This window comes from Anopheles ziemanni, chromosome 3 (assembly GCF_943734765.1).
Source record: "Anopheles ziemanni chromosome 3, idAnoZiCoDA_A2_x.2, whole genome shotgun sequence".
Taxonomy (NCBI): domain Eukaryota; kingdom Metazoa; phylum Arthropoda; class Insecta; order Diptera; family Culicidae; genus Anopheles; species Anopheles ziemanni.
The window spans coordinates 17,612,837-17,667,064 of NC_080706.1; the positions used below are offsets into that span (position 1 = coordinate 17,612,837).

The 54,228-nt window shown below is 47.0% G+C and overlaps 2 protein-coding genes across 2 annotated transcripts; one reads left to right on the forward strand and one right to left on the reverse strand.

Moving 5' to 3' along the window:
* Positions 1-2,655: 2,655 nt before the first annotated feature.
* Positions 2,656-31,150, forward strand: LOC131284256 (mucin-2). Its single transcript, XM_058313110.1, has 6 exons — positions 2,656-2,731; positions 2,808-2,898; positions 3,076-3,091; positions 26,064-29,040; positions 29,115-29,219; positions 29,292-31,150. Exons 1-6 carry the CDS (start codon positions 2,656-2,658, stop codon positions 31,148-31,150), a joined length of 5,124 nt encoding a protein of 1,707 aa, XP_058169093.1.
* Positions 31,151-31,541: 391 nt separating this feature from the next.
* Positions 31,542-33,693, reverse strand: LOC131287340 (integrator complex subunit 10). Its single transcript, XM_058316380.1, has 4 exons — positions 33,557-33,693; positions 33,390-33,457; positions 33,054-33,315; positions 31,542-32,987 (listed from the first exon to the last, which is right to left on the reverse strand). The coding sequence occupies exons 1-4, from the start codon at positions 33,677-33,679 to the stop codon at positions 31,554-31,556; spliced, it is 1,887 nt and encodes a 628-aa protein (XP_058172363.1). The 5' UTR covers positions 33,680-33,693; the 3' UTR covers positions 31,542-31,553.
* Positions 33,694-54,228: the final 20,535 nt, after the last annotated feature.

Below are 54,228 nucleotides of genomic sequence, written 5' to 3' on the forward strand. Positions count from 1 at the left end.
CCTGTGCGTTTAGGGGCGAGCATGGGGGATGAGGTCCCCGACTGAGAGGATTGAGATGGAAAAATCAGGAGAAGAACGGCTTACTGGTTTGAATTTTCCCACAAGTACTATCAAATTATTTTATTCTGTTCGGTTTTTTTGAAAATATTTATGGTTTTTATTTTATTGTGTACAGGTTAGTTTGACCTGGCATTATAATTTTGATTTCGATACTGGTTCTCTTCTTCACTTAAGGTTTTTTGGGAACTATTTCGAGTTAATTTTCTAAATGAAATTAAATAGATTTCACTGTCTTTATCGGTTTTTTGGGAACTGTTTTAAGTTAATTTTCTAAACGAAATTAAATGGATTTCACTGTCTTCATCAAAAATATTCGGCGAATGTTTTATGAAACTAAAACAAACAACATGATATATACTTTTCTATTTCAATTTTGAAAAATCAAGAGCATCAACGAGAAAAAATAAAGAAAATTACTGACGATAATTTCAACTATAATGAACTGTATAAAATGCGAAAATGAAGTGAACTATAGAAAAAAATTTCACTAAATCACACAAGCTTTTAGGGCCACTGTCGTAAGGGAGTCAACAACCGCAAACGAAATTCCTCTCTTTTCTTAGCTTTGTAAAAAAAAACCCTTGAACGAAAACCTTACCCTTAAAAACCCTACCGTGACTCGTTCGAAACGAACTACCGCAAGGGTGGAATTGTTGGTTTATTTAATATCCTAACAGTTCTGTCTTCGCCGTTTGTTTGACAAGACAGCGACACTTGTCTTCCCCCATCCGTCGGCTTCTGTTGCCGCTACCGACGGTGTCGTAAACCTCCGGAGGCAAGAATCGATCTGTTTACTTTCGCTCTCGTTTGGCCCGTTAACGTAAACAACATCCCCGTCAGGCTTTACAAGCCTCCGCAGTAAGCCAACCCGTAAGCTTCCGATGAAAATCCGATGATCTCTCACTCCACGTCCGTAACCCGTTACCGCGCGATAGTGAGTGCCCGATGGTCCGATTACATCGTTGAGCCACATCGTCGTTGTTGCCTTGGCCATTTTGGAGCCACGGGGAACTCTTTTCGTACGGGCTTTTCACACCGGAATGTTAAACGAATGCTGTACAAGTGGATGCGCACTGAATTACCTTAGATTTGACCGTCAAATCCATCGTGTGGCGTAATTTTCGTGGGGAGTGACGTAAACCGAATGACCCCGTTTTAAGACGGTTGTATTCTCTCCTTAAAATTCTGCTTTTATTTCAGTTCGAAGGAAAGGGAATCCCCATAAAGTGTGCCCAATATAAGATAGCGTCAAAGTTTGTGGACTTTATTCATCTCATGCAGTTTAAATTGTCCCACCTGCGTGCGTTGCACGAGATAACATATTCATTAGACGACTTAAAAAGGCGAAACATCATCAAACAAAAGCTAATTTAAGAACCATTTTACGGAAAGTGCTGATTCATACCATCATTTGAATATTTTAATTATGTTCGTTAATGATTAACTATTCACGTGTCACATTCGGCGGGCGGTTCACAAATTCAAACTCACCCCCGCTCGCCAAGCTCAAGAATTTCCACTAGCTTGTGCTATATCTCGCTGAAAGGCACCCCAACGATCTTCGCTTCTAGCAGCCACGCTAGAGTTAATGATAGGTAAGAAGATTAAATTCACACCACACACGACACATCGCATCGGTTTCCCGCACGTACCCTGCGAGGAAAGGAAACCACCCTCGGGGGGGGGATTGGAGACAGAACGGTACCCAAGTGGAAAACGATTACCCACCGGCGACGATAGGTATATTTTCGGGCTCCACCTTTTCCGACTTTTACCCGGTGTGCACTTTGGGCTGGGGAGCCATTTTAACATAATTTCGGGCACACCGAGCCCGTTGCTACCGGTTAAGCATAAACAACATGCCGTAGGTCGGCGGAAATGCAAACTTTCCACCGGCGGGAAGGCTCTTTCTTGTGTATTTTTTGTTTTTGTTTTTACTATTCTACTTTTCGTGGCTGCTCCTTTCGTGGCTTTATCCGGCCAAAGACCGACGCCAGAAGTGGCAAATCCCCCGTCGGTTGCGAGACATAATTAATTGAACGTCTTACGCACGAGCGAGTGGAGAGGGGAGGGTCGTTTGGTTTCTAAGGGATTTTAGGGTGTAAATTTGGAGTTTCCTTTCCACCTGTTCCACCACCCTCGGGAGGAAAATTCTGATTTCGGGCACGAAAAGGGAACCCCAACCTGGCTGCGGGGAACGTTTCCACATTTTTCCTCACCACCGTGCTCGACGTAAAACCGTGCTGACAGGTTTCCACTCACTTTAATGCGTACCATAAACTCCAACCGAATCTTCCTTTCTCTACGCTGAAGTGGAAATGACTGCTGTCGAAAGGGAAAAGTGTTCTTTGGTTTTATTTATTTTTTATTTGAAAAAATTCACTCAAGCGAAGAATGATGTGGGTTGCGTGAAAATACCTACAATGCCACCAACGGGGGTGGTGGAAAATGCGCCCAGCGAACGAGGCGGGTATAAACATTCCTCCGGTGGCGTAAGAAGTTTATTACAGGGCGTTCCCGTAAACCCCTTTGCGAGTCAGTGTCCTTGCGAATCTCGGGCACCTCGATTCAGTTCCACGAGCGAGAGCTTCCGGGATGAGGGAGCGCATGGAGTGGAGTGATTCCTCCCGAAAATCGTTCAACGAGCAGCTGAGCCGTCGCAGGGATATAGGTGAGGCGCAAAAGGGAATGATGTAATTGCGGGAAGCCATGATTAATGTGCCATTTAACTCCCTCACGGGCGACAGACGGCGACATCAACCGAGAACCGGAGAAGATGCGCGTCATGGAGACGCCTGCTCGGGACGAGCGGTTCGAGATTTTAAGATACGGACCGAAGTAAGTAAAATCGACCCGCCCGCTCACTTGTACCTTCACCCGGGTGGTTGGCGTGTACGTGAGATTAAAATTTTTCGCGGCTAACCTCGAACCCAACGAACCGGTGAAAGAGAAATACAAGTGCCCGCCACCGTTCGTTCTCGAGTTTCACGCATTTTCTTCACCCTCATGTCGTAGAGGAACTGGTGGTGATGTATGTGCTCGTACATCCATACATTGCTCTTGTTTTCTAAAGGAAGGAAAAAACAAACTCCTTGGCTAAGCTGGAACCAAACTGGAGAATTGCGAAACCAGCAATCAAAAAATCCGTATCGCCAAAACGATGTACTGACAAATGTGTTCATTCGTACCGCAGTATATGGACGGAAAGGAAACATGTTTGTCATGGAAAGGAAACCACAAATTGTGTGCCTTAAAATATTCGTCAAAGCGTAGAAAAAATCCTTCAAGCTATTGGTTTTCATGGTCAATTCTAGATATGAGGAGCTTTTGATGAAGCAACAATAAAAAACGTTTGATGTTAAAAGGGCGACGAGTTAAAATTTTACAATTCACATCCTCGTCACTGGAAGTTTCTAGTGCACGTTTAACATTCTTGAACGAAAAAAAAACCTAACTCCTGAAGCTAACTTAACAAAAACCCTTTTCCCACTCAAGAAACGCATACCAACATCTCCTCCGTTGACACATGTTTGCTGATACTGGAAAGTCACAATCCATAACCACCAACCCTTCTTCGCCCACGAATGCCCGAACCGAGATCTAAGACCGTTATCATCTGCCCGCCTGCGGAAATAGGCAAAAATAAGCGAGCATAAATAATGCACATACATAAACGGCAATGGGCGGGCAAGGCCTAACAGGCATGCCAGTAGAAATTCTTCGCGCACATGGTAATGCCCGGTGAATCACAATAAAATATTTAACGTTGGAATGATGCTCCCTATCCTACCCACCCACTCGGTAAAAGTCTATTTGGGAAAGGCCCGGCCCGGAACGATTGGAAAACATGATTTCTCATCCTACGGGAAGCAAGCTTTGAAAATAAAAATAAAACAGATCCACGGAACGGACGCATTTATGCTCGGAATTCTGAACGAAAATCTCGTGCCCGGGGATTGATTCGCCCTGGGAATCCCTCCAGGATTCGCGTCGACAAAGACTTGCCCAATAAATCCCAGCAGCGACTAGTCACGGTTGACAGCACCGAGTGACTTATTTACGTTTATAGGTCAATCGGCAGATAATGGACATCGTTTCAGAAGGTCGGCGATGTGGACGTTCTCTTTGGCGGATGTGGTGCTACCTACAATCAACTAGTAGATAAATAAAACTAAATGAATGATAAAGCCTAGGTAAGCAGACTGCTCAGTAGTAACTCGAAACTGATGACTCCCCTTAATTACACGTCACACAACTTGTACCATTAGGCTACCCCGTTGGGAAGATCTAAGGTTCCTCGGGTGACTTATGTCCCACAGCGTACACCCTGTACTCACTCGGCAGCATCTTTAACGAGTAGCACCTGCAGATGCTTGCAACGGAGGCGTCCGTTCCACCTGTTTGGAACGCGCCCGCATCCGTCACCCGGGGTTGGTCGGTGTCAAGATGAACCACTTCAGGTGGCGGAATACCATCGTTGTTCCCTGCGTGGCGGTAAACGTCTACAGGGGGGACACATCACATAAACCGAAGCCCCGCGCCAATGAAGACGCAAAGAACCATCAGGCAACTCCTCCGCCTTTAGCTGGGGGACAGGTCGCGGAGGTCGTACCGGTAGGCACCCTTAACTTACACAGCCATACGTATCCTGGGCACCGGCCCGGTCGGAGTCGGTTTTGGTCGTCAAGTGGCCGTTAAAGCAAACGTTCCCCGCGAGCGACGGTGAGGTTCACGAGCATTGCGCCTCCAACTGTGCAAGGGAGATAAAAAGGCAAAGTTCAACGCAATTAAAACGTGCGTTACGAACGCATCGACGGGCAGACATCTTAGTATATACATGATGACGGTATGGCGTGCCGGAGAGAACCACGGAGATGGTGATGGGCGGTTTGATTAGTCACCTGAGATCGAGAGGCGCACGATTGCTCAAGGTCGTGTGCGCTACAATGTAAGAGATTGTGCTTGTCCCTTTCGTTTTCTAATGAAAACAACCGTTTTTCAGCCTAAGGGACATTCCTTAGCAAATCCTTCTTCGTAGCGCCATTGTATCAGTGCACAGTTTGTAGCAGCAATCTTTTTTATTGCGCTAAAAAAGATATAGTAAGAAGTGATTATGGGATGCTGTGTGATTAATAAATATGCAGGAATAAAAACACCCCCGATACTAACCCCCTCCCGGGAGGGAAATCATCTTTTTATGCGTCCACAATTATTGGGTGGCTGTAAGTTGATCCAACTGCCGTAAACTTTTAATTGACCACATCAAACTCGAAGAGCTCCCTTGGTAAGCAAAAGTCAAGTTCTCGCTACAGCCAAAGACAGCCAATAACTGGTACGCATCGGCGTTTGCGATATATGTTTTACGGGCACCCGCATTTACTGCCGTTTTATGCGCTCGTACGGGGTTCACCGACAAAAAAAGGGATTCACATTCCTGTGAGACCCTTCCTTTGCTCAGCGATTTTGATTGTGGTCATGTATATGATTTTTTGCTACATTATTGGGGGATCCCATAACGAACGCGTGGAAATGATCCTGCCTGAGCCCAGGACAACCATTCCGATGGTTGGTGTGGTCCAAAATCAATGATGCGCGAAAAATGCTCCCCACACCGCAGAATCAAACGCTTCTCTCGATGAACTTTGCAATAAATATCCTTCAACTTTGCCAGCGAGGGCCGTGCATGGGTCAGCATCCAGTTCGCGATCGATGATTAGCTGTTCACGGACGGAGTGAATGACGAGAAACGAGGGATGAAGAGCATGTAAAAGATGGATATAAAAATAAAAACTCCCCACTCAGCACATGTTGCTCGAAGGGTCGATCGGGAGCCTCTTCAGAAGATTAGTTCTCCCCCCCCCCCCTCCCCTCCCATTTTCGCGAAAATTTGAGTTATGATGAACATTTTCGAGAAAATCGGGACATTTGCGAGAAAATTTGAGTTATGATGAACATCACCATGTGGTCAAGTGCACGACGTAAAATCTATACATTCTCAAATACTTATTTTTTATCTTTCAAAGTACTTTTAAGTTTACGTTTTAAGAGAAACTATTTAATTAATATGAACTATTAATTCAAACAGATTTGTAAAATAATGTGTTCAATAAACCTTAACACATATTTTCAACAGAAAAACCTTTGGCTCGTTTTAGAGAGCAACTGTTTCCTTGAAGGCTATCCTCATGCACGTTTGATGCAACTATATATCAATTAAATTCGTCAAGAATAAAAAATCTTTAACCTTTATCTTGGCCTAAACAACCGTCCAAGTCCTCGACCAACAAACAAGACTGAAAAAATAAGTTCCAATTAAATTGTCTTCATTCTGATAAAAAAAAGATGAAATAACATCTGTTCCTTAGCGCTCTGAAAAAAACATACCAATACGAATCCAATCTCCCGCTCGTATCTGACTCGGTTGGCGATTAACAGACGCCAGATTTAATGTGGTCAGAATGCATAACTCACGACTCCTTGGCACCTGGCCTAAAGTGTTTAAGCTTCGCGATCGAACGGAACACACAACCTTTGCCTTGGCTCGTCTTCAACGGGCGAATGAGATAAATCCAACGGCGTCTCGTTTCGCTTCGTCAAACCTCGTCAGAACCGCCGCTCGTAACTACCGCACTTGCGCGATCCCAAATGTCAAACAAATAACGGCCGCACAACGAATAGGCCAAGCTTGATCGCCCGCGGTACAATCACGCTCGGACGCTCGGTGCGCCCGTTTCCTTTCGCTCCGCCAAAACCCGCGGCGGTTCCGGAGATCGGTCAGCTCGAAGACGTTAATGAACATTAGATGCAACCATCGCCGGTCCGGAGACCGGTTCTTGGGCGTCCAATAAAGGGAGCGGAGCACGTGGATGGCGGGAAATTCATCATTGAAATCAAGTTAGCATAAAAGTAATTTAATTACCCTGCATCGCGTCGCTCCGTTCCCGGACATGACATTTCGCGCGTGGATCTTCGCTCGCTGCGCCGTGCTGGATGTGACAATCTCTCTCTGGCTTCGTAATGTAATAATGTGCCCCAAAGTTATAGCCACAATTTATTTTCAATATTCGTTACACAATCCCCAATGCCAGCCGAACGTAATGCCAGTCGTAATCCAGTGTCCCTTTTGAATTATCAGCCACCAAGGGAATGCTGGAGTTGTTGCTGAATCGATTCCGAGCCACCGATATTGATTTACGATAAAACTTTTCTCCTTTGTTTCTTTCACACAGAATCCCTCGTCGCAGAAGGCGTCTTGTGTGGGCCACCGAACTGAAGGGTGCTCCAGGATGTTGGGCTTCCGAGCGGTCGGAATCCTGCTGCTTGTTCAGGTGAGTTATAAAAATCGGGCCAAACCCAAAGGGTCGGGCGGAGGGTTTGCTCTCGGCGGGATTAAAAATGTTCAATAGCCGAAAGCTCCAACGAAAGGGAAGCATCGGAAAAGTCGGGGATTGACCAGGTTCGAGCAAATTGTTTCCCAAATTCGGGATCCTCACGCCGAAGGGACACTCGCCCTGGACATCATTAGCATAGACATTAACACCGGGTGAAAATTGGGAACCCTTACCTTTTCCATCGGGAACATCCCACCACCACCGGATCGATGTGGTGTCGTTTCCCCCAATACATTCATCTCCGAAAAGATGGACCCAAAATATCGCGCGGACGCGCCTCTTCAGCTTGAAGGAAATATTTCGTTCTTCCCTCTAGTCCCGCTAGCTGCCGTTTATGTAAATCTATTCCGATATGCAAATTTTCCCGCTATAAAACCCCACCCAGATAGGTTCGATTCGGTTTGATTAAAAATGGACTCGGCTCGGTTGCTTTGGCCAACGCTGCTGTCCTTGCCGTAGCGGACGTTAATTTTCCCATCCCATGACGGGGGAGCGGGGTGAAGATGCTGCAAGGACGAGCAAAATAATTTGACAATTACGACGATATTAAGCCCCGACGCTCCAGATGGCGAGAAAGAAGATTAAAACAAAATTAACGAAGATTTGTTATTTCCTATTTTCACCGACGTTTCACCCTGATCGATTCGATAGAAGATTAATTCAATACCAATTTATCTTTTCAACTTTGGAAATAATGTGACAAAATCATAAACGCCTTTTTTTTCCATCTCCTGGGCAGCTTTTCACGATTGGCCGGTGAAATTATATTCCTACATCCGGGTTCTACCCCGAGTTGGCGTCTCATAGTTCGAACATGAAGGGATCAAATTATTTGACTTTCGATGATCTCACGTGTGCGAACCAGTTGGGCAAATTATTCTGTCGCCCTTTTTCGTTGGATGAATAAATTTTGACGAAAACCCGCAAATAGCTCCAAAACCGGTCTTAAGGGCGTCCATATCGAATGGTTAGAACGTGTTTAACATGTTTGATAAAAAATAAAAACCACACACATCCATGCCTATCTGCCTGCCATTTCGGAAAGCTAACTTTTAGGAAATTTAAAATATCTTTAAATGACAAATACACAAAGACACTTTGATTAATGTAAAAATTACGAGAACAGTGTTTAAAAATTAAATTTTGTTTATAAGGTTAAACAATTTATAATTGTTTATCAACTGAGCAAATATTTTTAATCGTGATTTTCTTTGATCAATACTGAAGCTAATCTTTTGATATAGAAATTTAACATCTATGGGCGACATTCTTCATTACCAAATCAGCAATCAGTCAGCAACAGCGTGTAGGAAAGTTCGATGCTCGCAGACGCTTGCTTCTTTATCACGGACTACTTCGTTCTGTTCTATTATTTAGCAACTGATTAACACCTTTATTGACTCTGCTGTATAATTATCAGCATGCGACAAAACGCTTCAGTCTTGCTACGTTCAAGTTAGTTTGGGTTGAAAGATTAAATTAAATTATTGTTATATTTCAGACACAGCAGAGGATTTCGATTTCTTTAAAGATCCGTTAAGCTTACATCAATTTCTTATTCGTGTCCTATTGGCAGCTGTCAACCAGTTCCGTCGGAATGGTTTGATATTTTAAGAAGAAAACCAAACACATGAAATTACCCGCCAACGGCACCCAGGCGCCGACTGGGCCGAGGATCAACAACGGTTTATTGTCGTTGCCATTATTGTTATTTCACTTCTTCAGTTGAAGATGGCCTCCACCAGGCAACCTGTTTGTCACCTTCACCATAATTGGTGAATTACCGAATCAGCGACCCGACAAAGGGGGTCTCCTCTGGTGTTCAAGTGTTGAACCGGAGGGAGCGGGGGGGAGGGGAAGAGCGAGTTGTAGTTGGCATCTTCTCATCTGCTGCGCAAAGCACGCGGACGCACGTCTTCACGGCGTCGCCACCCGAAGCGCAAACGACACAGGTTTCTCGGACGCGTACTCGTCGTACTCGTTCGATTGCATGTAAATATAAACGCCCCGAAAGGCCGCCCGAAGCCGAAAGTAATATGGAAGATTCAACCGTGTATTTTTTTTATGAGTTTCTCCCATTTATCGCCCCTCGCCGGTGTTCGATTCTTCAGTGCGTGTGTGTGCGCGCCCCGCGGATCGTCTTCAAGATCGTTGCATCACGTCTTACTTTTTTGTGCACATGCAACACCAGCAATGAGTGAATGTAATTGATTGTTATTTCTCGATCGAAACGGCAAGGATGTCTTCCCGAGGCGGGCCGGGAGGTGTTCCCACTTTGGGTCGGAGGGCACAAAAAGGGTACGTTGGTGGTTGGTTGATTGGGTTTTGGATCTGCCCACACCAACACACGATTGTGGTTTCGCGTGGATACCGCCGGGCCAAAGGGTGGCTAAAGGCCGGATGAAATTTATTTTCTTTCCAATTACTTCCAATGTGGCGGTTGTCTAGGAATCAATCGATTCTGGAAAGTTTTAAAGCATCATCCAACCGCGAGAGTGCAGCGGAAAATCAATCTTATTATTACCACCTCGAAGGAGAACATCAAAAGATTTCAAGCAACAAGTGGTTTGAAAAATTAAATGGTATACTCAGCGAATATTCGATAAGTTATTTTTCCGTTTTTCGAACATAAAAACACACCCATTCACTGCAGCAAGATCGCTTTGATCCGTTGCAATGAAAAACCCAACCGAAACCTGTCATTACCAACGTCGGTTGGAACATCTTCAAACTGCGGACGGAAAAACACGAAACGTGTGGCCAGACCGGATAAGAAACAAGCGGTGGTAGAAAAGACGAACCGAGTCGGCGCGAGTTGCATAACTCCACGCAGCGGCTTCGCAGCTTCCAAAATTAGTCGAACCATTCAAAAAACCGACCCCGGGGGCAAGTTTCGACCGGTACTCCGTTTCGGTCGCATCATCTTTTCCCCGTGCAGACATTGGGTCACCGGGCCAGCGACGTACGCTGTTACCTTCTGCTGTCGTTGCTGTTGTTGTTGTTTCTTTGCTTTCTTGATTGAACTAAACATTATTATGTTTATTTTTAAATCCCTTTCCTTGCAAGCTCCCTCAACCGTTTGTGCTTGGAGTAACCGCTTGAATAAGAGTGTAATTTCTTCAGTGTACTTGAGGATTTAACCGTGTTCTGGCATCGTTAAACAACCGCATTACAGCGAAGTGTCTATGGATGTGTTAAACGAACGTTTATTTGAACTAACGATCGGCAAATTGAAGGTGTGTGTATGTAATGATCACTTTAAATCACGTCTTTGAGCAAATGATGGCTTAACGCCGTTAAACTAGCAGTCTTTATTCACCTTCCCGCAGTTATATGTTTTGGTGAAGTAATAAAAATAAAAATAGACAATTTCTCACTGAGCGTTGGATGGAAGATGAACGCCATTAAATGCTGCTTATTCTCACGCAAACCACGCTTTGTACGGGATATATGAATCGGGATTAAAAAACATCTTCAAGCAACCCCAGAATTTAACACTCACCTCGTGGGGCTATTAAATGACTACTATCAACTATCACTTACTCATTGAAAGGCTTTTAAGATGGTCTTCTGTTTAATCCATCTTAAAAATAAATTAAACCCCATCGTCAGGTGATGAAATATCGCAAGGAGTGGCTAATGGTGTTTTTTGCATAATAACCACATTGTCCGTTAGTGTCGGTAAACCAAATGTCTACACAATCGACAACCGTTCATTCCTTCTTTTCCCGGGTAAATGTTTGCGCTTAACCCTTCGCGATTACGCAACCCCATGCAAACCGAGGTCCGACAGCGGAGAGAGTCCTGGGGTGAAAAATGTGCGAAAAAACCAAACCGCCGGAAAAACGCTAATCGATGAGGGTATCCACCCAAGCAAGGTGCACGATTTCGCGGGATCAAATATTCTTCCGCCATGGGTCTTCCATTAGCAGCACACGGAGATGGATCATAGACGGAGGCTATCAGAATCGTTGCGAAGATGTCCTCAGATGCCGGATGCTGAAGCCCGAACCGAGGTGACATTTATCATCTGAAGAGTATGTTTTATTTAGTTAATGCTCAAATAAAAGAAAACGTGCTTTCTAGCACCACGGCGGTGGAGAGGTGGGGATCACAAAGGAAAGATTTTGGGAGGGATGAATAGGCACGCACGCTTAAATTTGCACCACCACACGGACCACCGGACGAACCATGAATCTTCGATCGTCACGAAACGGAAAGGTCAACCGGTCCGGGTCCCTTCCTTAAGAATGGGCGTTGATAAATTCGGCAAGTTATAGAAGAACTAAAAATACTCTCATCAAGTCTATCTACGGTCCGCAGAAGTCATTTCGAAGGCAAGCATGCGTATGGGAGAAATAAAAATAAAACAGAAAAAACAACAACGCAACCAAAAAAAAAGCAACACGCTCTACCGCGAAAACAGTAATAAAATCCACAGGCCACCGAACCGGTAGACGAATTAGAGACCCCTCCCCGTGCAGGGTGGCCGGTAACCTTCGTCGCGGCCCGCGAAGACGTCGATCGATGGATCCGTCCGATGGGTCGGAAGACCTTGAAACTCTTTACGAGCGGCACATTTTTATGCTAATAAACGCGCACGCATCTTCCAGAGACCCCACCCAGGGGAAGGGAAAGGGAACGGTGAGGTGGAAGCGATGGTGTGGGTCCTACCATCTAAGCGGGTTACATGCCGGTGTAAGATGTTCCGTGCGTGCATGCATGGACCCGTCCTACACACAGCAGGTTGACTCACGCACGGCTCTTTGGCAAGTTTTGCATATTTTATTCATCCCTGAGATTATTAAAAAAGAAACGAAAAGAAAAAACCCGAAAAAACCGAAGACGAACACGAGAAAACAAACTCAACCCCATTCGCTTATTACTATCTCACGAACGTTTCCAAGGTTGACGTGAGCCGTCTTCCGTCCATTTGGCTTTCGGGCTGGGCGGCGGTTACAGGATTGCGAAGCCCGGCAGGTTTCGTCGGTTGGATGATGATGTTGGCGGGTCTGATCGAAGAACACGCATACCGGGTCAACCTCGGTTATCTAACGCCACCGCCAACCGAACCTACTTGGAGCCCTTGATGCCCTTGAGACCAATAAACTGCTATCGGTGTTATCTAACGCTACGGGATGAGTCGGTCACAGCCGCTTGCAACAGGTTGATGGGGTGCTTTGGGGTTGTGTTGTGAAAGATAGTTTGGCTTCCAATTCGGGCCTGACCCAAAAACAAAACCCTACGCCCTTTGGGGAACACGGACGAAGCCTTTAATTTATAGTTTAAAATGGATTTCCGTGCCTCTCATTTCAAATGGCATTTTTGATCGACGAATATTATATCACTACCGGCACGTCGTTGCGTTGGAATATTTCGAATATAAAGTTAATTCTTTTATGAATTTTAATCAATTTCCTATCATGACTCATTTCCATTGTAAAGAATAAAGAAAACTTTGCACTACACCAACTACTTTGAACCGTTCTCTGAGGGACAATTTAATCGAGAGGTTTATGATAGAAACGTAGCTAGTCAACAATTACCAATATGCAAATACTTACATCCTAACGCTACTTTACCGTGCGCGCCCGCGAAACCTTTTCCACCGTTGGTACAAAAGGTACCGATGGTTTATAAAATACACTGAAAAATGGCCTGAGTAAGATTTAATTTTTATCCCCATGTCCCTTCTGCCACCCATCTGGCTACCAATCTGCCGCTCGAGATGACACATCCCGAAGAAAAACGAAAGCTTTTGCGTTTATATTAACAAAAACAGGCTGTATATAAATTAATCCTTCTCCATTTGACCTTCGCACGCGTCACCGTTAGGCGCGACTTTATGCAAATCGTAACGCAAGCTGCACCGGTGAGGTAATTACAATCAATCAGTTACCGATGGTAGCTCATCAGGCCGGCCAGCTCAGCCGTTTTGGGCCATTTCGCACATCGATCGAACATTTGTCAGTCTTCGTAATGCTGCCATCGGTGCAACATTGATGATGCACAAGGGGCTACGGGTAACGATGAGAGTAACCAAATATACCAGCCAGCTTAGCGTTTCTTAAGGTCGCTGATAATATGGCCATATTTTGTTTTTTCCTCTCACCCCATCGAGCTCCATACGATTTATCTATTAATACACACAAAAAAGCCATCGATGGTTTGCTAACCCAATCAACCGGTCGAATGATAGCCGGTTCATCAATCAATTTCACGCTTACTCCAACGTCGCTGCAATGCCGTTGCAGAGGAAAAGGTCAAAGTCGAAGGGAGCATTTTGTGTGTCCCTCGGTCTCCAAAACAAAAAATGGCCACCACCTGGCACGCCGTGATGAGTTGCGATTTGATTTATGGTGCCTTCTGATAATGCTGGTGTATGTTGGGGACAAAAAAAGAACCCCCGGACCATTGGATGAAGGATCATCACGTTTCGAATGTTCCTTCCATGATCACTAATGGTGGATAAGTGGATCCCAAGGAAAGAAAATGGGAAAAAGGTCCCAAAGAAACACATAACGGACGGTAAAGTGGAATGTAAATATGGTTAAAGAACCGGAATGAATCAATCCGGAAATTAACACTGTTGTTCTTGGCGTCCTAAAACATTCTCGTTTTGATGATTAATGTATCATCACCATTTCTCTTGCTTTGAGACAGGCATTGCGGAAATGTATAATACAATTTCACAACCAGCGGGAAAGCGAAACGAATCTCCTGGTTTGGATGAGGAAAAAAATGTCCTTTTTATTGCGAACCCGTGAGTGAGTTTTATAATTTAATCGCCCGTGTCAGTGCGTCACCATTCACCACCGTTGGGTTTGAGGTTGTGTAGGAACATGACGCACCTGCCCGGGACATTGAGGCTCAACAAATCCACCCGGTAATCCTTTTCCTCCCCCGAAGGTGACAGTTGTCGTACCGGTGCGATGGCAGGTCTAATTAAATAGAGACAGTTTCTTTTTCTTTTTTGGTTTTAGTGACTCCATTACAACTCCCAGGGACTCTCGAAGACGTAACCGTGTACCGCTCCTAGTGCGCCTTTGTATTTCAATGTTGTCTCTTCGTTGTTTTTGCTGTCCGCACGTATGAGTTGCGTTTTGACACTTTGTGCGGCTTGTTTGACGCTGCTCAACCGGAGAGCAAATCTGTGTCCCAAATTATGTAAATCCTGCGGCATGAAAGTGGCATCTTTTTTTTGTGGAACGAGGATTTTACATTGCAAAAAGAGGACTGTGATTGCATATAAAACCCACTCCCCGTGTATGAACATATGGAAATGGTATCATTAAAGCAGATGTGAATTTTATTCATAAGAGCAGCTTGCTTTGATAATGCTGCAATTTGTTTCATCATAACATTTGATTTGCATTCGAATAAAATGAATTCCGTTGGAGAAATTCAATTATCTGAAGACGCTTTATCGCCCCTTTAATTTAAAATCTTCGTATAAAGGTTTTCCTTTCGTTCTCTTTATAATTGAAGCGTTCACAACATTTACCCCGCTGTTCATTGACCTCAGAGTGCTACCCCATACACACAAACACGTTTAGCCGAATTGAGAACGGTAATTTTCCCCGCGTGTTGTACATACATACTCATCAGCTTGCAAACGGCCGGAGAAAAATCCACAGAAGACGACGCAACCACCCGCTGCCCTTTTCGGCAGAACGTTGCCAAAACGGAACGGATCCCAAACGCGGATCGATGACATTTCGGTGCGATTTGTGTGCGCCCGCTTTTACCTATTGCCAATTCCGTTCCACCCCTTGCCCGGGAAGGTAGAGGTAAGCCCGACCCGGGGCATCCCAGCATCGACATTTGGACGTACGAAACAAATCGAAGCCATTACCGAAGGCAGTAATTATGATGCGTACTGTTAAACCCTGCCACGTTCGAACGGCACGTATGGAGTCGCAAGTCCTCCACAGTAACCTTTCGGCTTTGGCATTAGGGGGTTCGGGTAGCTCGGGTGTACGCATCATCTCGTCAGCTCAATAAGTCAATCAATAAGCCGCCATCATTTAGCCAGTGTCAATCAGTCGTAGCCGCAAACGCAGGCTTACGGTTGGTCAACATGTTGCTCATGTCGGTGGGGCGTTACAATGGGGCGATAAATTTATCCCAGTGATCCATCGATGGTCATAAGCAGTTGGGATGGGTTTCAGAACTGCACGAGACGTGTGTATGTGTGTGTCCAATTCGTCAGCTTCGATCGTTTCTACCTGTGCAAGCATCTTCAAAAACTTAAAGGGAAAGATCTCCGGCCCTGATTGATTGATCCCAGATCGTTCACTACATCGTCCGCTGTCCCAACACTGCCTTTGGTTACAAGTGAACCGATTTACGCAAGCTACCTCAAAGCTTTCTTGTTACTAAAACGCTCACGGGACCATACGGAAAGCATGTCCAGCGAAAGAGCTTACCGAGGGTAAGCTTCGTCGGTGCGAAGATGATTTATCGGTAGAGAAAAAGGAGTCCTGCCTGAGGACTTTGTGATTTGAGCGGATTTGGGGAGGAGCTGTCTGGTTCACACATCCTACGTGGTGTCTTTCGACATCTTCCTTGACAGATGTAGGATGAAAAATCATACCACGAGATTATCCGTACGCACCCCGAGGGCGAGGGCCCATCGCAGTCAAGGTTGGTGACTCGCACTCCAGCTGGTTGTAAGCTCACACGAGTCACCCCAAACACTTATGGCATCGACTTCTCTCCCTCCAGCATCAACATTATCCAATGCAGAATCGATTGGATTGAAAAGTTAATCGACGATTTGGTTCGGCTGACGATGCTGGATTTGGCCAGCGGAGATCCATACATTTGTATTGTGCAATCAAACCTGGGACAAGTTTCAATTTAATTACAGTTTTGGGCTCTTTTTCCATGTAATTATTAGCATGAAAATGTGGCAAAAATTTGAGGCATTATTTTAAACTAGTGTAGAAATATTTTGGAGTAACTTTTACCTTCGAATATCCTTAAAGTCATTACAAGATAGGTAGTAACCTTTCTAAAAACATTCAGACATCAAATTGTATCTTTAAATATATTCAGATTTCTCCTACACGACTTAAAAATAGCTTAATAGACAAACAACCATCTGTTAAAAATAGAAAAATTGTCCTTTTCCAAACCATTTCTTGCAAAGCCTCGAACACAAAAACCGGACGACCTTCTCATCTACCGGACGGTCGCACGGACAGTTGATTCCTTCTGTTCGTGTCTTAAGTTAAACCCTAAACTGGCCATCCATTCGATGGTCTTCCAACCTAATCCGGTGACGATTCCAAAGCAATAAAGCTTCAAGCTCGCGCCTTAACGACGACGAATTTCATTCACGAGGATTTGCTGACGTTAGCGAGCGTTGTATAGCGTGCCCTTTACCGTGGATTAAGCGAAATGGAGGGTAAGATTTTAAACGAAATTAACTCCAATGCCGACTGCTGCGGTGTGGTTCCGTTGTCTGCACTCCGAATAACATTCCATATTCACGTAATATTCATGTGAACACTGTCTATCAAACACAATCCGTGGGCGAAGGTGATAAACGAGTCATCGAGCGAGAAATTTCACCAAGTCTGGAAATACCGTACCACCGGGCAAAGGGAAATAACAACAACAAAAAAAAAAACAAGCAAAAGCCCCTTCGACCTGCCTGCAAATTGCATAATCTGACATCCAGATGGAGGTCAGCTTTCCTGAGTATTTCTCCGCTTTGAAGATCCGCAACAAGCTGAAGGCTTCGCGTGCAGCAACCCATTCATCATCGGCTTGGGAGAGGAAAGAACGCAACACGAGCAAAAAACCTACGACGGTATGAGCCACTCAGGCATAACAACCTGGAATGAAAAGTGTTTGTGTGCCTTAAACTTACAGAAAAAAAAACCAAACCGTCCACCCCTAAGACCTCGTGTGTGAGTAAGAAATCTGTTTAGGGGTTCATGTTTTGACGCTGCGTTAGACTTCAGGATGGGTTCAAAACCTGTTGGAACAGTGCCTCCGGGGCAGAAGACAGCAACACCATCGATTGGATAAACCCTGCGAGCATTGCGAAGTGTCGGAATCGAATTGAAACTGAAACCCAGCCCCCGGGGCAAGTGCAAACAAGATTCACCGGCCGATGGTCTTTTTTTTTTAATCTGATTCTGTTAACTCTGTTGAACGATATGAGTTTTCTGTGTTCGTTAAATCATCTTCCAAATCCGGAAAACACTACGCAGCATGGATGAGAAGGACACGAGGCCCTCGATCGATCGTGATTATCGATTTTATGTCACCTGTTGTCCGAAGGCAAACAGGTATCCGTTAACCTTCGCAAGCTATAACCTTTCAATTGCTTTATTGTAGGGAAAAAGATATTGGATCCAAATATCTATACTAATAATGAATCTAGATAAATTTACATCATTTACTCGTAGATATATATTGGTTTAAGAATATTATTATTATTTTACTAAATTTATTACAAATTTGAATGTGTTTTTCTGTTCCCATCGAATGAAAAACGACGTTGTAAATTACTTTAAATGTCGTGTAAACTCAAGATGTATGAAACCATAACTTATACCTGGAATATGATACTTCTTCGTCATCTGCAACACCATCTGGAGATAATAAAATGACGAACGTCTCTGTGGCCAACTAGAAAGCCCAGCCCCTGGCTGGCCCGCTAGATCCATTATCGATCGAGCCCAGGCGCGAAGCAGAAGTGCCACTTGAAGTCACCGTCAAGCCCGGAGCTGACCTTTTCGCTCGAGCGATTTCCACCGCGCCCCGGAATATCCACTCGAAATATCCCAGAAGATGGGTACACTCATATCGGCAACGTGAGGATTTCTGTTGAGGTGACGGCCCAACCGGGCACGACACACCAGCGTTGACACCCGACCGTCCGCTTGCGCGCGGATACGGCTTGTACGATTTGACAGAGGTCGGTCAAGCGCGGCCCTTAATGGAGGCTGATTTTTCCGATTCGATGCGCCTCTTTAGTTGCACCGATGGTGGCGCTAAAGCCGAGCCAGGGCTCCCCATGAGAACCGACCTCGAACCCCGGTCCTATCCCCCGGGCCGTGGGAGTAGGGTAAGGGCACACACCGTAGCCACAAACGACACCCCCTTTAGCTAATGGCGAGACTTTAGCCTGTGCGGTCGGGGAAGCAACATATTACGTCCCCGTGAGCCTTTCAGCACATGGTTAGATGACTTCTGGTCTGTAAAAGACATATTTCTTGGCTATGAACCGTGCCCGAAAATGACGCCCATAATGTCAAGTCGCCGGTAAATCAAAATGCGCTACTTCAGCTATTGAACACCAGACTAAAACAGAGCGGGTCGCAAGTGCCGAGCAGCATTCCTCTGTACGCAATATTGAAATACTTAAGTCTCAAATATGTGTATTTTGGAAGTTTAAACACTCGGAAATTATCCGCGATCCTTCTTTAGCTATTAAACGTCCAATTATTTATCCAGAACGAGATAAATTGATTTGAAATGAGATCAACAAAATAATCGCTAAAGTACATCAACTCTTGTACTTCTTCAAGAGAATGGTTAATATGTGGTGTACGTTCCATGTATTCGCATTTCGTTTACGCTTAAATTGAGGATAGTTTCACAAAACTTTGAATATTTAAGAAAAAACCTACAAATGGAGCATTTAAAAATATTTTATTCAGTTGAAGCCAACACTTGATTATATTATCAAGTCATCTCGAAAGCGTTTGGTTTCAAAGCGATGAAACTGGCCATTACCTACGATTGCTTGGCAGACCTTCCGTTCTCATATATTTTATTATCAAAGACGATAGATGACGTTCCCCGTTACTCAATTCGTTCGACTCACCCATAACCGAAATCAGCCACTGGCAGAAGCCTCTCGAGATGCACTTCCCATCGCACCATCGCGCCCTTCACTTTGGCCCGAATGGCTAGTCCGTGCTTTGCGTACGCAATGACTCTGGCCACCACGCGAAAGCTTCTACCGCCGAGGCGAATCGGTTAGCGTCCAGATGAACTTGCACTCCCCGCCGCCAACATCGGGAAACCCGCGACTTGATCAGCCCGAAAGATAATCTTCATTTACATCTGCTAACCGATCTAGCGAACCCTCCCGGTTCCCACCGAGGGCGCCTGGTTATGCAATGCTGGCAAGTTGACAGACACCGAAACATGTTAAACCTTTCCTGCGCCACTTTCTATCGCCCTTTTGAATAGGTTTTTTTTTTCCTCCATCAACGTGCGGGTCATCTCCGCACGCAGATGCCAGATTACACGGTGCAATTTACGGTTGTGACAAGGTGGTGAGCATTTGACAAATTGGTCTCGGTGGGGGGGAGGGAATGGTAGGCAGCACGAATAAGCATGGAAAGGGAGCATTTTGATTTTCTTCATGATTACATGAGGTCACTAGAGCACTATTTGCAAGACACCAAACGCGACCGAAAAGTATCACGAGTCGTTGGGAGAATCTGTCTTTCGGTAGCGAATTAAGTATCGCTTAAGTCCGAGGGAGATAATGATTAATGTTCAACCTGGATTTTGTAAACTTTAAATTCATTTTTAACTCCCGATTGTTAAGGAACCTCCTTCCGTCCAAGGCCTTGAAAGAAGATCGATTTGTTTGGTCATGTTCTGAACCACCGGCATCATTTAGTCACTGAAATTCCAACGCTTCTTAAGCATGCTTGTTGCACACATATAGTCAAGTATACCAAACAAAAATGTCCCATCGGCGTGTGCTGCATGACATCGCTGTATATAAAACTTTCCGTATCGGCGCTCGCCACTGACATGGTATATTTATAGTCTTTACACAAACAACCGTTTGGCAATCGATTTCCGCAACGGCCTACGATAAAAAACCCCTGGAAGCCGATTGACCCTGAAAAGCTGCCAAAAATATCCTTTCAACAGCCGTCTGCCGGCGGAGTCGTTTACGCCACGCCATGGAACAGGTTTCAGCCAGCCAGGGAGTCGTCCTCCCCGCTGATGTCGTCATCCATGAGCCAGTTGGGCAGTGGTTGACCAAACATTGTGGTGGTGGTGGTGGTGGTGTGAGGAATGCTTAACTGATTTACATTTTCGCGCATCCACTTGCCAAAATGCGAATCTGTTGTGACGGGCATCGGAACGGAGAACATAACGTGTTCATCAGTATAATCCGATGAATGAATGCTTCTCCACCAACCAGTGCCGTGAACTGGTGGTGGTCCTTTCCCCGGACCTAAGGGTACGAGCGGTCGGGTGAGTGAATTTGGTAGCCAGACGACGAGCTGTTCGTTACCATCTGAAATGGGATAGGCCGGGGCTGGTAACAAATATTGTCCGTTCAAATAGGCAAACGTTACCGCAAAAATGATACGAAATCAGGTGGGACGGTGAATGCTTCGCGGACGGAAAGTGAATTTCAAACCACCATGTGGTTCGTTAAATCCATACCAATGCCCGTAGGTCAATACACGCAGTACGTAAAATATGTAATAATTTGTCGGATTCGGTTTGGTCATAAAAACGTTCTACAGTTTCCGGTTATAATTACCATCCCTTTTAACATACAGGTTGACAGGTGCGCGCCTCCACTGAAAAAAGCTTGGTTGATAGACAGTTGAACGTGAATATTCGAAGAACTTTGAAAACATTTTAAAAATGTTATCCCATTACCTAGTATAACTGTAAACAAAACGCTTAATTGACGTTAATGATCCTCTGTCCAACGTTTAAGATTTGATTTCAGTCACAAATCAATCAAGGTTTAACCGGAAGTTGGGAAAATTCTATTTTCAGCCAGTGATATGAAGGTTTTTTTTATCATTCCGAATACTAAACATATTTTTTTAAATATAATCTGACGTTTCCATTCGTACAAATTCCTTCAAAACAAAAATCCCCTAAATATTCACTTCTTGTTTCAGCGTAATGAAAGCGAAAGAGAAGGACAAATTCAGGCGGTTTTCCTCTCCGTGTGTAGAAGCATAAGGACCGTTAGTTCCTTCGACAAGCCACCGACAGTTGTTACACGACAGGCTGAATATGTAAATCATCCTGCCCTCGTAAATCCTCACGCAGGATCGAGCTCGGAATAGAGTTACTTAAAGTCAAATTTGAACACATGACATTGGAAGGTGTGACAAAAATTAAAAAAAAAAACAGGAATCAGCACACTCGTTCTCCACCGGGGAGATGTTAATCAAATTTCATGACCCACGGCTAACTCCCAGAAACGGACCGTGTATCGTTGGCAAAGTGTTGCAAAAACAATCAAAACTGCACCAATTAACACCGAACGCGTGACACATGTCGCGATGGTGGTTGGTTGCAAATTAATTTGTCCGTTCGAGTTCCTCGGCAGCATCGAGCTGCATTAAGCTGTATGCACACCAGGGTCGGTGTTTCGTTTGCTGTTCGTCGGCACGTCAAGCTGATGCAAAACCGAAATTAATTTCCCATCATGCCGGGGAGGCAAAGTCATTCAAAAACCACAAACTCCCGGACCGGTAGAGAACGGTTTGGTAGGGAAATAAACATACTACACAGCACACAGCGACCATCGCATTACGGAAACCTTTTGAGGGAAGAAATTTAATTAAATCACTACCACGTGGGGGACTAGAGTAGTAAACCGCCCGAAACTATGTTGGCGAGCGATGCCAAAGTTTCCCTGCGAGTCAGCGGTTTGCGGAAAATTGACGCTTACCGTATTCGCTGGTGACCACGTTTCGTTGACCGACCCTAACTGTTTCGGTAACTTGCTCATTGTGCTAATTAATGGAATTACAAATCAGTTGCTGACTGATGCGCGTTTCGATGGGAAAATGGGGGAAAAAACGATGCCTTTGCAGCAAACGTGCTGCAGAACGGAAGTTGATGTCCTGTACTACATTGAATCACAAACATATTGGTATCAGCCAGGAAACTTATTGGGGAAGTTTTCTGTCCACAATTCATCAATTATTGCATCATCATCAAAGCATCAAATTAATGTATTTGATCAAGCATATATTTTTTTGAATATGTAATAATCAAATTATTCCTATTCCTTTGATAGATATTTGACAAAATTTGTAGTCTACCTTGCTTGATTGCGTGTTTATGATTTCTCTAGCATCCTTTCGTAAACAGAAAGAAGCGGAATGAACTACGGCCCATTTCTAAGACGAGCACTTGCAAATTTTCACTTCAACCCTTCGCCGAAATCCTTAATTACTACTGCATCATTTACACTTACCTTGATTTTTCTCCCTAGTCGTTATCGATAGCCCACTTCTGTGGGAAAGAGATCAAATATCTGTGCAAACGTAAAAAAAAACAACCCGTTTAAATTTTTTTCGGGCTTCAGTAAATTTGCTTTGCTTTCGTTTTAACTTTCCAGCAACGGAAAACCAGAATAGCGACGTTCAGTCATGCGGGGAAGAGCGGGCAAAAACAGTTTTTCCGCATCCCGTATCCTGGCAAGCGATCGATTCGCAAAAGTAACGTCCTTCGTTCGTCGGAGGAAAAATCAAAATGGAAGGTCCAAATCCCCCTTATGCCCACACGCCCTACCTGCCCCAGTCGTAGGTTCCTGGGTTCAAACCCTTTGTTACAACAATTTGTCTCGAAGCTCGAAACAATGAAACCGCGCCCCACCAGGTAATGGGCTCCGCTCGACCGGGGTTCCTTGTTGGTGCTGCCATAGCTCGGGAAGGAAATCAAGTGAAATTGAATTTACCGTCCTTCATCTCGGGCTGCTCCGGGATGGAGGGTGGCATTATTTATCTATTATTCGCAGGAAACGGGAAATGGTGTTTCACCGCCAACCTGTGCTTGGGCAGCCCGATGCTGCTTCAAAACGGGCAGTAATACTTTTCCCCATTTATTCCTTTTTTGCCTAATTTCCCAGAAAAGCGAAAATCGTACCGCTTCTCTGCACTTACTTTGCGGATTCGCTGAGGTTTGCGTGAATGTTGGAAGAATGTTTCAGCGGAGGTGAAAAAGAATCATTACCTTCTTCCACCGACGCAAGGGTGTAGAAAGTAATTTATTGAACATCGCTCGGCCACCCTCGGTTTCGGGGCAGTACTTGGGAACCCCTTCAGCCGGCGAAAGGGTCCCGAAAAGATGCGTCCGGTCGAGTGCAAAGGTAACCCAAATTAATTAGAACAATCATTCGAACGAAACGCTGGTCAGCTGGCAATTTCTTGGTAGGCAAAAGGGTACAGAGTTTTGTGCAACGGGCAAACAACCAACAACATTGGAAGCGAGCGGCGAGAAGTCTTTTCAAATTAAGGAAACCCTCTTTTCCCGGAAGAACGTGAAATAATACTATTGTGTAGCCGTAGTTTGTATTATTGTCTGAAAGTAAGGAAGGAATACTTGCAAAGCGAAAGGGAAGCTGTATATATCATTTGCAAGTAGAAAATCTGTTTTCTTATATCTTTTGGGTATGCAAATACAAATTCCATCTTGTCGCGAGATTTTTGATAACAATTAATTTTGAACAAAAAGATGAAAAATCGGCAACATCTTTCGTTCGAAAATCCATGTGACATCGTTTTTCGAAACGTTGCATTATCTTTTCAATACTCATAAATCATACCCTTTGGTATTGTGGTGGAAAAACGGCCAGCACCGGCGGTAAGTGATCATAATATCCAACCCAACAATATACACAGCCATCGTAAACAAGGCGAAAGAGCCCTAAGCGCCCGGCTACCGGCTCGTTCGGGTTCTGCATACTGTCAACCATAAAGGCCCAAAATCAAGAACACAATGTAACAATCAGGCGTACATCATAAGCGGGAGGAGGAAAAAAAACATTTCGGTAGGCAAAGGAATTCGGTTTTGTCCAACCGATATCGACCAGGGGCGTAAGAATGCTGGCACATCAACCGATGCCAACGTTGATGACGTCGGGACCGGAGTTTAGTTCGCTTGGTTACCGCGGTACCACCGAAGGCCACCTGTCGGAAGGATGCTCCTAAAGATTATTGTACTTCTCCGTAGGACATACGCACATGGCACATTCCCTTAGCGGATGCCAATGGAGAGCCATTTTCCTTCACGCCCGTAAGACCGGTCTAAGCTGAAAGGGTCGTGATGATAACGTGAACGTGAAAAGTGAAGCCGGTGGAAAGAATGTAATTTGTATCCTTCCGTCATGCTGCCGCAACAATGAAGCGGACGGATTGGTGACAACCGAACCGGCAGTCTGTGCTGCGGCGAGCCTCTGGGAATTGAACGTCCGGCCAGATTTTCCACCCACAACCGTGCCGTAGTGTGTGGTCCCTAACATTCCACCGTCTCCTTTTTTTTCCTTTCCAACCATTTCCATTGTTATGGTGAGGTCTCAGGAACTTCCACTACCGGAAGCGTACGGTGGCCATCGAACGGCGGACGTCAAAGCGGAATAAAAACGTTCGTACGACAGCAGAACTTTCGCCGTGTTCCGCAGGTGTTGATCCGGAGGTAATCTCTAACTTTACGACACGTCCGGGACTCTCCGACGACCGGACAAACAGCGGCCAGACCTAATGAGCTCACTTCGTTCGAGTTATCCTAGGTGCACGTGTGTGGTTTTCCGTGGCAAAATATTGCACTTTCCACTTCCGGTCGTTCCGAGCATTCGAGCCGCGGGAAGTTTGTTCCCGTGAACCAATCACTCCAATTACGCGTTGCTATTCAAGCGCATTTAGCTCGGAAGGGGCTGCGGGAAAAATGGTTGGACATTTTCCCGAAAAATCGGACTCCCTTCTGGAGAAAGCCATCAGAAGAGAAATAATCCCACTGCTCGCTGGACCGAAACGAGCAAGCAATTTTATATTCTCAGAACATCCGGATGGTAATTGTGATTCATTTTAAATTATTTTGAAAATAGGTTGCCCCACAAAATGGGGTATTTTTAACTTTAGCAGCAGATTTATCGTTGGTCGTTGTGATTGTTCTCGGTAAGCTTTTCATGATGCCAAACATTCAAACAATCCGGTTCGCTGGAACAGGACATTATTATCCTGTCCGGTTGAGGCAGCGAATTCATTTCGACATTCCACAACATACCAGTCGGAGGGGGCGGCGCCGCCCTCCACCCACGTCCGCCCCACGTGCTCTGACAATGACAATGCTCTCGGGAATTTAAGGAGCTCGAATTGAATCCACTCAATCGGATCTGAAATTTCCATTCTGGGTTCCTTTCCAGCAGGGACATTCAAATATACTCACGTTTCAAAACCGGAGTCGGCCAGCGGGGCTCAATGGTGTATGTGTGCATGAAGGCTGGGCCGAAGGTTTGGTAGGGGTTGGAATTTAACGGGCAGTATGAGTGACAAGTGTCTTATTCTATTCCACCGTGATCGTATTTCGTCTGGCATTTGAAAGTATGCCTCGTTAGCCGGTACCATTCAGTTAAGTTATGGCATACGTGCGAGCATGTTGAACAGGACAAAGACATTTGTCTACTACGAGAAAGGATAAAAACACGAGGAAAATGTCTTACAATTCCCGAGTGCGTACATCGAAGCGCCGTTTTTGTGAGGGATATTTAAAGGCCAAGAACATTTTTCTTTATCATAGACTAAGTTAACAGAGAGTCCTCGTTAAAACTTATGCATGATTTTTCGTTGTTTTCTTTGACAGGCAAGCCTAGCCACTGCGCAGCTGTTTGGCAATAGTGCGAATGCACTCGTGCCAGCGGGACGGAATGTCCTACGACAGGGTGATCGAGCACCGGCCAATGACCACACCCACATCGAGACGATCGACGTGAAGTGCGACCAGCGCAATGGCATGCTCGTGACGGTGCAGTTTGAGGAGGACTTCCGTGGAGTTATCTACAGCCAGGGTTACCACAACGACCCGAAGTGTCGTTATGTGCAGCCCAACCAGGGAGGACGGCAGTTCACCTTCACCGTGCCATATGCCGGGTGTGGCAGTAAGCCATCCTGCGCGGTCTGTGCCTCGGTGGACAACGTGCTCGTCATTCAGACGGACGAGGACGTGCAGGAGGCATGGGACACGGCACGGCGCATCTCGTGCAGCCAGGGCGAGCAGCGGCAGAATACGATCATCTTCAAGCCGTTCGTCGTCGATCAGCTGGAGGTCATCAACGTGCCAACGTCGACCGGCGGTGTCGAGTGCTGGATGGACATTCAGCGTGGCCTCTACCCGAGCATCACGCCCATCCCGAGCATCATCAAGATCGGCGAAGCGCTGAGCGTGCTGGTGTACCTGCGTGATCCGAAGGGCGAGTATGACGTGTCGGTGCGGGACTGCTACGCCTTCGACAGCCCGGACTATGACGCTCCGACCACGGCGCGCCTGCAGCTGTCGGACAAAAATGGTTGCTCGCGCAAGAAGAAGCTGTTCGGGCTGTGGCAAAAGACCACGCAGACCGGCAGCTCGGGCGCCACGCTCGTCGTGCACAACAGCATCAAGGCGTTCAAGTTCCCCGACCGTATGCAGGTGTTCCTGAAGTGTGACATCGAGATATGTCGTGGTGGATGCGGACCGCAAGTGTGTGCGGAGGAAAATTCGATCAGCACGGTTGAGACGTCAACCCGTCGCCCTACGGCACCGACGCGAGGAAGACCAGAAAGACCGACGACTTCGCTGGCACCGACTCGCGGACGTCCAACACGCCCGCCACCAACAGCACAGCCGACGCAACCGCAGTACACGGCGCCGCCCAGCACGCAGCCTCCTCGTCGAGGAACGCGTCCTCCACGTCCGGTAGAGACGACCCCGTTCCCAACGGCTCCGCCACGTCGTACACGTCCGCCGAATACGAGAGCTCCGGTCACTACCGTAGCACCGTTTGTTTGCTCACCTGGCTCGACTGACGATCGTTGCAATGATGTGATCGTCACCCAGCGCCCGGACTGTTCCCGTGGATCTCGTGATCCTCGCTGCCGTTCGCGTGGAACTCGCCCAACAGTTCCACCGGTCACAACTCCGAGCACTCCGGCACCACTGCGATGTTTCCCGGGATCGACGGATCCACGCTGTCCGACGACCTTCCGACCGAACGTACGCCCAACGCGTCCACCGCCATCGCCGACGACGCCACGCCTCTCAACGACTCCGGAAGACGACGAAGACGACAGTGTGCCCAACTGCCTGCTTCGTGGAAGCGATCCACGTTGCGATGAAATTTCAATCTTCCTACCCGAGATTCCACAAAATCAGGTCACGACGCGGCCGGTAGTGGTTCCGACATTGCCACCAGTGCCATCGACTACGACATCAAGTTGTTTCCCGGGATCGAACGATCCACGCTGTCGAAAGCCAGTGCTTCGCTGTCCACCGGGAACAACGGATCCACGCTGTCCCGGATTCGTCCAGCCTACGGTTGCACCAAAAGAAGCTCCCACTTACTTACCACCGGTACAGTGCTACCCAGGCTCAACCGATCCGCAATGCCCACGACCGGTTCCAACGACGACTCCCGCACCGCGGTGCTATCCAGGTTCAACGGATCCTCGGTGTCCGCAGACTCCTCGTCCTACGCCAACAACGCAACCACCACTTCGTTGCTACCCGGGATCGACAGATCCTCGTTGTCCGCAGACCACTCCTCGTCCGGTACCTACAACTACTCCTGGGCCTCGTTGCTTCCCTGGATCTACTGATCCTCGGTGCCCACAGACGACGCCTCGTCCAGTACCGACACCACCACCAGCGCCACGTTGTTATCCAGGCTCAACCGATCCTCGATGCCCACAAACAACACCGCGCCCGGTGCCAACTACTACTCCTGCTCTTCGCTGTTATCCAGGCTCCACGGATCCTCGCTGTCCGCAAACGACTCCTCGTCCGGTGCCAACAACTACTCCAGCACCGGTCTGCTACCCAGGATCTACTGATCCGCGATGCCCACAGACGACTCCCCGCCCAGTTCCGACACCACCTCCAGCACCGCGTTGCTATCCAGGCTCAACTGATCCACGGTGTCCACAAACCACACCGCGCCCGGTACCAACAACTACTCCAGCACCGGTCTGCTACCCAGGATCAACGGATCCACGATGCCCGCAAACGACTCCCCGTCCAGTTCCGACACCACCTCCAGCACCGCGTTGCTATCCAGGCTCAACAGATCCTCGGTGTCCACAAACCACACCGCGCCCAGTGCCAACTACTACTCCTGCTCCTCGCTGCTATCCGGGATCCACTGATCCCCGATGCCCACAGACAACTCCCCGCCCAGTGCCGACACCACCACCAGCACCTCGTTGTTATCCAGGCTCGACGGATCCTCGCTGCCCGCAAACGACGCCCCGTCCAGTACCAACGACGACTCCGGCCCCGGTTTGCTATCCCGGTTCCACCGATCCACGATGCCCAACGACTCCTCGTCCTACACCAACCACGCAACCACCACTTCGATGTTTCCCGGGATCGACAGATCTTCGATGCCCACAGACGACAACACCTCGGCCAGCTCCGACAACGACTCGTGGACCCGTTTGCTACCCGGGATCGACCGATCCTAGGTGTCCGCAAACTACGCCACGCCCTGTACCAACTACGACGCCTGGACCACGTTGTTATCCTGGCTCGACTGATGTTCGCTGTCGGCAGACGACGCCACGACCAGTTCCACAATGCTATCCAGGTAAGAGGTGTTTGGAGATGGAATGATTCTTGTATTTACTTGTATTTGATCGGGGTTTTGTGTTTGTTTAAAAGGTTCCCGTGATCCAACGTGCTCTGATAAGCAGGATGCCGAAACTTACCTCCCTCCGGTGGAACAACCAAGACCAACTACTACCGCTCGTCCAGCGTGTTATCCAGGTAATAATCGGGGCAAAAATTGTGGTTTAAGTTTAGCAAATTTGTTTCTAATAATATTTAATTGTAAAACAGGTTCCACGGATCCTCGATGCCCGCAGACTACTTCACGTCCAGTTCCTACAACTACTCCTGCTCCACGATGCTTCCCGGGATCAACTGATCCTCGCTGTCCTCAGACCACCCCTAGACCAGTTCCCACACCACCACCAGCGCCTCGTTGCTATCCGGGCTCAACCGATCCCCGTTGCCCACAAACTACGCCTCGCCCAGTGCCCACTACCACTCCTGCACCCCGCTGCTACCCAGGTTCCAACGACCCTCGCTGCCCAACTCCACCTCGTCCAACACCGACAACACAACCACCACTCCGTTGCTTCCCGGGTTCAACGGATCTACGTTGCCCGCAAACAACAACCCGTCCAGCTCCTACCACGACCCCAGCCCCACGTTGCTACCCTGGATCGAATGATCCACGCTGTCCCACGACCCCTCGTCCAACGCCAACAACAACAGCAGCACCTCGTTGCTATCCAGGATCAACGGATCTGCGTTGCCCGCAAACAACTTCCCGTCCCGTCCCAACGCCCCCGCCAGCGCCTCGTTGCTATCCAGGTTCGACTGATCCTCGGTGTCCGCAGACAACTCCTCGTCCTGTACCAACGACAACTCCAGCACCTCGCTGTTTCCCGGGCTCGACTGATCTTCGATGCCCACAAACCACACCGCGCCCTGTCCCAACTACTACTCCAGCACCCGTGTGCTACCCAGGATCAACGGATCCTCGGTGTCCAAAAACGACTCCCCGCCCCGTACCAACACCACCACCAGCGCCTCGCTGTTATCCAGGATCGACTGATCCTCGGTGCCCTCAAACCACACCGCGCCCAGTTCCAACAACAACTCCAGCTCCCCGTTGCTATCCAGGCTCCACAGATCTTCGTTGTCCACAGACAACTCCACGCCCAGTGCCTACTACAACTCCAGCACCAGTTTGCTACCCAGGATCTACCGATCCTCGATGCCCCACAACACCCCGTCCTACACCAACAACGCAACCACCACTTCGTTGCTTCCCGGGATCAACTGATCTGCGTTGTCCGCAAACAACACCACGTCCAGCGCCAACGACTACCCCTGCTCCACGGTGCTACCCTGGATCCAATGATCCCCGCTGTCCTCAAACAACACCACGACCGGTTCCAACAACTACCCCTGCTCCCCGATGCTATCCAGGATCCAACGATCCCCGCTGCCCGACAACTCCTCGTCCAACACCCACCACGCAACCACCACTTCGGTGCTTCCCCGGATCAAACGATCTTCGATGCCCGCAAACTACTCCACGCCCGGTGCCAACACCACCGCCAGCACCACGTTGCTACCCGGGATCAACCGATCCACGCTGCCCACAAACAACACCCCGCCCAGTGCCGACCACAACGCCTGCACCGCGTTGTTTCCCCGGATCGCTTGATCCTCGCTGTCCAACCACTCCACGCCCGACAGTGCCGGCACGCCAACCGTGCTATCCCGGCTCTCCGGACCCCAGTTGCCCGCGAGCATTCGATCCACCGACCACGCCATCGGCCTGCTATCCTGGATCACCCGATCCCAACTGCCCGCAGCCTTACCGACCAACTAGCACTAATCCTCCTGCTACTTACCTGCCTCCATTCCCTGCATCCAACGCACGCTCCGTGCGCCATCTCAGCCCGGAAACGCTCAACGATATTAACGCACTGGCAGACCTAACGGACGGTGCCGGTCCCGAGGTGGCTGCCGACGTTTCCGCTAGTGCCGATTCGTCCGCACCTGCTAGCGAATCGAGAACCAAGCGAGAGACCAGCGTGTTCAACGAACTGGATGGCGAACAGACGAAGGAAATTATTTCCATCACGCTCAACATCAAGGGCTACCAGTTTGAGCCGTAGGACCAAGGCAGCCAAAGGCAAGGTGATGCGTGAGTTCACCAACCCAATCGAATAATACTCATCCGTAGTCGCGTAACGTTAGTTTACCAAAACGGAAGCCAGCAGCAGCAACATTCAACGGCGTAGGGAATTGTAGGTTGGCAGAGATCCAATCTTTTAGCCGTTAGGAAAGACGTAAAATTTCGAACCCAATGTACGCTTTGAAGTAGATTGTAAACATGATTGTAAATAAATTAAACAAAAAGTTTGAAGACGTTCTAATTGAGTGCCTTAAACGAAACGTTATAAAATTACCTTGATGGTTCAACTTTCATTCCATCCGAAGTCAAACTACTGCTTAATTTAATTGTTTGGGATGTTTCTATTTATGACAAATTTTCACGGCATTGATTTTCCACTTGCCTCACGTGTCGAATACATTTTGCATCAGTGTTAATTGCTGCTGCTGGAGGAACTGCAGTATCAGCTCGTCCACGTCATCGTTACTGCGCGCTATCTGCTGCCGAATGATCTGCTTAAAGTCCTCCTTCACGCCCTTGTCTGCACCACGGGTTCCAATGCGCCGGGCACCGGTCGCTAGGCTCTGCTGAGGCATGGCCAGTTCGAGCTTTACATCGGTGGCATGTATCCACAGGTGCATAAACTCCTCAATTATCTCCCCGTTGATGATGTAGTTGGTAAAGAGCAGATACGAAAACTGCCGACGGCTTTTGATGATCTCGAAAATAATTTCCACCGTTGATGATTCGTGCGGCCAGTTGAGCTGCGACAGAACCAGCAAGTTACCCAAAACACTATTACCGCACTCTTGCTCGATCAGTTTCGGCTTTAGCACTGCAATCAGCGTCTGCACGAGATAGTGTAGGATGGCCCGTTTCGAAAGTGGTATCAGCATGAGGACGCGGGTGGTTGGCGCTTGGGAGACATTCTCAAGATAGGATCCACCGTTCGGCGCATGCGCCAAGTGCTTAAGGACTGTCCCAATCTGCTCGAACAGCAGGCCTGTGATGGGTCCTTTGGCGAGGGTCAGAGCAAACTGTCGTACGGACTTTTCCAGTGGCGACATCGTGGCCAGGTTGGATGCTTGTAGCAGGGTGGCCGCCTCCTCATGCTTCTCAAGCAACACATACAGATCGTTGAGGAACTTCTGAACCCAGCTTGAAAGCTGCGGTATGCAGAGAAGAAGCTGCGCAAAGTCGGTCTGTATTACGTCATTTGCGTGCAACAGTTGCCAACAGCTATGGCATGCAATCAGACAGTTCGGTGCGTCCGCATTGACCGGTGGGTTAACGAGGATGTGCGGAATCTCGAGCACATTATCACGCGGTCGGTGTGATAAATCCGACACCAGATCCTTTAATGTTTCCACGAGAATCACCTCGGTTTCGTTGGTGCCGTCCTTCGAGCGAAGCTTCGAGTGCGCTATGTACTCCTGCAGCGACAGCACGAACACGATCGTCGAGCAGAACAGTATCTGCTTGCTCTCCGTCGACCGGAACGGGTCGAGATTGTAGATGTGAATGATTTTCTGCCAGTAAACATCCTTGCTCCAGCTTTTTTTGTACAACAGGAACGGCTCCCATTTGAGAATCTTGCCACAAAAGTCCAAGATTTCAAATATCTTCCTCCAGCACTCCGGCACCGTCCGTGCCTTGTCGTCCATTTCGTTCAACATCTGGTTAAGATAGTACTCGAAGCAAACGGCCATCAACCGGTGGACAAGCTTGGGGGCGAGCTCCGGCACTCGATTGTACACCAGCGGTATAGCTTCGTTGAATAGCATCTCCTTGAAGCTTGGAATGCCAACATTTTGAATCAACGTTTCCAATAACCGTGGCTAGAACGAGAAATGAAAAATGACAAACAAGCCAACTGGGGCAACATCCAATTGGGGAATGCTTACCGCATGAGTAGAAATGGCCTGGGGAAAACGCTTCAATAGCAGGAAAATCAACCGGCAATGGTCGAGATTGTTGTTCGAGTGTGCCGCCGTCAACAACAGTATCTGATGCTGCACCTCATAGGATATGTACTGGAACATTTTGACATAAAACTCCTGCTCCGGTGTGGTGGAACCCTCCGGAATACGGAGTGCGTTCGTCATCAGGGATATTTCGTTCAGCAGGCTTGTAGGCGTTTGGTGCGCCCCGTGAAAGGTCATCACGCTGCAGAAAAGATACGTTTGAGCAATCAGCTTTCACGGACGTGTGCCCCACCAAAAGAAAGAAAAACTACTCACATGTAGCTCAAACATTTTGCTGCTTCCTCGAAATTGTTTGCGTTCTTTTCTATCTCGTACGCCTCAAACTGCAATGCACAAGAAAATAAACAAACTTATCTAAACCGTCTTCACTCAACAAAAACGATAAGCTCCGGCTGGTGGATAATCAACCGGTATCGGGTTACCTGCACCCCGAAATCGTTCGGGAAGAGTGTTTTTGCAGCAATTATCCACGCCTTCGCTTTGTACGGATCAGTGGATTCCTTGGCGCGTGCTATGAGATACTTTTCATTCGACAAAACATCCATTTCTTTGATAAAACTGTTGCTGAAACCAAAAACAAATTAATCTACGCGTGTTTACGCTTTCAGACGTACACAGTAGTGTTGGCATAATAGGGATTCGTTCCCCTGACGGATTCGAATCAGATTCGATTCGAGTAGGACTCGTTCAACCTGTTTGATTCTTTATTTTTCGAGACATAGGAACTCCGGACTTCTGTAATAAAAGAATAAAGCCCTAAAATATGTAAATTTATATTTTCGATTAAGCACAACGCACAAAAGATGAAATTTTTAAGGTAACTGAAGTATCTATTCGATTTTATTTTGAGTACCTAGGTAGTACGCCTATGACGTATACCTAGCGGCAGTAGCTAGATCCAAGGATAGAGCTCACTCTTTTGTGATCGATGTTTCATTCGCGAGTCCGCTGTTGTGTCGATTGGTGCTATTGTGTTGTCTGCGCTGGTTGGAAAGCGTTGCTACGGCACGGATCTATAGCTCGATATAACAAACCGTTGTTTAATCTATAAGAAGTGTCCTTTCCAGTAAGTTTAGTGTATGATTTACCCTGAGACGGATTTTTTGTGTCGGACAAACGATCACAACAACTTGCTTCCCTAGATCATTTAAACATCTTCGACCGGTATGATCGTAAGAAAGATCGATTAGCAAATGGAAAGGGAAAGTGTTGAAATGTGGCTACCGTGTTATGTTCCTTTCCTTTTTATTGGGCGTTTTACAAACTATAGTAGGGCAAGTGATTTCACTTGGAAGTTCTTCACATGTGCAAAATAAGACGAATCTTCTATGTTATCAACGATTTATCAGCATTTGTTTTATATTTGACGGAAAAAGCGGATCGATAACTTCAAAAGTGTTTTTCAAAGTTTCCTGTGACATCATCAAAACGGTTGCCATTGGTTTATTAACCCCTCCAGTATCTCAGTTCTGTGCATCGAAATTTCATTTTGTTTTTGAATGGTCTACCATTTCTGCTTGACGGCCGGAAATTTCATCTGAAACAAGCGCCACCTTTGCAAGAAGGGAATACGTTTAAAGTGTCCACGGCTATGTTGCCCGAGCAAAACATTGGAAAACCGGTTCTGTGCCTTTTGGAGAAAAAAAATACCTTGCCAACGCTCGCTCCCAGCATTGATTGTGGGATGGAAGCATAGGAATCCACCATCGGTGATCGAACGGCCATCCCGCTGTGGTGGTAGTCGTGGCCCTGTCGCTTCCAGCAACAATCTCGGCAACAACAATAACGGGAATAAAGCCACCACACTCAAGGACCAGAAAGTGATTCAAAACTAGTTGGATGGTTTCGATTGGATTGGACAACAACGCGCTCCTGTGAATGTCTGGAATATTTGCTGCTCACGATCATCCTCGTAGTCTTTAGCATTGTCGGTCGGACGTCGGTGGATAGAATCCGTGTTGCATAAATCTGCATCCATCTACCACGGCTAATGTGCCGTCCAAACGAAACAATAGCACATTAAAAGTTTCCAACGATCCTCCTTTCGTCTTCTCAATGGACTCCCCACGACAACCCAAATATTACAGCATGAATCATGGTTCATCGTAAACCGCCCTTTAACCAGGTTTTATTAATTTGTTTGACCAACAGAGTGATCCCATATAATCTGAAAACTGATCGTGAAATACAGCACAGAAAGGAGATCGCTGATTTTTAGCAACCAACTTTAACATTTTCGATCTTCAAGTTACAGAAGTGTGATAAAGTGTGTAGAGAAAATCCACCGTCTGGAATCTCAATCAAAAGTGCCTATAATAGTGCCTGATGTAATTCTTCTTAAAGGATAAAAGAAAAGTTACTTTCATTGTAGGTAAGTAAGTTAAGCAGTTGTTTCGTAGGTGCTTGTTGTTTAGTGTAGTCTAAAAATAGCTTCGTTCAGATATTTGCATGCAAAACCATCAAATAAACGACACCATTCAGTCCCATCCGCCCGCAAACCAAGGCAGTAATTAATCGACACAAATTGTCGCGAAAAGAGGAAAAAAAAGTGGAATTGCGGAGCTCTTCTCCACTTTCTTCGGATGATGATCGCAAAGCATTGACGATGGTGTCTCTATTTTTAAAAGGTAGTAGAAGCTATTGGTAGTACTTCCGGCGTATACAAATTGCATACATGATTGGCGCATTATTCTTGCTTGTCTTTTGACGGCACATGTTTAAGAAGGTTTTAAAATTCTCTTTCCGTATGCTTCCTAGAAGTACCTCCTTAGTGGGTTTTCCTTTGTTCGTTGTTGTGGATGATGTTTTTAAATATAACAGAAGATCACCAAATTGCCTTTTCAATTGTTCTTCGATAGAGCATCAAGGTGCAGGTGATCACCCTGGCCATTCAATTTTGAACATGCCGCAATGAGACTTTATGCTAAACCGTTCTATGGTGTTTGACACGATTGACCAACACTTTTCCACCCTGATTACGGCACAATAATTCCCAGCCCCGACTGGCAGACGGACCATTGTTGTGGGCCATTGAGTTTTTCACCTTCTTCGGGGCCAATTCTTTTATCTTCTCGCACGCACACGAGCTCGCGCCCGACCGTGGTTCGTGTAGAAAGTTCCCAGGAAGTACCATCAAACATTAATTTACATTTTTATTTATGCACCCATCATCGGCGGGCGATGCTTCTCCTGCTCCAAACCTCTCGCCGGCCATTGCATTATGCAGCGAAGGTGCAGTCCAGTGTGAATTTATCTGTTTTTATATTATTGTCCCAAGCGACGGGAGAAAACACTACACCGCCATTCGGTAGATACCCTGCTCTTACTTCATCCATCGCGGTGGACTAAGGCAATCGGAGGGCTTGCCACGAACGTGCCCGTATGCGAGGGAAGACTCACGGTCAAGAAGCAACAGAAAGGGCTTGGGCTCGCCGAAGAAGTAGAAACACCCACGACAACACGACCAACAACAAGCCAAACCAAAGCGAAACAAATACTCGAACAAACAACTATACACACATACCCGTACACTAACGCAGAAAACAAACAACAAACAACGATTTGCGGTATGCTCGTTTAGGTCCAAACAACGCTAACGCCTCCCAGCTCCCCAGCCCGCTTTAGCTGGCTAGTGTTAATTGTATGTCTAGTGGGTATTTTCTTACCTTATCTTTTTTCTGTTTTATTTTGCATGCCTCACCCACTGACGATGCCGTCTAGTTTTACCTTTTGCTGTAACATAATTACCAAACAAGCATGAAGAAGCGTGCTTACTGCAAGATTTTTTGTCCCCCAAGAAAACTGACCGTTCGTGGGCGCCATACAATCAACCTGACCTGTACAGCGTTTGGTTAGAGCGGATTCATACTACAGAGTTCTTTGCACTAGAATCATTCTAGTTTTTTTTGGGTATATGTATTATTCATCCCCCAGATTGAAGAAAAGTTACACACGATATAACTGTTCTATAAATTGACTAATTTCTTACGCAACCCCGAGCCCAAACGTTTATCGGAACAGGTAATCTGGTGGTTCTCCCCTCACGCCTGCTTCACAGTGAAATTAATGATCACTCTCCGGGAGATTATTGGGAGCTGATAGGGAAGGTTAAAATAAAATGGCATTACCCACGTCTTAGAACTTTCCCCCCTCTTTAGGGGGCTTTAGGCTTTGGGCCCCCTCTTTAGAAAAAAAGCGTTTGCCAAATTCTTTCATGCGTTAAATGTAAGCTCAAAATTATACATTCGATCGTATATAGGCAGGAAAGAACAAAACAACCCAACCGTACCCTCGTAGCGGTACGGTAAAGTTCAACAACATTAGCACGGGCATTAGCCCGTTTTGGTAGCACCAGAAACGGAGAAGGAAACATACCGAAGGGAAAGAATCATCCAGGAGCGATTCTATCTGATCTAACTGCGATCTACAGTTCAGAGCTGATTGCGGTTTCTGGCTTTCGTGTGGTGTACGCCATTGCGACGGGTAGGTCCCCCAGAATGACCTGCAATTACTTGCGCGTCGTACCGTCGATACTTTGGACGGATGCAAGAAAGGTTCCACCGGGTCGGGACCCCGAGTTTGCCGACTCACAGGCCTTACACCACCTAATTGCCCGATGGGGTGGACCTCTGTTTAGCGGCACAACCTTTTCTCGGCTTATTACCAGCTAAATGCAAGCAAACAATCATCGAGCCCGTTTCGATTTTATACGCTCGATTTGTTCTTGATTCGGTACTTTCCCGGTTCCGTTACCCTCGCGCCGAGCTGTGTTCTGGATGTTTAGGATGTTCTGGCCGTCTATCCGCGTTCCGAATTGTTCGTACTTCACCAGAAGTAAATGCTAATGTGTTCTCAAATTGTCCAACGTTCACGTGGCTAACGTCGGTGTATTAAAAGTACCGTTTACGGTTGCGGTCTGCGTGGCCATGATCTAACCTTCAGCTCGCCGCCGCATGTACGCTGCGCCATTAGAGAGTTGGAAGCCGGGTGATCTTGGGCCAGCCTAAAAACAAACCCCCGTCCAGTCCCGTGGACGAACATTTATTTCTCCCAGTGCGCGCTCCATCGGGTGACCTTTGCGAGCATCATTCGCGATCGGCCATATGCAGGTAGCCATGCTAACGATCGCTCGTTTTAACATCATCGGTCCGTAGGCTGATGAAGTTCCATTTAACCACACGATGACGATCGTCCCACCAAAGTGGAGCCTCAAATGATCCTCAGGGGTTTCCTCATGAAGGGCGAGTTAGTGTCTTCTTTCTAACCGCTTGTGCTTATGCTGGAAAACATGACGTATTAGTGAGATATTGCCATGTTTTGTGGAGACACGCGAGGAAATCGGAGATTTACCAAGCGCGTTCCGACGGGTCCTATATGTTCGGTTCTAATTTCCTTTCGGTAAATGCCAAACGAAGGCGGACAAATTTCACCCAACAAACAGTACACAAGGCCGCCGCCCTATAAACGACCCAATCCGGCCCAGAAATAATCTACGCGCTCGTGTAAACCACTCCCCCCTGCCCCAGTGTTTCGGAAATGGGACTTGTAAGTTGAATCGTGCCCGCTTCGCTTGGTGTGTCCGGGACAAATATGTACATTGGGGACCTAATCTCATCTCCACCGAGGGATCATCTGTCAGCTAATCTATGCACACAAAAGGCACCCCATAATATACTCCCGGTAAGATGTGTGAGCCAGTCCACAAGGAGAGGGCTTAGATGTCCGGGCGTCCGAAAGTCTTCCACGATTCAGAAGTGTGTTTGATGTCGCTGATCCCGCGGCTTCGGCGCGGCGCTAGTACTCAACCAACCCACAAGGGCTCACAAGAAATGTCACACGCGGTAGCCGAAAAGATCGTCCGGCTTCTTTCTCCGTGTGAGGAATCATCTGCCTATCGTCTTGACATGTGGTCTTGGCGTCGGTTCGTCTTACCTCCAGCCACCCATGATCCCCGTTACGAGGATGGTGTCGGTCATGATGATGATGATGATGATGATAAAAACGTTCACGAAGACACGAACGCCACAAAATTAATGGTTTCCGCTGTCGATTCCAAGCGCTCTCGGACGTGGAGTTGGAGGTAGTGAAATGTCTTCGTGAACTCCCGGTGTCGGAAGAAGTGTGGAGTCCGCAAAAATAACAAAACCAAACCAACAATCACATCGCCACCAAAAACCTCCCAGACCGGCGGACGGTGAGTGCTCTCGTGTCTGGAGGATTATTTACATCACATATGATATGTGGCCAAAGTGTGATGCCACAAGAAAGTTGTAATCCTTCTGCTAAAGCGTTTGTTTGCTTGTCGAAATAAATTCGCAACTTGCGGAGGATGAGATGTTTTTCTTCGCTGGACTTATGTTGGATAGGTTTTTTTTTACTAATGCACATTAATGTCGTCCCTTCCATGTTACGTATGGCGCACCAATTTCTCTTCAAATCCCCTCTGGTGCAGTTGCGCAACGCCACTACAGTGTTTCAAACTCCCTCCCGGAAAGAAACAGATCAAACCATGGACAGCTTCTTAGCGCGCTTTTTCACGCGAGCTGCTCCCTGCAGGCCAGATGCGCGTCACGTGCCCTTTTCGACACGGTTGCACCTCCTCGCGCCAGCCAGCTCCGTATCAAGTGTCGACGGGTTTGGTTTTTCCTCCGAACACGCTAACTAACTCCGAAACGCGGAGTCGATGTGGAGTTTGAGACCCCGGTGCTCGTGCCTGTTAATTTGAATTTTAGTGAGTCCGCGCTCCCTAGCCTCTTGTGAAGAAGTAGTAGTGCTAGTAGTAGAAGTCCCACATCCGGACATTACCTTCAAACGGAGAAACCGAAGGGAGAGGTGTTTTGTGGGTTGTAGAAACGCGGGTGGGTGTCAACTCACCAGTGTGGGAGAGATAGAATTTCCAAATATAAACACTCCCGAAAAAAAACCCAACCAGCCAGCCATATTTGGAGAAGCTGCGCCGTACCACAGGGAGGGCGGACAGGGGAATAAAAGAAATGGTTAGCTCGGGCGCGTCTTTCTTGGCGGGTTTACGGGGAAGATTCTACTTTCGGCCCGCCCGAGAATGTTTGCTTTGAGAGGGCTAATCTTTTATGTTTTGGTATTGTTCCTTTTACCCAATCCAAAAATATGATACTCCTCCTCGCGATCCGATCGGTCAGATAAACATGCGAAGACAATCTTATCTTAAAGTATGTTGGGAAAACACAAACACCACCAGGAGGAAGGTTTTCTAAATTTGGTGCAATTTAAATGCCATATAATTTGTTTCGGGGGAACAAACTTTAATGAGTGTTGTCCATGCATTTGTTCGATTTAGTGTAATGTTTGAAGGGAAAGCATTTTTGAAATTATAAAAACTTCGATAGTTCCTCATTAACGAATTGCATTTTTGAGCGATACCAATTTATTTTAAACTGCTTACCAACATTTCTACCATATTTTGAAAACAACTAAACAGTGACAAGAAATGCGTAAACATCCTGTAAAACCAGTAAGCGCTCATAAAAAAAGGTAAACTTATTGAGACACTACCGATAATTTCAATTGGCGAAAGTTGTTTTGATCGGGAAGAAAAGGAAACGAAACATTCATCACCGGCAAAAGTGTGGCGTAAAACTGGAAGATAACTTGCAGGCATCATACCGTCCGTGCTATATCCGGTGTGCCGATCTTGTGTTTATGTGGAGAAAATTTTCTCTCGCGTGACACAATGTATACATTTTGCTGATAGAGGAAATGTTATTGCAGTTGAACGAGTAGAGATCTCAAACTGGTCACAAACTTGAACGGGGCGAAATTTAAAACTGACTCACTGAGTAACAAACTGATCGTGATGCTTCGTACCGTGTTTGATGCAACTGGTAAACTGGAATGGAAAGTGACGAGTGGGCATTTATTTTTGTGGTTAAAAAACATTGTGTACGCAACATTATTCACTCGCCAAGTCTCTATCGCTTCTCGTACAGCTTATGTCAGACATAATGCAACCTCTCCCTGCGATTATTATCGAAAATGTGTTGAACTTCCAACGTACAGATAATAATACGGTGAAAGGGTGAACAGTCATGTCAGCGAGTCATTTCGGAGCCGAAGTTTGCAAACCATTTCGCACCTCTTCGATGATTCCAATGGGTGGTCAAATGATGCGGCCATCCGAAAGTCCCACGAAGTGCTTCTTCACGCGGCCGATAATGTTGGCTGGGTGTAAGGCAGACTTTTAGGTGACGCCACCATTTCATCATATCCTCCCGCCTGTGCCGAACGAGCATAATTGATTTTCATAATCAAATTCGGAAAGGAAAACTGCGCTTCTACCAGTATAATAATTCATCGTCTCGCGGCAGATGAATGCAATTTCCAATTCGTAAGCCTGCTGAAGCTGAAGGAGCGATTAACTTCGTCGATGGCTAGGTGGGCTTTCGTTACATACACCTTTATATTGCATTAAAAAAACATAGATGAACATCTATCCCGATCGGTGCGAAAATCGACAAAACGATAAATAGCGAAAGGGTGGCATAAAATACACCACCAAGCGTAATCGCGACGAAATTATGTTAGTGGATTACGATTGGCAATTCCTCGGAAAGAGATTTTGAAGGCCCACCTCGGAGTAATGTTTACTGTTTTGCACTTGAGCTCTTTGCTACTGTGGTGAATGCTGTTATTATATGTTATTATTATATGTATAATATCACGTTTAATACTCCCCCAGTGGAATCCTATTTCTAAAGGAAAGGGGATTAGCTAACTTCTTTTTATAGAATTTTGTTATACAACGAGCGCTTTAAAATCCCTTTAGTTTCCAATCACGATTGTTTTTATTTCGCTTGTGAATGACCACATACTTGATAAGTTATTGATTTTAACCGTTATATATTTCCACTTCTTGGTCCATGTGGCTGAGCTACATTTTATAACACATCTGCGGCAATATTCAACTATGTTACTGATAAAGCGAACTTCCAAAAACTGCCTGTCAACGGAACCAGCACCACCGACACGCATAATATTACGTGATCATCACATTCGCCGTTTCGGTGACTCAACGTAGTCCCGATTTCCCCGGCAGATTACTCAGCCGCTCGGGCAGGGGCAGACGAAGAACCTGATCGATCGTTGAGGGGGTCCGTGTCGCGCGGTTGCTGACCTCATTTGAACCTGCTGGGAGATGGTGTGCGCTTGTCGACGGGGTGGTAAGACGCTGATTAGTGATCGCGACTCGGTGAGCCTGAACGGAGTCAATACCTCGACCGTCCGGCGGGTCCGTCCATAACCGCTGCAGGGACATATGCTCTAAGCTGGAAAAGGATAGAAAGTGCACAGGGGCTAGCTTGACCGTTCAGGACCGGTTCACCGGCTTCGGAACTCTCTATCGTAGCCGAGTGCGATCGGTCGGTGGTTGCGTATGTAAAGCTGGTGATAATTGGATATTAATTAAAACCTCCTGGCCACGACCGCTGGCACTAACCAGGTCTAGGGTTCCGGCGAGAGTTGTCGTTGCAATTCCTGATGTCGTCGCGAGCAAAACAAAACCCCCATCCCGCTGCAGAGTTCATCACATTGCACTGAAGAGTGCAGTTTGCTGGCCTTGCAGACGTGGACACTTGTGACGTCCAATGTGAGTCGGAAGGGGTCTACAAGTTCGCGCGAGGTTTAACATTCCCACCACCGTGGTTACAGTAACCCCGGCGAAGCCCGGATGCTTTCGACACTGACCATAAAGATTTTTAGGGTCTTTTCGCAAAGATCAAGGAAAGCCGTCTGAAGGATGAACTGCAAACAGAGATCACGCGATAAACACACAAGCTACCATCCTTCCCGAGCTTGTGGCACCTTTGATGCGCGGCGATCCATTAGCGGATCTGCTTCATCAGCCCCCTTCCCCCTCCCCCAGAGATCTATCCGCGGAAACATTCGGACGTTTCGATCGTAGAGCAGAATAATTGACCACAGTGTGTTGTGTTTATGAGTAGAGGCAGCCTTGGACTACAAAGGGGCGAATTTGTGTTTCCTTTCGGAAGAATCATCGGGTTCGGTGTAGCATTATTTACCGACCTGCCGACGGAGCGCCCAAAGGCAACGGTTACCCAACAGCACACCGAATGGATGAAGTCCAATTAATTAGCCAGCAAACTCTCGCGCGGCATGGCGAATTGAAAGCTTTTGACCCAAATGTGTGGTCCGACGTTCTGATGGAAGTACTGTTACAGACGAGCTTCCTCGAGCAGAAGGCAACGCCTGGGGTATCTTCTTCAAAGTCACGGAATAGGCAAGCAGAACGGAACTGAGGGAGAACCGTAGCGTGCGGTTGGAATCAGGTATTAAGCAAACACGCCTGATCGACTGTGGGGTCTTCCAGATGCTGGGAGGAGAGGTGCCGCTTATTCTCGGCCTACATTGCTACCTACCGGCTGTGTCCCGCGAACTTCTTGCTTCTGGTACCGCGGGGTGTATATGGGTGCATGTGTGCTTCCCGGGGAAGGGGTGGGGATCCGATCGCGTGCGGTAATATGGTCGATCGATATCGGTCAGGTTGCGCTCGATTGAACAGCGTCCCGGGATGGGACCTCGACTCCCTCTCGAAGCGAATCGGAAGGCCTAGAAGCTAACGGTTCTAAAAATGGAGAATCGGCACGAAAACAAATTCAAACGGGTCGAATCAAGTGGCACGTAGCGGTGCGGTGAAGTTCATCCCATATTCTTCGCTCCGGTGCTCACCCAATCACACACATGCACACACTCATTTGGCTAGAATCGAGACTGTGGCCCGGACCCCAACCGGTGATCTTCGGTGAAGGTGCTGGCAGGCTGGCGCTTTAGCAAATTAACTGCATTAACCACAAACCGTGCGCGGTCGGAACTGTGGAGGTGGGTGACATGTTGACGAAGGTTTTGGCATTGCACGGATTGGACAGGATAGAATTTCATTCCCTCCGAACGACGGGAACTGACAGACGAGCGCACCGACACCGGTGTGACAGCGGCTGCATAGCCCCCAACCAGTTGGTGTAGGATGTCAATTAATTATCTGCAAACCCGTCGGAAGTGCGAGAGCTATATTTAAGGCACGCTGGGAAGATGTTTGCCACGACAGGCCGTGGAAGGCGGACAGCCTTTGTTGCTGTCCGTGCTCGTGACATTGGATAGGATACGGATCAATCGTTCGCAACGACAAGCCTGATGTCAATAACTGAGATGTAAATATTTCTACCAAGTCGATCTTCCTCCACCGATCGATCGTGACTGCCAGGAGTTGATTCTGGTGCAGAATGGGCTTCAACTTTCAGGAAATTCAAACAACATTCCTTTATCCTTTAACCTCTCAGCCTACCGGGGCGTTCCATAACTTTGTAACTGTTACTCATTCGTCTGAAACATTTCAAGGTTTACACATCCAGTGTGAAAGAATTCCAAAACCTTCTCCCTGCTCCTCGATCGCAATTGGCAAGAATCTGCCCCTCCCGACGGAAGACATAAACTAGACAACAAAAAAGCATACCTCCGGAGAGGCAACAATCTGCTCATTGCAGCCGCGCGACGTATTTAGACCCTTTTCCCTTCGGTGTCATGCCATGTCGTGTCGTCGGATGCTATTCGCACAAAAACCCCGATCCATCTTGTGACACGGCAGCACAAAGGCACGAGGGCAACATGTCCCCATCGTAGGTTTGCGAAAGAACTTGCGAACGGAAATGGCGGCTCGCGAGTCTAGGCGACGAAAATGACTCCCGACGGTTGGCGTTTTTTGGGTAGGTTTCCGACATGGATGGAGCATACCCTTGCAGTCTGCGGTGTCTACTACCCTAGCCTTGATGAACTCGGAACGATCTTCGAACCTAGTAACAAAGACAACAACACACGTACACTCGCGGAGCAGAACAAGTCTCACGACTTTGGCGGCGTTAAAACACCAGAAGAGGCGAACGGAGGAGATCCCGGAGACATTTTAATTGCTACTCTCGGTGCATTTAATTATTCGACACGAGGCGTGCAGTGGAAGCTGATGCCAAGGGTCGCTGGAGCACCACCACTTCGACACTATCCAGAGCATGCGGCGTAGAAAGTGTTCTTCTCTAAAGAAAATAGTCTCAGTGCAAGCGGTTTACTATAGTTGCACTCTTTTGCTAGTAGGGAAGAAGCGGTCGAGGTCTGCGATGGAACCACATTTCACACCTCATTTGTTTTCCTTCTTCGATCGCTCGTGATCTTCTGCTTCGCCTTCTGCTGCTTCGAAAAAGAGCAACTGCTTGTTTGTCTGGTACTTCTTCAATTATACATCTTTTTTTTTTTGACAAGAGATCAGTAGTGATCTGGATTGATCTTTCCAGAGGTGGATGAGTTTAAACCCGACACATCCACCTGATGTACCAGCGCAGCACTGTTCGGGGAGGGTCTTTTCAGTCGCCTCGAAGAGATGATGCTTTCCTCTAGCAAACCGTCGGCACGCATGGTGTAACGCACCACATTCGGTTTCAAACAATCCGCCACCCCACCTCAACGCTTTCCACCCGCTTCCGGAGGCGGTTCCACTGAAAACATTTCCCACGTGTGGCATGCCTTCCCCCCTCGGTGTGCTGTTTTGCCTATGCGCACACGAGCTCTGGCTCGCGAGCTCGACGGCAGCAAAATGGTTGAAATTAATACGATTGTTGCACTCGTAAATTGATGTAAACCCATTAAACTTGTTAACGCCGGTCGATTAAGCGCAATGTTGTTACGGCGTTCCCGCGCAATACTCCAAGCGGGTCTCCCTCGACCGACCGCGAAGTGAAAGTATGCGCACACGGAGCGGCCGCTCTTTTTATGTTTTTCGCTGCCACCTTTCCTACGGCTCGTGGACAACACATTTTTCAGCTAGCATTTTTCGCCTTGTGTGATCACAGCACACTTCCGAACAAATATCCCTTTACCTCCGTACCAAAAACGCACAAACGGAAAACTTTATGACCGACCGGCTCGATGGTCCCGGTCGTTCTCATCCGGTTCGAACTGGAACTTCATCGTGTAGGTGCCGCACGATTTACCCTCCAACCGCACGCGGGACGAGATTCATCAATTAATTTCATTGGAGCGCGCGCCGCTTGGAAAGTGCCAATAAACATTGAAATGAAACAACATGGATACAACAAAAACCCACCCATAATCGATTCACCCGATGAAAGTGTTTTGTTACTTAAAACGTTTAATTTGCAAAACAGAAACAGGGCCCGGCTCGGGAGTAAATATTTAACGCACAAACTGGACCGTGGATGCGTTTGGAATGTTGATGAAAAGTCAATACAATTACGCGCTTCCGGAGGGCGAGTTGGTTTGAGGAGGCATTTCATTTCAGTAGCATTCACTTACGTTAATCTCCGATGATCAATCTTCCTTATTTTTATATAAAACAAGTTTGTTTACGATTGAAATGAATGGGTAATACTCTTGTCAATTTTTTTTTAAATATTTTATTTTTATTTTTAGACCAGCAAACCGAAAGGAAATGGTAACCTACACCTCTCCGGCAGCCCAATTGTTGCTGTCGGTTGTTCCGTAACCGACTTAAGCGAACGCAAAATCAACCTCATCTGTCACCGTCGATCGGCGGTTTTTGGCGGCGCATTGAACCTGCCACTTGTCAAAATGATCACCGGTAGTGCCAAAACCGCACGATTAGCACGGCGAAGGGTGTGTTTAACTTTTTTTGGATTTATGAAACCGCCACCATGTGGATGATGGCGAGTGATGATGGTTGATTTTCCTCCCCAAAGCCTAATAGTAGAGTGTTTTATTACCACACCGTCGACCGGCCTTAGCACACTCACCACCCTTGTGCCTCAAAAAGATCGACGAGACAGAACTAGCCGGAAACGCTCCAAACACCGGCACCGGTGCCCCCCTCCACCATGCCTCCACTAATCCGGTGCTGCCGGTGGCGTGTTGTGCGGTTTGCTGGTTTGCCTTATTTGTAGCAATAAACTCTACCAGCAAAAGCCGCCGATCGGCAGCGGCTTCCCTATTGCGCGCGCGAGACCATTCCGGCCGAACGTGTGTGTGTGTGCATGCGGGAACATGGCGCACCACCGCGCCATCGGTGGAATTGTCGTAGTTGTTGTTGTGGTGTACATAAAGCGCCATCCAGGTACATTGACCCGACCCCGGGCGGCTGACAGAAAATGACCGTCACGTTTCAGCGGCACTTTTGTAGTATTGTAGTGATTTTGGAGCCTTTTTTTATGCTGTGGCCTACCCCACACTGGAACTCAACTTAATTCCCGAGATGTCGAAATTGTTGTAAAATTGTGCTGCCTCTTCTTGATGGCGACGGTTAAGGGTTACACTTCACCGTTAGCTACCCTCTGCCGGTCGTTTTATTTAGTCCATGTTAATGGATGCAATTGCACACAATTTCTTACGGACATTAAAAGGGAATCCATTTCTCCTCACCGTTAAGCGCGATTCGTTTAACGGAGTTTCACGACCTTAATCGACCATTAGTAAATGTGGTGCATGTTGTCAACTACCTCGAAGCAAGTGATCAACAAATTAACTACGTGAATTAAGTTAGTAGGGTCGCGGAATAAGCTATTAAAGATATAAAAGACTCAGCTCAGTACTGTTATGAATCTAATGAAGATTGGTGGTGGTCAGCCATTCGGAATACCGGCCGGCCGAGAGCAGACTCGAGATTCGAACTTGGGACTTCTGGCGTGATGTATCCTCGCGCTTCCGCTGCACCGCCATGAGCACCGGTAAAATCCCGTAACAGTTATGGATAAATATCCTTTTCTGACAAGTATTTATGCTCAACGGGTTTATTTTCAAAGCTTCTTTAATACCTCCTGTATAAGCACGGAAAGCCAGCCGATACATACGGCTCGTGTGCAGTTGATCCAGACAACGGGGTCGACATAACCCTGGAAGGTGTCCCTCCCCTGCTCGGGGAGCCATTTTGGGAAATAGGCCGGAGAGTAATTAAATTATATATACGCAAACACACGTATAAAAAAGGACCAATTCGTCTGCTACAGTGACACATCGGTGACGTTCGAGACAGACAAAACTGGGTGGTGGGGTTGAGGTTATCCTTGGTGGCGTGACGACTCGCCCGGTTGGGCATCCCATTCACCCAGTTTCGCAGAAGAGAGGGCGTCCAAACGTCGCATGTCTCGGTGGGCACCTAGGCGAAAGATAGGTTTAAGTTTATGCTGTCCAATTTCATGCGAGAGACAGATAGCATCGTTGCTACTGCCTGTGTCCCCTGCAATGCTACCATGTTTGGACTGTAGGGTGCAACGAAAACAGGGGTCCAAAGTGCCGCAGACGAAGACCGACCACCGCGCAAATTCAGCTTACGGGCGAAGGTAGACGACGGACATCGGAGGTCACACCGGTTTGTAATGCAGCGCGAGGTTGAAGGCCAGCTACGCGGTTCACCAAGCCGTTCTGCAGACATTACGGAGACATTCGTTAACTCTTTCCAATGCAGCATAACCATTTTGCTGTGAGTTCTAAGTAGGGTTTCGTAATCAAATAAACAGCGATTAAATAAGGTACCAGCTTGAGTGTCCCCTATTCATCATCGTTGCCTGTGTTCGATAGAGAACTGGGTCAACACCCAGTAGAGATCCGCTTCGTTAGGGATCCAATTCTTTTGCGCGAACCTTGTCACGAACTCGAGGACCTGGGGAGTCAAATTTAGCGGCCTCGCCCAAGAGAATTATTCCAATTTGGTTGGTAGTAGCGAGTGCTCCCCTTTAAAGGGCCGGCAACAACCTTGCGCTACCCTAGGCAAAAGCAATGTATCACACCGTAAACCTTTCACTTTCCCGCCACGAAGCAATAAGAATAAATTAAAAATGGTACGAAAGCATACCCGGCTAGCAAGAGCGATCACGCGATCGATCTTTAAATCGGCTGCTCGTTTAGTTCGAGGGTTCCTGTTAATCAAAAGCGGACTTCCGGAGAGCCGCTACTTCGGGAGTTTCTGCCTTTGTGTGTGGATGTTTTATTTTACCTTCCCTTTTTTTTCCACAAAACTGGCCCTTACGAAATTGATTACATATGAAACGAAGCGGTCGTGTGCTGCGATTCGTTCAAAAGATTTATTTCGTTCCAACATCGCTCGACCCGCTCGACTCTCAGACCCAGATTGGGAACGTTCAAATGTGTGTTTCCCTTTGGGCATTGAAAGGAAGTGTTATTTCTTTTATTCGCTGTTACGTTACGGCGCCACTCCCTCGGCGATTGGGTTTGACCTAATGCGTTAAAGGTGCTATGATTTAGCATCGACGCTGCCAAACCTGTCAATAAAAATACTCGATGTGGTAGATGTTGGGAAGGCTGCTTTACCGTGGGGAACAGTTTGATTCGAAAGGGGCGAAGTTTACTGGCGTTCGGTAGACCGTTTGACCCGACAGGCACTTGTCCAGCGCGCGTCGAGCTAAGTCTTGGGGGTCATTTATTTCAACACAGTTTTGATCGGAAACGTACTATTTCGTCTAAACATATTGATTTGTGGCTAATTTGGTGATTGTTCGATTCTTACTGATACATATTGGATTCTTTTCTCTCTCTTTCTCTCCCGTTCCAGGCGTGTGCCAGAAGTGCCACAACTCGGAGGAGATTTATAGACACATCGCGAGCCGTCCACCAACGCACCAAGGCGTAATTTATAGGTAAGGGCGTTTATAGGTTAGACACTCATCTGTACAAATCATTTGAGCGATTGCTGTCAGATTGCGGCTTCCGTTGTTGGGTTCGAGATTGTCCGTGTCTCAAGCTCAAGCCGCGGCTCCACTTGCCGACGGAAGCTAGATTTAATGGCAATAACTTCATGTCGTTACCCACCGGAGCAGCCTCTTGTCATCGTGACGATCTGTGTATGTGTGTTGAGCGTAAAACAAACCAGTATCCCAAAACACCACCCGACCCGGAATGGCCGGACGCCGCTCGTTCGATTGTTGAGCTGGTAATAATTTAACGGTGGGAAAAGATCGTTTACGACAAACGAATTTTGGTCGGTTTTCGTTGGCGCTCGTTGATTAAGATGACGAAACAACGGGCGGAAGTGTTTATGTTGTATTCGGAAGGCATTCATTGATTAACCAATAGGACAGGACAACAACCGAGTGCTTCCCACGGTACCAATACTTCCTTGTGGACCACCACGTCCTGTTTGTATAGCTTCGATCATATTAAATATTGCTGTTTAGTTCGTTTTTGCGAAACAAACAAAATTTAACGAAAATCCGGTTCCTTTTAGTGTGTCGCTTTTCCAGTTTCGCACGAGCTTTAACAAATTTCCTTCCCCCAAACCAAACCCAAACTCTTATTCCATGTATTGACGTTTCCTAAATATAGAAAATAGATCAATTTGAGTACCGCCATCGGACGCCTGCACATCCGCGGCTCTTAGTGCAACCATTTAGTGCATCCAATCCCGGTTTTTCCACTGTTGCGCGCACTAATGCGTTGGCAAACATTTCGAAATCGTCGGGAATCGCGTCGGGTCTGTCACCCCGCCACAAATGGACGCCGTCGGACCAGAGCGCGTGGCCCAGTTCTGCCACAGCTGCGCGCCTACTTCAATTTTATGAGCGATGGATCACACGATGCTCGGCGTTCAGCAAAAATCGTTAATCCGGTACCCGAGGCCCCCGGCCGATGCGCGAGGAAACGCATCAAGAAAGTTTGTTAATTGCTCACGCAAGAGGAAGAAGGGACCACCCCGGCCCTCGTACACACAATTCTGGGGGGGGAGGGAGTTCAGATTGATCGGCGAACAAAAGCATATAGGAAGAGGAAAAAGAAACAGCTGACGAGATCCGTATCCGTCCGATCCGTCCCGTGCGGTTGCGTCCGTAAGTTATGACGGTTTGTTTGGCAGCTGGTGGTCTCCCGCGGATGGCTTCGAATTTCTTGCCACCCTCTGGCCGGTATAAGTCCGGTCGGTGGAATTTATTTTCTTTCTTGGGAATTCTTTTGATTGCGTCGTTGCGAAATACAACCACCTCCCGGGCGGTGCATCATCCTTCGGATGATGCTGACGAGATGATGGTGGTGGTGGTGGTGTTCAATTTGCGTAATATCGGCTCGCAACTTACCCTCCGGATCGGTTTCAAATTGGTCCGTGAGAATCGTGACCTCGGCACATGTGTTTCCATCCGTAGTGAATCATTCTGCGTTTGATACTATCAGCGACGGAAGGTTGGCGGAACGAAATTATTGCAACACGAGGGATATATGATTTGGCCGAAATATTATACCGAAATATATTACAGCCTCGATATCAATTTCATCTCGATTGGCATGTAACGGTTGGGAAATTGTTTACTTTCTTGCAGCGTTGGTCATCTTTGATCGCGATCTTTTTTAATGCAAAAGCTGAAGGATAGTCATAAACAAAACATTTTTACATGGAAATCAACCCTCTCTTGCCTCGATTTCGAATGTTTTTCAACGCGAAAAGCAATACAAATAATGTATATACCACAGATTAAACCCCTTTGTTTTCTATCTGGAAACAAAACAATAAAACGAAAATGTAACACTTCCAAAAAGGCAACCTTTATAAAAATAGAGTCAAGTGGGGCAACGCTTTGTCTAAAATCGCCCAAAAAAGAAACCACCGTAGCTGCAGCCCATTGCGTCGCTTTAAGCGGCTGTTTACGCATAAAATGAATTAAAAATCACCATAAACCGATTCACACTTGGCCGTCGATCGATTGTGTACGAACCGCTACGGGGTCCAATTAGTGTGGCCAACGAACGTCACTAGCCTAAAGATAAATGGTGGATTAAAAGACGCAAAACTAAGCCGCCCCAACCGACCGGAACTCCACTGCCGGACTTCCCATGCGGCCGGAACCGGCCGGGCAACGGGGGGGGGCCATATCATTTGCCAGTTTAGCGGAAAATATGGGTTACTTCCCCGTTTGTTTTGATGGTTTCGGGCTGGCCTCGTTTTCGTTTCGTTTCTGCAACCATCTCTGTTAAAGATACATTTCTTACAGTAGGGGTTTTCTGAGAGACTTTAAAATTAAAAGCGTACACGTGCGAAATCCACGCGACCATCGTATAAGTTCAACATTTAATTACTTTTGGACTTATGTTTTCTTTTTACATCCTATGGTTTATGTGTGTTTGAACATTGGTTCCATAAATGCACAGATTATGTAGACATTTCGATTAATCGGAGGTTCGTTACAAGTGCTTCCAAACCCAATTTTAATTTTTCTTTTTATCACAATCCTACAAATTGACTCTGGCGAAAATCATCCAACCGGACCGAATTTAACTCTTCGACTGCCCAATCCTTTCGTCTCCCAAAAAAACAACACAAACCGCGTATATCGGCCATTGTTGACTGACCTCCTTTTCCGGTGGGACGTCTTTTACCGTATCGCGCCTCATGATAAATGGTTGCCATGGTTTACGTTTTATTTCCACAAAAGTTCGTCCGTGGCCCCCGACACCTGATCTCTCGAGCCTCCTCCCCCGTGTGTATCGTCTTAAAGTTGACCCTCTTTCCCGCACGTACGAAGTGGGGATGGCATTGTTCTTACCTTCTTTAAACTAGCGTCCAATTTCGCCACACACCGTTTTGCGCGGCCAGGTTTGTCCAGGGTGTTTTCGGTCATCTACCGTTCGGGGTCAGCGGCTGCAGGAAGCAGTATGCTTTCTTTGTACAAACTGACTGTCTACTATTTTATTCAATCAACTGCAATGATGCCTAGCGAAGCTTTTGGGAATTTGTACAGAAAAAAAACATTTCGAAAATTAATCTCCAATTTATCCGTTCCGTGCGTGCTTGCTTGCGTGGTTCATTCCAGCAACGGAAAATCCGGTCACGTTTTCGCCAGATGATTACGCTATCTACAGGAAGCGAACTCTCTCGATCTGCTAAAGCGCGACAAAGCAAATCTTGACAAACAAATAATTATAGGGACAAATAATTGTGGAGCATTCTGCTGCCACCGGGCAACTAGCGTGATTGTGAAGAGTGTACTCACAAGACAGCCACAGCGATAAGACTACTTCTGCGTCGATGTACATTATTTCGCTATGATAAACTACACACCAACAATGACGAAGCGAAATTAAGCTCCACGTTTGTAAACTGTGCGTTTGAAACATTTCTACTGGTAACACTTTCTCTTTGTTATTTTATCTTAAGCACGACCAACTTTAATACATAATACGTTCTAATGTTTACCTTTCTTTATCACTTTATTTTCGAATTTAAACTATGACTCTTCGATCTTCAGATGAATCATGGCCGTTTGCGAGCGTACGGAAATTTGCAAAGCGGTTGCAGACACATTTGTATTCCTGCGGCGGTGACCGAGACAAGAGTCACAGAATACAGACGCATTAGTCATCCTGCTGAATCCTACCACCCCTTCTCAAGGCCTTACGCACGGAATAATGCAGTTCAACTGCAGGGTGTTACATTTGTTACTCATTCGTTGGAGTTTCAAGTCTCTGTAATCTTTGAACAAGCAACCATTTGGTTACTCATTGATCTTTCTTATGACTCGATCCTCGAAGGCATGTTCTTTTATTTCTTGTACCACTATCAAAAGTCACTTGCCTTGATAACGGTAAACAAAATGAACTCCCCAAATGAGAGCAAGAGTTTCATTTTTACTGCAACGAAATCAAAACGATAAAGATATCCCATATTTTTCTACCTATCTACAAGAGGGATCTCCAGTCTGTAAGAAAATCCCCACAGCGTCAGGAAGAACACACTTTTGGCGTGAATCGTAAACCGGTACGGTTCCAAAACAATAATTTATTCCCTCACAAAGGCGGAGTGAATTGAATAAGCGGTAAGGCAGCAGCTAATAAGACCGCAGACAATCGAAAGGCGTCCGAAGAAGACACGACGCGGCCAGAATGAGTCACACCTCGATCGACGATGGCCATTTTTGCCTCACAGATCGTAACCGCCGTAACCGCCGGGAGACCGCGGATCGGGAAGGTTTGCGCGGGTTTTATTATTATTCACCACAAGGCACAAGGTCTCCGGAATGAGGCGACTGATGAGCCATTCCTTATCGGCCCGCTACTCAAAGATTGCTGGGTCCAGAACGTCAAAGACGCAACA

Coding starts and splice junctions, on each gene's coding strand:
- LOC131284256 (XM_058313110.1), top strand. CDS start 2,656: ATGAGGGAGCGCATGGAGTGGAGTGATTCCTCCCGAAAATCGTTCAAC. Junction 2,732..2,807: donor GAGCCGTCGCAGGGATATAG/GTGAGGCGCAAA, acceptor CACGGGCGACAG/ACGGCGACATCAACCGAGAA. Junction 29,041..29,114: donor AGTTCCACAATGCTATCCAG/GTAAGAGGTGTT, acceptor TTTGTTTAAAAG/GTTCCCGTGATCCAACGTGC.
- LOC131287340 (XM_058316380.1), bottom strand. CDS start 33,679: ATGGATGTTTTGTCGAATGAAAAGTATCTCATAGCACGCGCCAAGGAA. Junction 33,316..33,389: donor GCAAAATGTTTGAGCTACAT/GTGAGTAGTTTT, acceptor TCTTTTCTGCAG/CGTGATGACCTTTCACGGGG. Junction 32,988..33,053: donor AGGCCATTTCTACTCATGCG/GTAAGCATTCCC, acceptor TTCTCGTTCTAG/CCACGGTTATTGGAAACGTT.